At 36.0% G+C, this 63,993-nt stretch overlaps 2 protein-coding genes and 1 long non-coding RNA gene across 5 annotated transcripts; 2 read left to right on the forward strand and 1 right to left on the reverse strand.

Annotated features, from left to right (window-relative positions):
- Positions 1–3,160: 3,160 nt before the first annotated feature.
- LOC110782312 (uncharacterized) lies at positions 3,161–5,688 on the reverse strand. The gene is made up of 5 exons (XM_021986432.2): positions 5,414–5,688; positions 4,067–4,181; positions 3,861–3,950; positions 3,662–3,760; positions 3,161–3,549 (listed from the first exon to the last, which is right to left on the reverse strand). Exons 1-5 carry the CDS (start codon positions 5,479–5,481, stop codon positions 3,448–3,450), a joined length of 474 nt encoding a protein of 157 aa, XP_021842124.1. The 5' UTR covers positions 5,482–5,688; the 3' UTR covers positions 3,161–3,447.
- Positions 5,689–5,707: 19 nt separating this feature from the next.
- LOC130469226 (uncharacterized) lies at positions 5,708–7,061 on the forward strand. The gene is made up of 2 exons (XR_008929625.1): positions 5,708–6,627; positions 6,727–7,061. It is a non-coding gene; the product is annotated as an uncharacterized lncRNA (long non-coding RNA).
- A 24,224-nt stretch (positions 7,062–31,285) lies between these two features.
- Positions 31,286–60,742, forward strand: LOC110782313 (actin-related protein 9). Of its 3 annotated transcripts, none has more exons than XM_021986433.2 (20): positions 31,288–31,435; positions 31,511–31,583; positions 31,714–31,832; positions 31,922–31,981; positions 33,504–33,566; positions 36,006–36,108; positions 36,331–36,542; positions 47,227–47,347; positions 48,625–48,689; positions 49,716–49,805; positions 52,086–52,136; positions 52,236–52,367; positions 53,079–53,168; positions 54,248–54,318; positions 54,443–54,639; positions 54,748–54,791; positions 54,888–54,937; positions 55,723–55,768; positions 55,954–56,004; positions 60,167–60,742. In XM_021986433.2, the coding sequence occupies exons 1-20, from the start codon at positions 31,430–31,432 to the stop codon at positions 60,308–60,310; spliced, it is 1,788 nt and encodes a 595-aa protein (XP_021842125.1). In that variant the 5' UTR covers positions 31,288–31,429; the 3' UTR covers positions 60,311–60,742. The 3 variants fall into 3 exon arrangements, with proteins under 3 accessions (XP_056694147.1, XP_021842125.1, XP_056694146.1); XM_056838168.1 differs by having other exon boundaries at positions 31,384–31,432; XM_056838169.1 differs by lacking the exon at positions 55,954–56,004 and having other exon boundaries at positions 31,286–31,435.
- The last annotated feature ends 3,251 nt before the right edge of the window (positions 60,743–63,993 follow it).

Raw genomic sequence — 63,993 nt, forward strand, 5'->3', positions numbered from 1 at the left:
GGAAATAATGAAACTCATAGATATTGGCATTAATGAATACATTAGATTTGGCTGCAGAATCGACTAAATTTGGATTAAAAGTTGGCCCTGTTGGTCCTAAACTTCCTTTAATGAACTGTAGAAGGTAGTGGGCTGTAGTTCCCAAATTGAATATGAGGGTTAAGAGTTTAAGGATTACTGTCACCAGGTAGATTAAAGAGTTACCCTTTTTTCTAAGTTTTTGGTGAGGGATAAAGTACATTCATATATACACATGCACACCCTAGCAGGCACATTGCGCCAGACAACACAATGTTTGGAAAGTAGTCTCTAAATGTTAATTGGATGTTATATTCCTGACACTTCTTCTGGCTTTTCTTCAGAGGATCAGGAGTCCATCTCCATTTTGCTAACAAATCATGATCAAATGGAATGGTGGAGGTCTCTCTAGTAAAAGGGGAGCCTGAAATTGACACAAAGAAAGTTGAACCTGGAAGCAGCAAGCTCTCCGACTTGGATTCTGAAACAAGGTCCATTGCGGAGAAGACGATGGTAAGACCTGTCTTATACTTGCTTTCGATGCTTCTTAAGTTTATATTGGTGTCCGTAAAATCTAGGAGTTGAAGTGGTTCCTTGCATGTAATGTAAAGGATTTCATTCTACAACAGTATTGTTAGATGGCCTGGATAGTGATGAATTATGTTTCTGTGATGCAGTTTGATCAAAGGCAGAAACAAATGGGCTTGCCAACAAGTGATGACATGCATGGAGAATTTTATGTCCGAGGTAATCACTTCGCTTGCATGTGCTTATACTTCTACTTTTCTTTATTGTGATAAGTGATGGAATGTTCATACTTATTGACCCAATATTGCTGTGGTTTCTGACTATGTATCCAATTTAACTACATAAATCTATTCTGGTCAGGTGATTATAGAGTGCATGAATGGATATGAAATGAGGTTAAACTTGATTAAAAACAAATTCTTCCTCTTCAGGTGCCAGGTGCCAGAAGCTTCAGAGGCTTCCAACAGAAATTTGCCTGCTGCTGATATGGATCCAACCAATAATTTTGATGCAGTGGATTTTGCATCTGAAAACAAAGGAAGATCATTGCAAGCTGTTGTGGAGCATGTTCGTGATGGTAGCATAGTGCGAATCTACTTGCTCCCTGAATTTCAACATGTTCCTTTTTTGTGGCTTGAATCCAAGTACATAAGCTAGCAAACAAGTCTGATATTATTGGTTTGCCTGATAGAGGATACTTGTGCAAAACAAGTTGCAAGCATCTCAGTAAAAAAAGGAACGTTTTAGAAGCTTGTTTGCAATATGCAAATACGACTTTATCACGATATTTCTCATTTATTATCTTTGTTGCATTAACCAAAACATCATAATTGTTCGTCTTTTGCCGAGATTTTTACCATATCATTTTTTATACCTTGGGGGACCGTGTGCGCTAGCGCACGGTCCAACAACTAGTAATAGTAAAGACCGTTAGAATCGAAGGTTGTCTATCCTTGACATGTAGTAACTTTTGAAAATTACTTTTGTTTGGCTAATAAAAGTTTGCTTACCACATAGGTGTTTCATGGTGTTTCAGCAAATCCACATATTGGCGATCGGAAAAATTGGAGGATCCTCAAAAGATAAGTTTTCTATTAAATCCGCTTCACCTTTCCCTTACGTTTTCTTTTTTGGCAGCAATTGGAGAAGTCTTACTTGCATCAGAGATTCAGAGGCATTATCTTTTCATTATCTTTGCAAGTTTAAACGTGTCTTAGAAGTATTAAATCAAGATTAAATCCCCCTTTGTATATTCCATGAATTTGGTTATAATTGTAAATGAATTTACATGATATAATGAGGCTTAGATATCCATTTTGGCTCTATTTTTAGTAACTCCTATTATGTTTTTGGTTTTTGGTGTAATTTATGTTATGTTACCTTTTCTTTTTCAACATTTGACTAATACAATGTTGTTGATCAGTTGTGCTGCCAAAATCACACAATAATCTTCCGTATACCAGCATTTGAATCCTTGACCTATTGCATCTCATTTCTACTTTATATCTAGAGATTTTTTTTTTTGTTTAAGATAAGAGGGTACCCCTAAAGGAAATACCAAAGAAAATTTGGTAAGGAGTGTCAGGCACAAATTACTTACCATTTCTACTGATATTACCAATTTTGTTGGTCTTTTAAAAGAAACAAAAAATAAATATGAATATACTTTTGTGGCTCAGTGATGAATTTACATGATAAATTCAATTTCTACAAAAACAACAAAAATTCAATTTCTACAAAAACAACAAAAAATCATGCAGGTTTAAAACTAGTTATATTAAAACAGACACAAGAAATGACACATGTCACTTCCTAAGTTCCTGGTGCAAATTTTTCCCGCCAAAAACCCTTTTCCTAAAATAACATATCTATTTTATTTTATTTTATTTTATTTTCTCTACTTTTGTATAAAATGTTTATGTATGGGAAAAATATATAGGGTTATAGAATATATCAGTATTAGACGATTTTGGTAATATTTTAGTCATATTCGTATCAATAATAGAAATTATGTTTAATCGGCATTTTGGTTAAATTAACATATTAAGCATATCGAATATTTTGGTCAAATTATCATACTAAGTACATATAAAATACATTAAATGAATGCGTTCAAGATTTATTAATTACTCGTTAGCTTTAAGGGATAAATATTTTATAAAAGATGGTTAAATAATAGTTTTTGAATAACCGTACATACAAGGGACCTAATCAAGTTTTATATACAGAGTAATCCGTATTTATTACACAAATTAATAAAAATATAATACGTGTTTTAAAATATCAAAACGCGTTGGGTCACCCCCAAACCTGAAAGTTAGGGTCTTCAACAAACATTTGTAAACTCAAACCCGAAAATGACCGACCCAATTTAACCCAACCTGAAAGTAATTTTTTTTATAACCTGACCCAACCGACCCATTTGACAGGTCTAATTGTAGCCCACCATTCAAAGTTTGTAGCTTAAAAATAATACTCCCTAGGAATGACGTTAAAATACAAGGTATAACTGGAACAAATGCAAGCTGGCTCTCTAGAGGAAAAAAAATAAAGGAAAAACATCTGCTGCAGGTAGTGAGTGACTACAACCTTCAAGTTTGAAGGCAGAATAAAATGTGTCTAAATAACAACGTATCGTCATGCCAATATGAAATGTCCCTACAATATCTTTGCATAAATAGCAATTGAAGATTATCTCAAGTCTAAATTGACCCCAAAAAACAGGGAGAGACGAATAAAAATACTAGGATAAGTGCTAGGTTAAAATAAAGGGAAGCGAATGACAACTAGAGAAGGGAATGGATACAAAGCATACAAAAATTAAGTCCGAAAAGGGTAGTAGTATCTCATAATCATGTGCTTGTGTCTTTGTCCACTGTTAAATTAAACAGCCAACTCATCTTACATTGCTTTTGCCTTGGGGGCCTTCTTCTTTACTTGTCGTCTTGGCATAGAGTTCTTCATGCCAATGAAAAAAAGCAAAGCGCCAAACAATGCCAAATTCTGCACAGAGTAATAGCTTAAAGCAATGAGAAACACTGATTATCTTAATTCCTTGGTTGACAGAGCAAACTAATCTGATGCAAAACTATGTGCACATAATTTAATAGCCCACCTGGGTAAATTTGACAAAAAGTAACGCAAATTCCTTATGATCAGCATCATAGTTGTAGAAATCATAAGAGGTAGGAGTAGCAAGCACCTGGTGCAAAATCTGTATGTAGAAACAAGGGGGGGTGAGGAAATCTTAAACTATTACTACTGGGTCAGGGGATCGACCGCTCGGGACAGGGAACAAACTATTGTCTACTTACCAGAAGATAAGCTCCAAAAGAGCTTCCCAATATGAAAAGAAGACTCCCAAGTCCCTTCAAGGCTATTGAGGCAGCGATTAAATGTTGCATCTGTAAGAAAACAGAGAACAGCTCGACAATGGAGTATTTGAGTGAAACTTAGAGTGAAATTTATCAGAATGGAATGTGGTGATGGTGAAAATAATAGGGGAAGATGAATGGATCACCTCAACTGGAGGCAGTTTAAGCGCAGTGTATGATGCCACATGTTTTGATAAAGCATTGAACTTTGGACGCAAAGCCCTAGCAGCTGGCCCACCATCAACACCAAATTCATTGAACCTATATAAAGGAAACAAAATGGTAGCTTAAGCACCACCCTAGAAGATTGTTGTAATTTTGCAGAGAGAAAATTTTGAAAATCCAGCAAAGAGAACAGAGAAATTGGAGAAAACATAGTTTACATTGATTCAAGAAACGGTCAAATAAATTTTTTATTCCCAAGAAAATCATATTTCTAATCACACTACCAGATGCTCAGATAGTTACAAAATCGACAAAAACCATCACTGTCACCAAAAAAATTGTCTAGCACCTCCAATATAGATACTGGAGGTTTGCAATTATATCAGCACTTCATATAACTTATCCTTTCCCAGACCTTGTTCTCTAAAGCATGTAGCTCGAAAACAGGCAATATTCAGAGGAAAGAGCAAATCCCAGAAGCATATAACCAAGAATGCAGATAAGACTGCAACAGAAATGCAAAAGCATGAACTTCACATTTACTTAAAAATATTTTCCAAAACAAAAAAGCACACAATAAAAATGGAATATCAAAATTGAAATCAGAGTACCTTCGCAATAGAGTCTAAGGTACACTCCCACACATCATAAGTTAAAGCACAATTCTACACCAATTCACAATATCCTTATATAGTTATAGAGACAAGCACCAAGTCACAACACTCACAAGTAACCGTATAAAGACAAGTCTGCACCAAGTCACAGAGGATCCTCATAGAGTTATAGAGACATATATATATACACCAAGTCAATCTAAGTGAAGGGAGCATTAAATAAGGGAGATCTGATCTGAAGAGATCAAAGTTAGCAATAACATTGTTGGCCTACAGACATACAACATGCAAGAGAAGATAGGATTTTTTTTCAACCTGATCTGGATCTTTTCAATCAATCACATTATTCAATCATCTCCTCTAATCAAACCCAAACTACACTTAATAATAAAGATCAACTTTGACATAATCTTCTAAAATCTTTGTTTAAAGGTAAACCACTCTAGAATAAATTGGCAAGCCTGCTACATTGGCAAAATGGCAGTGAAGGTAAGCATCAAAATCAATTAACAACAAAACCCCCCAAAAAAAGATTAAAAGAAAAAGGAACTTTAAATCCCAACAAGATCTTTCCACTCAAAACCCTAGATTCAATAATTAGAACTACAATATACTCCGTAATAAATTCAGTCCAAATAAAAGCAATAAATGTTCCTAGAAAAAATCGAAATTAAGCAAGCAGATCTAAAAAAAATGGATAAAAAATAAACTCACTCTTGCCAAGCAGAGAGGATGAAGACGGAGACGAAGAGAACTCTTCCAGCAAACGACAAAAACGCCATTGATTGATTGATTTCTCTCTCTTCTTTCTCTATCTAAGGGCAGAGCTTTCTCTCTCCTCGATCTAGCCGTAAGACAGAAGACAGAGATTCAAGGGAGGAAGAGAGAGAGAAACGGAGAAATTGCCGCTAGTGATTTCAAACGCCTTTTATAAATGAGAAAATAAAATAAATCTTACTCCCTAGTAGGTAGGTGATATTTGCAGGGTTGAGAGAGTGAACAAAACGTGATTCAGTGTTTGAGATGTATTATGGGACCCATAGAGTGTTAACACGTCTGACGGGCCAATCAATTTGCTTTATTTAAATGTAGTTGGGTGATGTGGAGGCATATGTGAGCGAGTGACGTCTTTTCATGGTCTAGCGCGTGGCAACGGGTTTTGATATGGGGTTTTGGACCACTCCTTGTCTCATTAATGCTTTAGTAAATGCGTTATTCGACGTCTGTGTATGTCAAAATTGCTCGTATTTTTAACATAAAAATATAATCTTCTATCTATCTATCTATAACTATTACTAAAAGAAATACCGCTGACATCATCTTTTCCTCCAAACTATACACATGTCACTCTCTCCTCCAATATTTTCCCGCCCAAACTGCCTACATCCCTCACTTCTCTTTTGCGTCATTTCTATTCTTCGTTTACGCTTTCCAATATTTTTTTAAAATCACGCTGGCCAGTTACCAATTTATGGCTGTGACCATTGCTATTTCCTAGGATTTTTAGATCTACTGTTTCAATTTCCCTTGCTTTAAAAGTTTTTTATGGAAAAACCATGGAAGGAAACCGAGAAGTTACTGATTCAATTTACTCCAATACTTGTAATTTTTTTGCTCAAATTCTTATTAGTTTTTCCTGTTTCTCGAACAAATTGCTATGATTGATTATGTATTTTTGATTTTCGGGTAGCTTAAACTTCGGATTGTTGCAGCTCTTGAACAACTCCAATGACAGCTTTGGGTAATTAGAACTCCAAGTTTATTTCTCGAATGTGGGTAATCACGTTCTACCACTATGGGAACTGTACTATTTTGAATCTATTTGAATTCTGATTTATGTTTTATCAACTTTTTTTTCATTTGAAATCTTTTTTGTTTTTGAGAGTGAATTGGAGGATGGGATAAAAGTTCTTTCTATTTTGACATGGGTAAGTTTTTTAATTGGTAATCTTAAATTATAAGCAATTTTAATTTTAATTTTTGTAATATTCCTTCGATCTGAATTTTTTTGATTGAAAACATTGTAGGTGAAGATGAATAGCAGAAGATTCTGGCAAAGATATGAGGACGACGTTCTGAATAGGAATAACGACGAGGGCGGCTAAGTCGGCGGTAGCAAGGTGTGTCCATGTCGTCTGTAACGGTGTTTCCGGAATAAATTTGAGTTTTGATTGGATTTATCAATATACTCAGTAGTTTGCAGTAATTGGAGGAATTTTGATTGGATTTATCAATATAGTTTGAAGTGGGTTTGGACGGAATACATATTTAATATTTTGTTTTGAAGATGTATGAAACTTGAGATTATTATACACTTATGTCGTTCCATTTAATTATTTAATACATCTATGCTTAATGAAGATAGGCTGGAGTATTTGTTTTCTATACTTCTCCAGATTTATGGTTGTCGTCTTCTGATGTATGGAGATTTTCTTGACTTCCTTCTCTTGGGTAATTCTTCTATGTCTCATTTGTCTCCCCTCCATAATTTTAATTTGTTGGATTTCAGAGTCCTTTTATCTCCTTCAATGGTTTAAGTACCCCTTTTTGTTTGTAATTTTCCTATGGTAGTCAGATATTCTAGATTAGATCCTAACCACCATAAAATGCACTGGAGCTATATTCTACTCCCTTTGATATATTTGTTTACTCTTCTTTGGAGAATATTGGCCTATATGTATATCAAAATTTTGATCCCATTGTGTTTCCTATTTTTTCTAAGGTAAGCATTTGAAGAACATCATACTAATAGTCTGATGTCTACGGGTAAACAAGTTCTTGCTTAGTAATGAGAAGATTTTTGAGTACCCTACTATATTTATTGATACTTTGACGAATAACCTAACTTATTGTGTGGAGCAAAACTAGGGAAGGAATATGTTTTTATAGTGCTATTGGACATTTGGACATATGCACGGGGTTGAGGTCCTTATTCAATTCAAGTCCATAATTGTGAGATTTTATCAAAGCTGGGTTGATGTTTTAACTGGTAGTAAGTTTGGCTTCAAGTTGTATAAAATAGCAAATCTAATGGGATTGCCCCACTTTTGTAAATAATTGTAAAGTGTATTATGCATTGTCAATTTATTGCAATATAATTTTCTTCTTCATTTAAAGAATCGAATAGTTACGAATATCTTTAAAAACTTAAAAATCGTGCATTGCACGGGCACTAACCTAGTTTTATCTTATAAAAATGTTACCCCTCTATTTTTCACCTCTCTCCATCCCCTCCCCACTGATAGCCTTAACTTTTGGCGATAATAATTAAAGAAAATAATTTTTCAAATAAAACCAATAATTAAACAAAAAATAATACAACCGAAAATAAAATAATAATAATAATAATAATAATAATAATAATAATGGAAAAATTATAATGGAAAAATTAATTAATAATTGAACAAAATTAAATGAATTAATAGAAGAAGAAAAAATTCAAAATTGTTGCTCTGCTCTGTCCCGTGCATAGCTTGTGCGCAACTGCTCTGACTCCTTCGTCAACATTGTGCGCGACCTCGACAATTAAAAAAATCAAAAGGTTACCTCCCACGGCGACGCTAATGAAGGAGAAGGTGAAGCGATCGATGAAGGCCTCTTCGTTGGAGTCATTACCATTCTCGGCTCGTTCACAACTTCTCCGTGAGAAACCTTCCACGATGGTGCCATGTTATACCTTTGTTGTGGTCTACCACCTCCCTTCTTCCTCCTACTCATGCGCCTCGCGCCCTCTCCTTCCCCTCTTCTTCCTTCTCGCAACCCTCACTTCATCTTCGGTCGATTCCGACGAGATTGGTTTTATTTCTCGGTGGAAAATGTGTGGGTGATGGGAATGATTGGAGGGACGAAAATATAGAGGGTATGCGAGCAGTGGGGGGGGGGGTCGCGAAATAGAGTACACACATACTTTTACGTACAGGGTCCTACAAACAAAATATGATTTTCTATAAATATGGTTGATGTTCTATTCTACAAAATGTATATGTGTTGACTAGGTTCTCATGTTCTAAATTTAGAACATTGTTGAACAAATTTAGAACATCGTTGAATAAATTTAGAACATGGTTGAACAAATTTAGAACATGGTTGAATAAATTTAGAACATGCTTGAATAAATTTAGAACATGATTGAATAAATTTAGAACATGAGCTTGAAAATTGAGAACATGGTTGAATAATTTTAGAACATGGTTGAATAATTTTAGAACATGCTTGAATTAATTTAGACACGAGCTTGAAAATTTAGATCATGGTTGAATAAATTTAGAACATGGTTGAATAAATTTAGAACATGGTTGAACAAATTTAGAACATCGTTGAATAAATTTTGAACATGCTTGGATAAATTTAGAACACGATCTTGAAAATTTAGAAAATTTATATATGTATATGTGTTGACTTGTTCTAAATTTAGAACATCGTTGAATAAATTTAGAACATGGGTGAACAAATTTAGAACATTGTCGAATAAATTTAGAACATGCTTGTCTAAATTTAGAACATGGTTGAATAAATGGAGAACATGGTTGAATTAATTTAGAACATGGTTGAACAAATTTAGAACATGCTTGAATAATTTTAGAACATGGTTGAACAAATTTAGAACATTTTTAAATAATTTTAGAGCATGGTTAACAAAATTTAGAACATGCTTGAATAAATTTAGAACATTGAGAGTGTGAAAGTGTTCTTACCGTAAGAAGTGTTCTTACTATATATATAGGACCAGGTTCTGGTGAGAACCTCCCTTAAGATGAGAACCTTCCTTATAATGAGAACCTCTGATAGTTGTTGGATTAAAACAAAACGGACGGAAAGTAAACATAAGATCAAGAAAACTAAACACAATATCGACAAAAAGTAAACACAAGATCGGAAAAAGTAAACACAACATCGAGTAAAAGTAAACACAATATAATCAAAAGTAAACGCAACATCGACAGAAAGTAAACACGAGATCAAAAAAAGTAAACACAACATCGAGTAGAAGTAAACACAATATAATCAAAAGTAAAATATCGACATAAAGTAAACACAAGATCATAAAAAGTAATCACAAGATTAGAAAAAGTAAACACAACATCGGATAAAAGTAAACAAAAAATAATGAAAAGTAAACACAACATCGACAAAAAGTAAACACAACATCAGAAAAAGTAAACACAACATCAACAAACGAATAAGAACTAAAAACCCTAATTTCACTTGTTCGAAAATAAAAATTGAAAAGGGGATTACCTGGGCAACGGAAGAAACGAAAAACAAATCCCAAAATATGAATTTAGAAGAAGAAGATATGAGAAAGAAGGAGGAAGAGATTGAAAGAGAGAGAGAGTGAGAGAATTCGTAGGGGAGGAGGGAGGAAGAGAGAGAAAGAAATTCTGAAAATTGAGGGGTTGGGGGAGGTCATTCAACGCGGGTAAATTACCATTTTACCCTTACTAATTTTGAAATTTCGGGTAGATTTTCAGCCATTAGATTCAATTGATCCACGACTGAGATTAGTTCTCAGTTCTCATCTTAAGGGGTGGTTCTCACCAGATCCTGATTCATATATATATATATATATATATATATATATATATATATATATATATATATATGTAATCCCCCGTAATTTTATTATATTTTATTTATATATTTTAACGTATATTTAATATATTTAAATGTAAATACGAATTTTAGAAATGAATATGTAATTAAAATATAATTATTTTATTACATTTTGAATATTTTAATGATTTATGAAATCAAAATTTATTTTTGAATTTTACGTTAAAACGAATTCGGATTTTGAAATCACGTTCGATTGAAATTAGAAAACAATCCCAACCATTTTGGAATCAACAACCCAAATCCTACTTCTAACCCAATTGGATAAAGCCCAAACCAATAAAACCCAAAACAAATACTCCCTCCCTTTTTCCAAATCACGTGAAACCAAATAAAGAGAACTAAGCTTTTCACTATTCACGTAACGTGAACCCTCTAACACAAAATCTGCACTCCTCCCTTTGCTCAACCGTCAGCCAGCCGCCACACTGGACCACCGTCGTCGCCGCCGACCTCCTTCCTCCGTCGTCGGTACTCGTCGTCCTCTCCCTTCTCCTCTTTCGTTTTTTTTTTTTATTTAATTTGTTTTTATCTCCTCCTTAATGTTTGTTTTCTGTTTGCTCAACCAGACACCTCCGCCCACCTTCGTTCGCATCACCATCCCGCGCCGCGCCACCACCTGCGCGTCACCCATCGAAGCTGCCTCCGGCCAGCATTCTTCTTGCTTCCCCTCTTCTTTGCTTTCTTCTTTCGCACGCTAAACCACCAGTCGCGCCACCACCGTCGGCTGTAACCGCTACTCGTGCCGCCCAGCCCGCGACCACCTTTCCTGCCGCCGTGCTTGCCTGCCGGCAGCCTTGCTTCGTCCCTCTTTTTGGTTAATTCTCGAACCCTAAACTAAATTATGTGCTAATTATGTTTTATTAATTATGTTCCAATTATGTTTTACTAATTTAATTCATGTTTCTTGATTTAATTATGGTTTTATTATTAAGTTATGAATTTCAAATTATATACTTGGCATAATTAATAATTTAATTTTCAGATTTATATAATTGAATTAAAATAAGAGTTTTAAGTATTAAAACATGAATTTTTAAGGTTTTAATAGTTTTGAAATTATGGTAGGATGATTATAAATTATTAAAGCTATTTTTTTTTATGATTTCAAACATGTTATTTGTGTTTTGGAATAGTTTGAAATGAGTTTGTATTGCTGAAAATTTAAGTATGACGATTGCGAAGAGTTTTCAGCGAATTTCAAACATTGATTCAATAATTATGATGCTAGGAAATCAAATATTCACGTTTTAATGTTGGGGAAGGTTCTAAGTATGTTTAGGATGTATTTAGAATGCTTTATTATGGTTGCGAATGATTAGAAATTGACTGGGAATATTTGTTGGTTGTTTTAGGCGGATAATTTTCTTTAGGCGACTTTTGAAAGTGTTTAAGTGGCCTATCAGTTTGTTTACACAAGGTACGTACATACCTGTGTGCTTCGAATGTGTGTTATCTGTTGAAACCAAGTTGAAATTTGTTGATGGACTTGGTTATGTTGGAATTTCATGTTTAATATTGTTGGATGGACATGTTGAACATATATATTTCACTATGAGAATTATAACATGTTCGTAGACGATTGATGCAAACATGTTTGATTGGGAACACTAGATTATTTTATATATATATTGACTCAGATCGATTGATCGTTGTTCCCTTTTAGCTTTTCACTACTTTATGAGGGCCGTGGACCTTGTTTAGTAAGTTGAAACCTTATACCCATATAGAGGGGTTGATCAGTATTAAAGGAAAGGTTGGATTTAATTGGAATGAGTCTTGTTCGATGCCTTTGTGAGCACTTACTTAATTCCAAGATAAAAACAGTTGTAAATAAACGTGAGTTGTATGCCTTATGTGATTGTTGAGTCATAACAGGGTGTCAATTTGTAAATCATGTAAAGTGAAACTGAGTAGCAATAGCTTTAGACTGTGCACGTCTAAAGTGACGGACAAACAGGAGTTGGGGTTCATGGTGGTAGCCCATGGCCTTTCATTCGGACCGGATTGATCACCGCGTCCTATTTTTAGTCAAACGTTCCTCGATATCGCAGGTCACTGAGGTTACGGAGTCGCGCCCGTACCTCGTCTTCCTTAGTGAAGACTTCTAGCTAGAAAACTCGGTCCATTGCCATTTTAAATTAAATAATATTATTGTTATAAAGGTCTAGTCCAGTCAAGTATAGCTTTCAAGTCAGTATGTTTTGGTTTTCCTTGCTTATGTTTTATTTAGTATCATGTTAGGATTGTTCGGTTAATAGAATCATGTTAGGATTATCATTTATTTAGTATGTAGTACTCAGCTTTGCTGATTACGTGCTTTTGCTTGTGCATGTTGATCATGGCTATGCCTTATTGATCCTGTGATGACCCAATCTTTGGTGAGCAGTCTCTAAGGATCAATAACTATTGTCCATCTGCAGGTTTGAAGATGTTGCATCATTGGGATCGGGAAGGAATAGAGAGCTTGTATTTAGTTTTGATTTGCTAAGTTGACTTGGGTTTGTTTAATTGGACTTTAAACTTGTTAGTTGATCTTATTTTTGTTGATTGGTTTTTGGATTAACTATGTAATCGATTATTTATAAACCTAAAGTTATTTATTATGTTTTCCGCTGCAAAATTCTGAATAAGCCGTTACGTTTTCACACGGGCGATAATGCCTTGATAATCCTCTACGTTTTACATAAAAAGGTTATTTTAGAAAAGAGAGAATTGTCGGGGTGTTACAATATATATATATATATATATATATATATATATATATATATATATATATATATATATATATATATATATATATATATATATATATATATATATATATAAAGGCTCCCGTAAGAACAGTTCTTACGGTGAGAACACTTCCTTACCGTAAGAACACTTTCTGATAATGGCAATTTCGTAATTATTATTAACAAATACCCCCCATTTTTTTTTCACGCCATTTCTTTCATTTTCAGAGTCTCTTTCTCTCTCTTCTATTCCTCCCTCTCTCTCTATCTCCAATTCTCTCTCCGGTCGTAGCCACCACCAACGCTCGGCGGTCGCCGGTCACTTCTCACCGGTCGCTGCTCGCGGTTGTGATTCCTTCGCAGAAATCCAGCGACGCCGCGAACACCTTGCTCCTCCAATTCATCAATCGATTGAGTCTCAAATCTCAATCGCAAATTCTGGTGGCCGCGAACAAGAACACGTGATTGCTGGTGGCTGCTCGCTTCTCGCCGCCGTGGCTGCTCGCTTCTCGCCGCCGCCTCTGCTCGCAGCCATTCAATCCCAGCCGCTGCTCGGTTAATTTAATTGCTAGTGTTCTAAATCGATTTCAATCGATTATAAAATCAAATCGATCGGCAGTTCGGTAAGATTTTTCGAAATCGAAATTGATTTCAATCGATTTCTCAATTCGGAAATGAAAATCGATTTCTCAATTCAAAAATTAAATCAAATCAATTTTTGTGGCGGCGAATCAGATCTCTTTGAGCGTATATCAAGATTTACATCTTTGAGCATATATCAAGATTAATATCTCGTTTTATTCTGAATTTGCTTCAAAGTTGCAGCTATTTTGAGTGAATTTTGGAAAATCTCGGTTGTGTATTAAATTGAAGAGACGATAGAAATTGCTGAATTTTGTAGATCGTCATGGTTTTGCTGTATATTCGAATTCTAATTTAAAGATTTACTTCTAATTTCTCATGCCATATAGAGTAACTCGCTCAAATTCCAAAATCAAGTCGAAAATAAAGTTAAAACATATTTGAATAAATTTAGAACACTGTTGGATGAAATTAGAACATGCTTGAATAAATTTTGAATACGGTTGAATAAAGTTAGTAAATACTCGAATAAATTTAGAACATATTTGAATAAAGTTAGATTATGTTTGAATAAAGTTAGAACATGTTTAAATAAAAGTTTGAATATGCTTGAATAAATTTAGAACACTGTTGAATAAGTTTTGAACATGCTTTAATAAATTTATAACATGCTTGAACAAAGTTAGAACATGCTTAAATAAATTTTGAAACACGGTTGAATAAAGTTAGAACATGCTGAAAGCTTGAATAAATTTAGAACATGCTTGAATAAATTTAGAACATGTTTGAATGGATTTAGAACATGCTTGAATAAATTTAGAACATGTTTAATAATTTTAGAACATGCTTGAATTAATTTAGAACATGTTTAATAATTTTAGAACATGCTTGAATTAATTTAGAACATGAGCTTGAAATTTTAGAACATGTATATATGTATATGGGTTGACTAGGTTCTCATGTTCTAAATTTATAACATGCTTAAATAAATTTAGAACATACTTGAATAAATTTAGAACATGGTTGAACAAATTTAGAACATCGTTGAATAAATTAGAACATGGTTGAACAAATTTAGAACATCGATGAATAAATTTAGAACATGCTTGAATAAATTTAGAACATGCTTGAATAAATTTAGAACATGAGTTTGAAATTTTGGAACATGATTGAATAGTTTTAGAACGTGCTTTAATTAATTTAGAACATGAGCTTAAAAATTTAGAACATGATTGGATAAAATTATAACATGCTTGAACAAAAATAAAAAATGGTTGAATAAATTTAGAACATGGTTGAATAAATTTAGAACATGAGCTTGAAAATTTAGAACATAGTTGAATAAATTTAGAACATGGTTGAACAAATTTAGAACATGGTTAAACAAATTTAGAACATGGTTGAACAAATTTAGAACATGGTTGTACAAATTTAGAACATGGTTGAACAAATTTATTACATGGTTGAACAAATTTAGAACATCTCTAGTATAAAAGTGTTCTTACCGTATGAAGTGTTCTTACCTAAGGAGGTGTTCTTACCGGATCCCTCCCCTATATATATATATATATATATATATATATATATATATATATATATATATATATAGGACCAGGTTCTGGTGAGAACCTCCCTTAAGATGAGAATCTCCTTATAATGAGAACCTTTGTGAACCGTTAGATTTAGGTGAAACGAGCGGTTGAGATCCTATCTCGTAAATTAAATGCGCGGTTCTTTTTCAATCTCCTGACTGACCAAGCTGTGACATTTTCTCTCTCTACAACCCTCATTCCACTCACTCACGTTCGTTTCTCTCTCCTCACACAAATTCAAATGCAATCGTCTCTCTCCTCAACTGATTTGCTTGAAATTACAATTCAAAAACCGCCCATTATATCTTAATTTCACGAAGGTCCAAAGATTTTGAGATACTTTTACTTCATTATTTCGATTTTGTTCCATTTATAATGTCGAATTTGCTCGATTTTTTGCGATTTTTGCTCAAAGTTCTCTGATTTTGGCTCGAATTTATGCGATTTTCGCTCGAACTTCTGCAGATTTTGCTAGAGTTTCTGCAAATTACACTACATCATTTTAATCCTAATGTTTTGAAGAATTTGCAGCTTGAACTTTCTGGTGTCGGAGCTTTGATGTTTCCTGCGACTGAAATACTGAGGTTATTTCTCTCACATCCCTTTGTTTCAGAACTTTTCAGGTTTTGTTCTTAATTTTTTGTGTAATTTTTTGTTGTGAAAATTTTCTGTGTAAATTTTCTGTGTTTATTTTTTTCTGTTTATTTATTTTAACAGGAAAAATGATAAAAATCCACAACAAGGTAATGTAACCTAATTTTTGTTTACTTTTGAAGATATTAAGTTTACCTTTGAAATAATGCTTTGTTTACTTTTGAAAACTGAGATGATCTAATTTTTAGGGTACATTATTTTTGTTTTTAGACCTTAATTGATGATTTTGCTGAGAATAATTGATCCAAAATTTTAGGTTTTCTATGTTAAGCCCTGGATAGTTGGTTGGATTTGGTGAGCTCTTCACATTAATGTTACATGTTTTTAGTGTGCCGGGTTCAGATTAATGTAGGTGGATTATCAGTAGAGTTTCTGCATACATGATAAATCCATGACTAGAGGTTTCACTGTCTCTTTTTGTTTTTTGTGCCTAGTAATATCATCAAAAACTCTTGGATACGATTGAATGAAGCATACATTTATTTATGTGGCTCTTTTAATTGGTTTACATTTACTTTTCTTAGTTATTTATCTACTTTTAAATTAGTTCCATTTACTTTTAAAACTGAAAAAAGTAAATAGAAATGATATCCAAAGTAAACAAAATATGACTCTGGACCATGCTAACATAATACTTAAAAGAACTCAAGAGTTTTTAAGTTGCATACTTAAGATTTTCCAACTTGACAGCACCTATTAAATACAGTAGCACCAATACAGTAGTTCTGTTTCTCTAGACTTATCAGTAAACTAGTTTTGCGAGACCGTGTTACTTGTTACTGGTTAGTTCAGTTGTTCTTAGGAGCCCAAATGCAATTGCCGCCTTTCACTATGTAATCTAATATTGTTGGCTGTGCTGGAGAGGCACTTTCTGGGTTCTAAACTTGCAGTCCGTCTTAGTGTGTTGCGTTTGGGTTGTTGTTGTTATTGGTTGTTATTCAGTTAAGGGTTGATATATTATAGATTTGAAGTAAATGAAAATTGTAAAAAAGTAAACTGAATATCTACTCTCTTTAAAAGAAAACTAAACCGGTAATTATTTCGTGATTTCAGTTAACGATATAGGTAAATTTCCAGATTTTTAATTTCTGTAATTTTTGTCTTTGAGCTTTACATATTGCTTGAATACAATGTATGTTTCACATACGATTATCTGATTGAATATATGATCGGTTTTGAGCTTGATAGAAGTGAATCAGTTAGCTACATTACATGTGTTAACGTAAACAAATTTTTTGCAAAAGTAAACTAAATCTCGCGAAAAGTAAACTAAATCTCTAGATTTTTAGGCCTTTTACTAGTGGTTTCTCTGTACACTTTTTTTGTTGAAGTTGTATTATTTGTATCTACAGTTTCTAACATTAGAAGATTCTTACAAGATTCTAACGATACTAGGCCTTATCAAATTTTATTTTAAAAAGTAAATTACTTAGCCTGAAAAGTAAATAACTAATTTGTAAAAGTAGATTAACTAAACTAGCCTAAAAGTAAATATTCTAAAGGATATAAGAGTCTGTAAATATTCAAAAAGTAAATATTCTAGCTGATTTATTTGGTATATCGTTACTACAATCATGTTATGGGGTCATAAAAGGGCATTTTGGTGGGAGGAATATAGGTGTGGCTGTCATCAACCTTGTTGGTGTTAAATCGAGTTCAGCAGGCGTTGAAACAAGTTTGGCAGTTGTTGCAGTGAGTTTGACAAGAGTTGAAGCAAGTTTTGCAAGTGTCTCGTGAATTTTGACTAAGCTAATGGAAGATTCATTTAACTCAAAAGTAAAGCAAAAACTGAAAAAAAGTAAATATAAATGATCTAAAAGTAAACTTTTGTTGTTTGTTTAATTCTTTTTGATATTTTTTTGTATAAATTTTTTTTGTGAAATTTTTCGATGTAATTTTTTATGTGTTTGATTTTTCCTGTTTATTTATTTAATCTCTCTTAAAGTAAACTACATTAGTACATCTCCAGGTGATAAAGCCTGCACTTTAGGCTTGGATGTTTGTTGAAGCTTGATGTTTATTGTTATTTTTGTTAGCTTGAATCTGGTTTATTATAATGCTAGATGTTGAACCAGTTCGGTGTGGTCTGGTCTGAGCGTTTAGGTAGTCAGTTGTTCATGGCTGTTTTTTTGAGCCTGCAGTCAGTCATTTTGGATGACTCGTTGAGGTTGCTGGTGATTTGCATGTTTGCAGTTGGCCCTGCTTCTTCTGTTGGTTGTTGTTTTGGTTTTAGTATGGTAGTTAGCGATTAAAAAAATAAGGGTAAAGTATTATTTTCACTTATTTTAGAAGTAGATCAAAACTTTGTAAAAGTAAATTAATTAGGTTCAAAAGTAAATTCATTCATGAAGCTTGATATGAACTCGTCGAGCCTTTGCCATAAATATGAATGTTATCTCTGAGCTTAATTAAGATGGTGTTTGACCCAATCAGACCAAACAGATAAAGTAACTAAATTGTGCAAAAGTAAACTAAATCTCTCTAAATGTTAACTAAATCTCTCTAAAAGTAAACTAAATAATGATGGAACTTTGATTGTAATATTTTTTAAAAAAAATATATAAACTCGAAACCTATTAACTCAAATGGGAGAGCAATGTGCCATTGCACATGGATGTAGGTTCAATTCCTACATAGGTTGGCGATTTACATGCATAAAAAAACTCGAAATTAGATAATAAAATCAAAAGTAAATTGAAAAACTTATTAGTAAATAAGAAAATTTTGGTGTTTAAGGCTAGGCCATTAGACTTTGTTGGAATAATACTTGTGAAAAAGTAAACTAAATCTCTCTAAAAGTTAATGAAATCTCTATAAGAGTAAACTCATTAGAGAATAGAAAATGAAAGATAATTGATTACTCCATGATTTATTAGCAAGTGTGTCGCTCGAAGTGAAACAATTAAAAAGGAATGACAGATAGTAGGGTGGTTTAGGTAATACAAATTAATCATATGTACAGTTAAAACTCAAATGTAAATAATATTAACTCATAAGTAAATTAAAAAATCTCAAAATTAAATAAAAAAAGTTTTAAAAGTATTTACCAACAGTGTCCCAAGAAGATTTGAAAAACTTACTGGAATAGCCATCAGGCCCAGGCAGGCAGGCACCTTTGGAAACCTCAACGTTAGAAACTGCCTTCTTTACATCCTCACAACAAAATATCTTGCATAAAGACGGTTGTTGATCCAGGTTTAAACTATTCCCAGCAGCAACCACCTCCACCTTCACTCTTGATCTAGAACCATCTCAACACCAAGCAGCCTAGTATAGTGGTTCAAACATGAAGCAACCACCTCATCAGGTTTATTGAGCGGTTAAGCCGAACCCCTAAAACATTCTGAGTTTTGTATACCTTGTTTTGCATCCTCCTATTTTTCAAACTGCATTTTACTTTAGTTTTCAGGCATAGAAAATTATGCCTGGCAGATGAATAGTTCTGACTTTCCTGATGTACACATTATGCTCTTAGTAGCCTTCGCTATCTCCTTGCGATAGACTCGATGATAAACTTAGCAACAAGGTTCTTTATATCACGAGAGCTAGCCATGACCTCACGTACCTTGCAGCCGTTCTGCAAAGAAGAATGCATAATACATAATACAATATTTAATTCTCCAGAAAAATAAGTGTATGTACAAAGGGATGCCAATCAGAGTGATAGACAAACCTGGAGGATCTGACTAGCTAAACTAAGCATAGCTAGTCCCCTTGACTTGGTTGGGACGTCTCTAGTGAATGCTCTACGTACAGAACATACGCAGGGAAGAATCGTCACTGGTCTAGTGGTCTTGACATCAATACGAGCCTAAATGAAAGTCTGACACTTGCAACCCAGGGACCTCAAGGTCAAAGTAAAGGTTTTCACTCTAAAGGTAAAGGCGAACCTACGTGGGATTCGAACCCACATCTTTTGTGCATTTGCATAATGCTCTACCAATTGAGCTAGTAGGCTAGTTAAATAAACGTAAAGTAAAAACTAAATAAAGTAAATCAAAATAATTCAAAAGTAAAGGCTTCGATTACTTTTTTTTTTGCTTTTGTTTAGTTTGATATAGAGTAGAAGCATAGAGCCATAGTGGCTATTCACGAGCAACAAGAAGTTGCTTCAAATTAGTACAATTCAAATTCAGCAGAAGCTACTGCTAGCACCCACCCAAGTAACGGGACCTTCACAAAATCCAACACAATAAGCTATTGGGTTATGCTAGACTGTGGAGATTAGAGACAAAACCATTTTAAGTTTGATTTTGTGGTACTAGAAGACCAAGAAAAAGCACCCAGAAAACCAAACACACACACAAACTACAAAGCTACCATCACAAAATAACATGGAACACAAACAACAAGTCAACTCTGGTAAAGTTGACCAGAATTAACAAAGAAAAAACAGCAGGCAGCCTAAAAACAACAGCACCAAACAACATCCTGTCTTACTGGAATCTTATAAAATGTTAACACCATCAACACATGCCTCTCAACAATAGAATCTATAACAAACAAATTGCACTCGAGTTAGAGACCTTACCCGAACTATACTGCAGACAGACTAGGTACAAGACCCAAACCCCAAACCCCAAAAATGATTCATTACTACATCTTGACTAAAATAGAATATTCAAGGCATGAAAAATAAATAAAAAGGAGTATTATTTTAAGGGCTTATTACTGAAGGAGAACTGCAGGACCAACCCTTCCATCTACTCGTAGCCGCAGAACAACAACTAGCCTCGCACCATCAATCACCATTCCTCCCGCTGCCAACTATCACTAAACACCCAAGCACCAACATGACTACACTAAACACATTCACCTACACAACCACAATGCTACAACTACAACGTTACTACTAAGTAGGAGATAAGCCGATAATGCAATAGTAAGAATATGTTATACCTGAAAAGAATACGGGAAAGCCAACTAGTTAGGGAGTCCCTCTGAAATATTACAAGGAGTTACCCATTCATCTAGAAAAGAGTACAAATATCTTCATGTCAATATACATCCCAACTAATCACACTCTTCTAATCTTCAACATTTGGAATTCTTTAGTAAAATTGAAAATAATATGTTGAGACCAAATTGAAACCCTAAAAAGCTAAAATTCAAAGAACATCATAGAATCAGCAAAATAACGAACAGATAATCAAAAATAGACTAACTGGAAGAAAAATTATGCAAGCAAACGAAAATAATCAAAAACACCTCAGTTGTAAACCTCAATCAACAAAATCGATAAAAAAAATCAGGAAAAACGAATCAAATAACAAAAAGATCAATCGATAACCAAAAGAAATGTAAATCTAATACATGGACATCTTATTCGAAGAACAACGACGAAGGTGAAATCGAAGAAGATGCGAGGATTTGCAGGAGGATGAGAATCGGCGAAGTCGAAGAAAGGGAAATCTGAAAGTAAGAGGATTTTGGAGGAGGAGAGAGAAAGTTGAAGGAAGAGAGAGAAAATAATATGAGAATTGTAATTGAGGGAAGGATGTCATTCGGCGTGTGAAACTTACGAAAATACCCTTAATGTCTATATATATATATATATATATATATATATATATATATATATAGGAAGGCTCATGTGAGAACACAATCTTACGTGAGAATAAATCTTGGCCTTTGGATCTTTTCTAATCTAACAGCTCAAAATCAAGGGACTAGTAATGGCATTTTTGTAAATTCGTTGAAAGATAACCCAACCATCTCCTTCTCTTTTTACGCATAATTCTTTTTATCTCTGGCCTTTGTTTTCTCTCTCTTCACTTTGCTTCCATTAGAGACCTCAATCAAGGTCGATTTTCGCTTCCATTTCAGTTTAATTCGCTGCGAATTCAACCAAATTCTCGAATATATTCATCAAATTTCCAGATTTTGATTGTTTAAAGGTACGATACCAATTTTTATTGTCATGATTATGTGATTATTCTTGTGATTTTTGGACAAATTTTGTTGAATTGAATTTCATTTTAGAGCGATTATTTGTATTATGATTCAATTTCGTTCTTAATTTGTGTTTATATTCAGATTCCATCATGTTTTGTGAAAGTCTATTGTTTGAAATTCATATTTGTGCGAATTCAATTGTCCGACGACGATCGATCATGTTGTTCTTTGATAGATTCAATTGTCCGATGACGACCGATCATGTTGTTATTTGTGCGAATTCAATTGGACCAAGAACTAATTTGAATTTGGATCGATTCGACTCCATATGTTTAACATTGTTGTGTTTTTCTTGTTTTTTGATTTCAGATTGATCATTATTCTATCTGTTTGAGTAATGTAATTTGAAGTTCATCATACTCCGGTATCATCATTCATCGAATCCGATCAGTTTTGTTATTAATACGTCTGATGTTTAATGTTCTGAATAATTGGTCATTGTGTTCCGAATAATTATTTTAAATGTGCTGAATAATTGTTCTTTTTGTTCTGAATAGTTGCTTTTGTTGTTCTGAATAATAGTTTCCGATGTTCTGAATAATTGATTTTCATGTTCTGGACTTGTATTCATATGTTCTATATGTTAGTATTATATATGCTCTGAACTTTTTTCCATTCTTTTGTAGATTCTGTTGCAAAATAATGAACAACTTACAAGTTGTTCTAATTCAAATGTGTCTAGTTTTTAAGTCCGGTTACCATGATCCGAAATTTACCGAACAAAAGTGAAGTGAATTTTTAAGTTATAACTTTTTATAACGTTATTTGAATGTTTAGATTTCTGTTTTATTTCTTTCATGTTCAAAATAAATTTTCACCGTGTTCTAAAGAATACACAACATGTTCTAAGAAACTCTATATTGTGTTCTATACAATATAATACATAATGTTCTAAACAATATGCATCATGTTCTAAAAAATGTACAGGATGTTCTAATGTGTATTTACTTTTATTATTTGTGTTTAGTTGTCTTGAAACTAAATATCTTTTGTTATTTTCAGGACTTTGTCACCGAATCCGTTTCCTCAGACAATACTCGATTTCAGTGTCGTGCAACAAGAGTTGTTGATTTATTTGTTACATTTTTTTTGTTTTGAAGAATTATGTAACGTTGCACTCTTTGTTACATCATTTTTTTTATGTCTTGTCTTTAGTGTTACATTTTAGTTATCATTCTGGATGGACAATGTTACGATTCGAATTTTTATATAAATGTTATATGTTTTGTTCTAATCGTATGTTGGTTTTGTTGACCATGTTCTAAAATTAGACACATTTTTTCTACATATTGTTGATCATGTTCTAAATTTTTACATATTTTGTTCTACATAGAAAAATAGAATATTTTTCTTTGCCAATCATTTGAACAAGGTTTAGCTAGTAGAATTGTGAAGTATTTGACTTTTTTGTAATAGATTCATTAGCATATCACATCACAAATATTCGTCAAATTAAACTTTAAACAAGGATAAAACTTTAAGAAAATGAATCTATTACAATTTGATCAAAACCAACCAATATCGAAATTGTCGGTTTACTAATTGTACGAAATCAACCTAAAGTATTTACAAGAAATTCAACATTGATGTTACAAAGGCATTATGATCTCGTTAAATTTGATTCTTTGTTGCCCATTTCCTTGACTTTGAAATCATAACATGAAGTTCATTATTTTCCTTGTGCGCCAATATCTTGCCACAATATCTCTTCATTTGCCCAAACTGCAATGAATTAAATTTTGAATATTAGAAACAATAAAATAGCATATGTTCTGAATATACAAAGTATATGTTATGAATTCACAATGTAGATGTCATGAATTCACAAAGTAGATGTTCTGAATTCCCAAACTAAATTATCTGAATTCTTAAACTAGATGTTCTGAGTTCCCAAACTAAATGTTCTGCATTCTTAAGCTAAATGTTTTGAATTCTCCAACTTAATGTTCTGAATTGACACATGTACACATGAAAGACCGCACAGACACATGCAAGTAACAGGCGCAATACTCAAGAGTCTAGCTTTCTCCACCGGTCTTGATTCTTTATACACTTCTACATAGTCTTGTGGCCCTGAACGCATCTCAACTACAAACTTGTACGTGCTTCTTGACATCTCTACCAATATTTTTTGTCCTCTCTTTCCTCTTTGCAACATGTTTCTGATTTCCGATGTTTCTGGTTCACCTCCTCAATATCATGCTCAACAATTGGTTCCACATTATGTTGCACATCAGCAGGCCATGTCCCTACTTTACTCGGACCAGTTTCTTCATCGGGGTGAGCTTCGGTTTCCTTGCAACATATGAAACAAATTGAGTTATGTTTTAAATATACATATATTATATTAAAAACAACATATGTTATATGTTCTAACCAATGTACTATATGTTCTAACTAGTGAAGCAACATGTTCTAACAAGAGAAGCTATATGTTCTAACAATTGAATTTATATGTTATAACAAGTGAATCTATATGTTCTTTACATTATTCCTATATATTCTAATCAGTTAAGCTACATGTTCTAATTAGTCTAGATAATGTTATAATCAGTTAAGATACATGTTCTAATTAGAAGGAGACATATCAATCAATAGAGAAGGATTCAAAGCAAGAAAGAAAGTCACTCCTGTAATTGTCTATAAATTATGGAAGGGCATACCACTGGTTGATTTGGTATTCTAAGACCAACAGAAATGCTTCCAAGAACCAGCACAAATATGTTTGCATATGTGCTCATATTATTAATTTCCTAGAACCATTTCAAGATATTCAGGGAAAACTCCTGTTCTTGAGACAAATTATATATTTCAAAGGAATTTCATTCCAAATTTGTCTCTATTTTCATCGAGGAACACTCTTGTGTTTCCGCCCACTTCATATGACCTAAAGAATGTTAATCACTTTTCCATAAAGACAACATTTACCAATTGAAATTCAATAGTGTTAAGCACATGCTTCCTGAATAAATTATAATGTTTTCATTATAAACTCCTGTTCTTGAGACAAATTATATCTTTCAAAGGAATTTCATTCCAAATTTGTCTCTATTTTCATCGAGGAACACTCTTGTGTTTCCGCCCACTTCATATGACCTAAAGAATGTTAATCACTTTCCCATAAAGACAACATTTACCAATTGAAATTCAATAGTATTAAGCACATGCTTCCTGAATAAATTACAATGTTTTCATTATAAATACATACATACACCAAGACGATGAAAATTCAACTTGCATAAAAGCGCAAACATCAAATAACCAAATTCAAATTCAAGCCAACATATATTGGTAGATTTGATGTTATATAGTCACACATAAGGTTCAAATATGTTAATTGAGTCAAATAAGATCTAATGTCTTCCAATATCTTCCATAAAACTATAAGATCTAATGTCTTATAGTTTTAAGATCTAATGTCAAATAAGATCTAATGTCTTCCAATATCTTCCATAAAACTATAAGATCTAATGTCTTATAGTTTTAAGATCTAATGTCAAATAAGATCTAATGTCTTCCAATATCTTCCATACTTGAACCATCACTATCCCTAAATTCTGGTGTTCTAATAAGTAACCTTCCATGTTCCAAACATTAAAGAATTTTGTTCTAAACAACAAACCTTCATGTTCTAAATGTTGAACCTTCATGTTCTAAAGAATTGAGATTATAAAATATTACTCAACATTTACAAGGACGCCTTTCAAAAGTGCTTGTTCGACAATAGGACGACTACCTGTGCTTTGTGACTCTGATGTTGGCATGTTAATTCTCATTTCCAAAATTTTAATTTTCTCTGTTTAAACATTCAGAACATAAAACTATAAGTTTTAGAACATCATTATAACATCATGAATGAATTCATACAATCAGTAAATTATAAAATAAAGAAAATTTTCATAAATTAAGTCAAAAAATCAGAAATTAATTATTAACCTAATAATTCAGAAATTTAAGAACTAATCACAAAAATTCAGAACAAACTAATTCTAGATTCAGAAAATAAGCACAAAATTTTTAGAAAAAACAAATCATAATACAGAACATTCAATCAATTGATTACTTAAATTAAGGTCTAAAAACAAGAAAAATGGTGCGAAATTTGTGTATTGTTGTTTACCTTCTTTGTTCGTAGGTTTTTCGGCTTAATTTTCGGAATTTTCTACTTCCTTCATCTTCAATCTTATAGGAATTCAAAAAATTAGGTCAAAATTGACGAAAAATGTAGAAGAAAAAAAAGAAATATAGAAGAATTTGACAAGAAACTACCTGAAATCAGCTAATAATCGAGTGAATTGAAGCTTCATCGACGTTTTTTAAGCTTTAATGGCAGTTTTTTGAGGAGAGAGAAAATGGTGAGAGAGAGAGGAAGAAGGTTGAATTAGAGAGCGTGTGAACAACTAATATTATCTTTAGAGAGAGAAACGTATCTTTTTATTATTTGGTAGGTGGGAGGTTATTTACAATATTGCCATTAATTTCTTTTAATCCTTTCCCATGAAATTCATCTAATCCTACGGATTAGATTCATTCTCATATATACTAGTATACTCACATAGGGACCTATTTTCACCGGATCCCTCCCCTATATATATATATATATATATATATATATATATATATATATATATATATATATATATATATATATATATTAGGCTCACGTGAGAAACTGAAGTTTCGTGAGAAGCAATCTGCATCGTCAGATTAAATCCGATGGATATAAATCAATGCCCCTCATTAAGAGTCCACGGTAAATAAAACAATTGAAAGAATACGTGCCTCAGTGCGGTTATTAAAATTGTCCAGAAAGGATAGACAGCTCTACCCGACCACTTTCTATCTCCAACTCTCCCCTCTAAAATCAGACAATATAATTAACCCAAACCACCATTGTTGTGCTGGGTTATTCTCGTATACTAACTATTACTAACTAATGTATCTTCAGTACATTGGCGATGTATCTGTAGTATATTGGTGATGTACTTCTAGTGTATGACTGATATGCATGTTTTATATAATATTCTACCCCCGTCCCTTAGTACTTTTTATGTGTTAAATGAGCTCTTAGGAGCCATTTTTAGTACTAATCTGTGTATTTGAGTGTGCCTTGAGTTTCAGGACTACTTAGTGAGAAATTGGTCTTTTTAGACCCGTTTCAAGATGATTTAGGCCACTACATGATCCCGAGGGGATTCGGGACGATTACTGTCGACTTACGGGAGCCTTAGATGTTCATGATTGAGCCCCGGAAGTTAGACTCGGTGTTGCGGACACATTTAGCCTTCCGCCCGGATGATCTCCCATCGCCCACCGGGCGAGCAAGCCAAAGGAACGAGCAGTCGCCCGGCGCCCGACGGGCGGACTTCTGCCCGGTGCCCACCGGGCGCCTAGCAGAGCAGCAGCAGCGAGCAATCTCCAACCGCCCGACGGGCGAGTGGCGCCCGACCGGGCGCGTGACGATGTTTTCCAAAGTTTCTCCCTCCGCCCGCCGGGCGGTTTTCGAGCTTCCCGCCCGTCGGGCGGAAGGCCGCCCGACCGGGCGACGACAACCCAGGAGCGTTTTAGCGCGCGGTTTACTTTAATATTTCCGGTTATTGTTGGGCTTTTTGGGAAAAACTATAAATATAGCCCTTAGTTAATTTAGTGGGGGATCTTATTATCTCACATTCTAGTATTAAACACTTAGTTTTATTTCCCTAAGCTTAGTTTTTTCTCTCTAATTTGTTCCAAACACTTAGTTTATTTTCAATCCAAAATTCAAGCTTTCCTTTGCCCTTGTTCTTCAATTAGGTATTGTTCTTTATTTCAATCCTTTGTTTTGCTTTAATTATGTTTTCAATCATGCTAATTTCTTTGTTTATTGTTAATATGCTTGAGTAGTCTAATTTCTAGGGTTTGGGGATCCATGATTAATATGAAGGGATATTGAATAATTGTGATTGTTGGCATTGTAATTAATTCCTATTGATTGGTTTATTTCACTATACAATTAGATTTGCGCAGGTTTAATTGTGGTAGTTATGCAATATCAAATTAAGATTCGAGAGATGCAATTTGATGTTTAGGCTTGTGTCAATAGGTGGAATTAGGATTAACACGTAGCGAGAGCCCGTTAATTCTAAGTCTATGATTAGTATCGATTCGAGAGAGCATGCTAGTCTAATTAATTACCTTGTTGATTATCGTGATTGCTCGTTGTCCTGGATTGTTAATTGTTGGTGAACCTATGCCCTAGACTCCTTAATATATTGATTCATATTCATTTAATTTTCGTTCGTAGTCTTAGTATACAAATCACCAACCAACTCTTGTTCCCAATAGTCTAGTTTAATTAATTGATAGTAGAAAGAACGCCTGTTTTCCTGTGGATTCGATCCTGACTTCCCTTGCTACCTAGCTAGTGGAATTAGGTTATTTTTTATTAGGTGATACGACTTTAGCCTGTCAATGACCGATATATATCAAGTTTTGTTGATTCATTTGTTAGTAAAAACAACTCTACTCAGTACCCAGATGAATTATGCATAAATTTGTCTCTCTCCTCTAAATGAATCTCGAACAGCGTGCACTAAGAGCTTGAAATGATCGGCGTCGTGGTAAGGTTGTCAGAGTCGACATACTCTATATCGGGAGAAATGGCAGCAAGCTAGTGTTAAAGAAAGATGATGTATCTCCATTAATTTTTTGATGTATCTCCACTTTAATTTAGATGTATTTGTATGGTATTTTATGTGTATTATCGTTTTTCATAATCAGAGGAATGAAAATGAGATCATGTAGATGGAGGAGAGAGAGAAATAGCCAAATAGGGGGTTGGTTGGTGTTTGGCACGCCTGGGAAGATGGAGAAATAATAAGGTTGGAGTAAAGTGGTTTTTGGCCAGCTGAAAGCCTTTACGAAGTCCGACAGTATACAAGTTTTATTAAGTCACGTAGTGTGAGCCGTACGATCCATGTAATCCAATGGTTGATATGACTTCTCACGTTTCTCACGTAAATTGTGCTTCTCACCGGATCCCTCCCCTATATATTTATATAGGTTCACGTGAGAAGTACAAGTTAGGTGAGAAGCGTGAGAAGCGTTGTCAACCGTTGGATTTATTTAATCTGATGGCTTAGATTACGCGCGTGACACTAATATGGTAAACATGTGGAAGTGCGAAGTATAAAGCAAAAGGAACCCGGTTGTTGATCACGTGTTGTATGCGTCATTTTCTTTCTTCCCTCCTTTTGTTTCCTCCATTTATGTAACTCCTAGGTAAATATGTTCTACATCTACAATCTAATTTTTTTTTCCTGTAAACCCAAATCACCAGCTACACCATAAAACCCAATCACCTATTGTTCTAGTTTTGGTTTTCTTAATGTATTTGTAGTATCATTCTGATGTATCTGCAATGCCAATTTAATGTATTTGTAGTATCATTTTGATGTATTTGCAAATCTGCAATGTCAGTTTGATGTATTTATGATGGTTATTGTTTGTTGTATCTCCAATTAAAAATCAAAGTACTTACCATTGGTGATTGAATCGATTTCGTTCATGCAAATTTCCAGGCGAAATGTTTAAATCTACAACCCACTTTCTCATTACGACCGATGTATCTTCAATACATTCTTGATGTATCCCTGTTGTACTTTCAATGTATCTACATCTTGTATCTTGTATTTTTGATAAAGAGGATGAAGATGGAGGAGAGAGAAAGAAGGGTTAGGTTCTTGCTTGTTTTTTTGCCTATGAAAAAATAAGTCTGAATTCGGAAGATTTAATCTATAATTTTGAAAGGGGATACAATTAAGAAGAAATATACCTCAAAAACATTAAATTTAGGGGGGAACCGTACCTGAAGAAGAGGAATGGAGGAGTATGAACAAAGGCGTAGTGAGGAGGAAGAAGATAAAGAAATTTAATGGGGTAATTAAGATCAAATAGGTAAGAAAAATAATAAATTAGTGAAACCTTATTGCTGGCCTTGCTGGAGTCACGTGGCAGCTCAACAAAGTTATTATTTTACTTTTTGGGCATATATTAATGAAACACGGGTTAGCTTACAGCCGTGGGATCTTTGATCTAACGGTTAAGATCACTTCTCACCTTTCTCACCTAAGATCACTTCTCACTTAAGAATCCCTTATTTTCATTTCCCTTGCATTCTTTACTAAAGTTGTACCAAACAGATCTTAAATAAAACGGATTTTTCATGAAATACCCCTGAATTTTTGCAAAATTCACCAAATGCCCCTCGAATTTCAGAAATTCACCAAATGCCCTCCACTTTTTAACAAATACACTATATACTCTTATTTATAAACTTAATACACAAGATGCCCTTAATGACGATTTTCCGTTAGCTCCGTTAACTTTTCCGTTAACTTTTTCCTTAACTAAACTAATTAACTCCTAATTAATCTAATTAACTACCCTAAAAAATATTTAACTGCCAACCCACAACTAACCTTCCTCCTAACTCACCCCTTTTATCTTCCCTCTCTCCTTCTTCCATGGATGCCCAATACTGATCTGCTACTTCCCTTTCTCCTTCTTCAATGGACTCCCAATCCCGATCTGCTACTAACCTTTCTCCTCTCTCCCTTTCAAATTTGAAAATAAAAATCAAAATAATGCCTCACAAATTCAGTGGCTATAGCATTAGCAGAAGCACACAATCATACTCCTCACAAATTGACGCACCAATCATACCTCTTTTCAACACCATTAACCACCACCCTTCCTACTAAACCACCTCCTCTTGCTCCGGCCGCATCTCCATTTTCTCTCACCTCCTAAACAACCCCAAATGAGGCACATGGGCTTTCATCTCCCACGACCCGGTGGACCCAAATTCGATCCTCAACCTCATCTTCCCACCCACCACCACAATCGTCGCCGGCGAGTCAGCTAACTCGCCCGAATCGACCAACTCAGACTCGTCCGGGTGAGTGTTCTGATTCGAGCCCCTTGTCGTCGTCGTTGAGTGAAAGGACGTGGGTGCGGCTCAGTTCTTGGTGACATTGGCTATATCTCGTGGGTTCAGGGATTCTGGGATTACTAGTGTGACTGGTAAAAGGGTGATTGTTGCAATTTTTGTGTTAATTAGCTTTTTGTTTTGGTTTTGAAGCAAATTTAAGGGGGAGGAGAGATATTGGGCGGATTTCAATGGTGAGGAGAAGAGGAAGAACCGAAGAATGAAGGTGGGGGAGAGAGATTGGGCATAAGATGGAAGATGGTGAGGGAAATAAGTAAAGGAAAATAAAGTTTTTTATTTTAAAATTTAGTTAGGGTAATTAAGATAAGTATGGATTAATAGAGTTAATTAGGTTAAAGTTGACGGAAATCTAACGGAATTTACAAAAAATGCTCACTAAGGGTATATAGTGTATTTGTTAAAAAGTGGAGGGTATTTGGTGAATTTCTGAAAGTCGAGGGGCATTTGGTGAATTTTGCAAAAACTCGGGGTATTTCGTGAAAAGTCCGTAAATAAAAATCACCATTAGGCATCCTGTACGTGACATGCCCTTGATCAGTTTTATTGCGGAAAACTTGAGCAGGGACGGGAACTGCCGCCGCTGCCTGCTATCTATCTATCAATAATCAATATGGTGGTTGGTTTGATACTCTACTCTTTCTCTCTTCCAACAATTCAAAAATTTGAAGATAGTTCAAATTTCGTTTTGCAGGATTCCTTAAAAACGGGTGTTCCTTCTCAATTCGCTGTTGACCGGGGAGCCACTGTAGTCGTCATCAACCCAGGTTCTTTCTTTTACAAAACCCTAATTTCTCCACGACTTTATCTCTTTTTATTTGTTTTCAGTTATAGTTTTTTTTTGGGTTTTGCTCTTAGGGATTGCTAAAATTAGGAATTCCATTGTCTTGTTATTAGGTTCTGCCAACATAAAAATAGGCCTCGGTAATCAGGATACTCCTCTAATCGTTCCTCATTGCATTGCTCGTCGAACCACCGGAGTTAATGTACCTCCTAGAAAAAATGTCCTAGATCAGGTATCTTGCATCGACAATATTTTACTTTATAATTATTTTTTAAGAACTTTGAGGTGTATTTGTGAATTTGTTACTGTATTGGTTTTCAGGTGCTAAACTCTCAGGTAACTACAGCACAGCATGTGGAGCGTGAGAGAGCTTATGACACTGTGAGTGAATTGCTTTTTTTTTTTTTACGGAGTACTAAACAATTCATTTTAGGTTGCTTTTGGAAACGAGTAATTCATTTCAAATAACTGAATTCAAATTCTGGAATTGAAATGTTGGAAATCAAATCTAATTCTTTGTTTGGTAAACATGATAATTTCAAATCTAGAATTTCAAATTCTAGTATGATGTTTGGTAATTATTGGAATTTCAAACCCCGAATTTCAGTTCTTGCTGCTCTTTCTATTGCAATTTGCAATTCAGGGAAGCAAGTACGATAACAATCTGAGGTACAAACGAAAGCTAGGTCCCGCCACCACAAACATCGTCGTCGTCGTTAACAAGTAAGCGGCGGCCAGCACCACCACCATCATCATCAACACCAACGGCGGCCACCACCACCACCATCATCATAGTCGGCGTTTTCGCTCAAATTATGTACCAAAATTTGCTACTCTCATACATAAATTAAATATTGAAGAAATCAAGGGAAAGAATCAATATTCTAGTACACAACACAATTAACAAATAAAACAATTGTATTAGTACCTCTAAACAAGAATCTGAAAACACAAATTATTTCAGAAATGTATAAAACCCCAAATTTGCGAAATTCCGCACAAATTAAACCCTAAAAAGAAAAAAAAAAATTTCAAATTTCTGATCTGTTAATCAACCAAAAATCAAATAGGTTAACTCATGGAATCATTTTATTAATCAACAATTGACTGAAAACCCTAAAAAAATCAAATTGGGAAATCAAAACCCTAAATCTTCGTATCTCCTTTCTTTGTCGTCATCTCGCCAAGGTGCCCCGTGAATCGTCTTGAGGTGGACAGAAATTTCGAAACGCATATCTAAACATTCGTTGTCGGCGGCGGCGGGGCAGCAACAAAGTGGCTACAAGGTGGCGAAGAGGCTGCGAGGGAAGGGGATCGACAACGTGGTTAGCAATGGAAGTGAGGAGAGAGGAAGGAGGAGTGAAGAAGATGAACCAGAATTTCAAATGACGAGGTTTTAGGTTGCATTTCAAATTTTTGACCTTAGGTCTATTTTTTGGAAGACTTGGAATTGGGGCCAAATGCAAATCCAAATTCTTGAATTAGCCAAGTAAGTCATTTGGCCCAATTCCAGAATTTCAAATGAAATGCAAGAATCCAAACAGGCCACTAGGGACTTTTTAAACAATTCATTTTAGGGACTTTTTGCACTATTAGGATGATGGAAAAAAATGGAATAGACTTAGTTGTTAAACATATGGCTTAGAGTTCAAAACATGTGATGACAATCTTGACAATCTTAATTAAGCATGAATAACTTGGTTGTATATTTGATGATGATGATATTTTGATAAAATTTTCCTACTCTCGCTTGTGCCTTTTGGGTTGTGATCCCCTCTCTCGCGGAAAAGGACTATATAATTTAAGAAGGGATGTGTGAGCATAAGATAAGGGGGGGGGGGGGGTGTCCATACTGTTGTGTTTTACTTGTTTTTATTAAACGCTTTTGGTCTATTCATTACAGATTGCGTCCTTTCTGAAGATCCCTTCACTAAATGAAGAAATTTCCAATTCATATTCAAGGAAGGTGTGTTGTTGCTAACTCCTTTATAACTCATGTGTATTTGAACCCAGTTTCATATTTTCCGTTTGGAGTACTTATTTATTTATTATTTTTTGTACTTTGTTTCCTTGTTGTCAACGAGGCACATGCGATGTAAACTATGAAAAATTTCTAACTTCCCAACCTGTTGTAGAATCTTCTGTTATTTCACACTCCAGTTGGTTTTTAGGACTTTTCTAAGTTTCTTGTAATGTGATTTTGAGAATTTTCAAGTTTGAGACACTTGGTGCTTGTTTCAAAACTGAATTTCAGACTAAAATCAAACAATCAACACCAGAAATGAATCCTTCATCATTGAACTTTTTTCAACTCGGGAGCTAAAAGACTAGAACTATTGCATTGCCAAAGTTGATGAAACCTTGTTTCTTACAATCTGAATAAATGAGTCAGAAACTAATCTAATCTAGGCTATATATACTGCAACCTTATTACATCACAGTGCGCCGGCACAGCCAATAGGAAGCAGACACAAACTAACATACCAAATTACCAATAGACAATTAATAGAGATATCTTATCATCGAATAACAGATTGTTACCACTTCTTTCGAATGTGGCAACTTCAGGCCCTCAGGGCCGTCCTAAGCATTTTTGGAGCTATGTGCTAATATAAATTTGTGGCCTTCAAAATCGATAATATATGCAAAATACACTTCAGTGTGAGTGACAGGTTCACCAATTCAAATGTCTCATAGATAAGAGCTTTGTGACTTGTGAGCATCACACAATGCTAAAAGGCGGACAAAGTTGCACCAATAAGTAGTCACTGACTCACTGGATCTAGGTGGGATTGTCTAAGGGTTGCACAGAGAAAATTTTTGAAGTGCCTTGGTGGTTTATGTTATCTGCCAGAGGTTCTTGGAGCAGGTTAAATGAAAAAAAGTGGTAAAAATTCGTAAAATCAACCACCTAAGAGAGTACATAAAAGTCTGATGTTTCTTCTAGTCTTCTAGAGAGGATGGATGGGGTAGATGGTTGATGTATTTGTTGAGAAACGTCTATCAGGGAAATCAACATCAATGAATGGTTTGGGAGGTGTACTGGTAGAAACACAGGTGTAGGAGATGAATGAGGTGGTTGCAAGTGGTAAGGAAAATGTACTTTATGGAAGACAACATCCCTGGAAATGTGCATTTTGTGAGTTACTAAGCTAAAAAGTTTTTATCCTTTTTGGCTATGAGGATAGCCAATAAAAAATCTGTTCAACTCCAGCTTCAAATATGGTCCTATGTTGCTTAGGAGTAGACATTTCACATGAGAAACCAAACACTCTTAAATGATCCAGGCCAGGCTTATCGCTTATGTCAAAGAGTTTTACATATGGAGTAATAGAATTCAACATGCTCAGAGGCATTCTATTTATCAATTAACCCTTGGTAGTTTGGAAGATTCCCTAACCTAAGATGCCAAAGCTTGACTATATCCATGGTACTAGAAGTAAAAGTAAAGTCACGTTTTCTCATTACATGAAGTATTAGCTAAGTGTTGTTGGTTCCAACTGACTTGTCTCAACAAACTTTCTTTAGTGGGATAAATTCCATATCCAAACTACCAAGGGTTTGTTGTGTAGTCGGTTAAGAGCCCCTAGATCATGCAAGAGTCAATTATACCACATACTTCAAGTCTTTGGATAGTTAGAAATCAAATTGATATGAAATTCTGGCACATGAGCACAACAGTCAAGCTAATGTGATCATTTAACTTAACAGTCCTTATCAATTGAAGAACAATAGCTCAACTAAATTTTGCTGGAATCAACTCTTCCACGGTTCCACCTATGGCACCATGTTAAAAAACTGAACTTCAGCTTAAAATCAAACAATCTAACACCAGAGATTTATCCTGTATCATTTAACTTTTGTCAACTCAGGAGCTAGAACTAATGCATTGTTAAAGAGGTTGAAACAGTATTTCTTACAATCTGAATGTCTGAATGAGAAATCAATATAATGTAAGCAATACTATAACCTTATTACATCACTGTGCTTTGGCACATCCACAAGTAAAAAGAGACAAACTAACTAACTAATAGATAAACAGTAAAAGTATCTAATCCTTAACTAACAGATTATTACATATCCTTGCGGATGTGGCAGCTCTGTAACAACCTTCCAGCATTCTGTTATGGTTGCTGCAATCGTGTGTATACTACTGCAGGCTTGTTTATATGCACCTCAACTTGTGATCTTGTTGACCCACTATTCTCATTTCTCAATTAGTGATCAAGTGTACAAATGTTGTCGAGGAATTCTTTTGCGAAGTGATTTAGAAATTGGAGGAGACGTTGGCTTTTGACTAATTAATGATAGGATCCCCATGCTCCACATAATAACAATAGTTCCAGAGCCTGTAGACTCTATTTAATGTTTTCCAATCCCATTGTTGCACATGTTTTCTTTGCAGATGGCTCGATTTGATGGATCTAACCTCCCAACTAGCAAAAAGGACCCAGCATTCACTTGGACTGATGTTTTTGAGAAGAAACCTGATTTTTTTTCTACATTGGGTAACTTTGTTATTCTTCTCATTTGTCTCTATTTCTCTTTTGTTGTTGTGCTTCTGTACGTCTGTGTTTTCTTGGAGTTGGTCATATATGACTTTGATACTTCTGATTATGCACAACTTTGCTTATGCAAATGTTTTCTTCAAGCATGGATAGCGATAAAACTTTAGTGGATATCTTGGCTAACTACTTTTCTTTCGGCATACACTTGAGTGGTGCATGCAGAAACTTCAACAAACAATGACGTCATTCAACAGTTGTCTGATCTCAACAAAGATACCAAACTTAAGGAGAGTGCTACTGTGAGTGAAAGTAAATACAGAGAGTTCATTTGCGGTGAAGAAGCACTAAGAATTTCACCATGTGAGCCGTATTGCTTGAGGAGGCCTATTCGCAGGGGTCATTTTAATGTTTCTCCATATTATCCTGCTCAACAGGTATGTTCTCCTTCTAAGCATTATCAAATAATGAAAAGATCTCTGCATGCCTAAGCCGTATGTGTGTATATATGTGTGTGTACATATATATAATACACACACACACACATATATGGTTTGGCAAACAATAGGTTCTTGTAAATCTTTGGTAAGTAAGGTCTATTTTAAAACATCTATGTGCCGCTTATGTTGCTCCCTACAAAATTTGCCTAGTTGAGCAATCATCTTTATCTTTATTTTTTGTAGTTGTGGAGGAATTAAAGTACCTTATATAATGTATTTACGTACTTTATTGTGTGTTGTGTGTGTGGAAAGGGGGGGAGGGGTGGTCTGTCTCATTGCTTAAAGTGTGGTTCTTTATTCTTACAGAAAACTAGCTTTGCCAGCATAATATTGACCATCTCTTGCATAACAAGTAAAAAAAGTTTTTGCATAAAAAAGAAAAATGGTATACTTATTTATTGGCTTTCTATTTCCAAGTTGGTGTGCTTTCAAAATTTATCATCTATCTATAACTATAACTAAAGTGAAAATCGCTGAAATCATCTTTGTACACATGTCATTTTCTCATGAAAAAAGTTCCTTCCAGAACTTCTTATGACATAATTTTTTCCCCCCTCCTACTTTTGTCCTTCCAAATTCCAAGTTTGGGAGAATATTTCTTTTAAAAAGTGAATTTGAACTACCTGTTTCCCCAAAAACAAAGTAATGACTATCGTTTTCCCACAACTTTTTTCATGTGAGTTATGTAATTCGTTGCAAAATCTATAAGTTCATAGTGTTTTATTGAAATAAAGTTTTGATTATTTCTTGTGTTAAAAATCGTGCATTGCACGAGTAGTAACCTAGTTTCATCAATGACAAGGTTGTCGCGTGCCTATCAAAAATAACCTAACTAGACCTCCTAACTATGTAGTCGGGTAAGTAAGGGTCGAATCCCAAGAGACTAATGTATTAAAAACTAGCTAAACTGACTTGAATTAATACTAAGCAAGTAACCAATCAACGATTTAGAATGGATAATTAAACTAATTCTAGCTAGTGCGGATAAGAATGTAGGAATAAATTCAGGAATAACAAACATCTAGGTTTAGGTATTCTCACTAACACAGATTAATGCACTGAAACAACCCTTTTCCCTTAACTAAGGTAATAAATAATTCATAGAACAGATGCTCCCTAATAAATACCAAGGATTTCTTTCGATCAATCAATGGCTTCTCTAACAATGCAATTATACCTACTTTCGTGGAGTCATGCAGTTTAAAGACCTTAAGAACAACATCCTAACGTTCTAGCAAATTCAACCAACTACTCTCGTGATGACATCCTTTACCTTAAATTAGGGTTCTAAGATCAATCAAGAACCAAATTTCGTTGCGAACCTGATTACATTCATTAATCACTATTTCTAGTCGAAGAACGATAATAAAAACCAACCCTGGAGTAAATGTAATCATAAATTAATCTAGATTAGGGATAGGGAAAATTCTTGTGCATCAATCCATGTTAGGGTTCAACCTAACCCTAGAATAAAGAACTACTCACACATGGTAATTGAATAAACAAAATAGATTATAAAAAGACACATGAACAATTAAAGAGATTAAGGGAAGAAAATAATACTTGAATTTAATTATTGAAAGGAATGAAAGCTTGAATTAATCTCCAAAAGCCAAGAACATGTATTGTCCCTCAACTCACGTAGAAAACTGAAAATAAAGTCTGCCAAAAAGGAGAAAAGAAGAAGTTCTAAACCCTACCAAATTGGTATTTCACAATTAGGAAAAATCTAGACATCTACTGCTTCTAAAACATCTCAAAAAGCTGGAAACGGAGTTTGCCACAGTCTACCCGTGGCGCAGGTACTTCGGCCACAGCCTACCCGTGGAGGGGACTGATCAGGCTAATCAATAGCTTCGAAATAGGTTTCGCCACAACCAACCCATGGCTGAAAGGCAAGCGCCACAACCAGGTTGTGGAGGAGACTGATCTTGTTAAAGAATAGGATCACTACCAAGTCGTGAAGCCGAGTCTTGACACTAATCCTTGAATTGAGAATGACAAAGATCAACTCCATGAATCTTCGTTCCGCACATGATCAATGCAACATCGAATCGTCAAAATGTTCACAAGTGTCCAATTGCTCCTAAAATTGATCAAAAACAACAAAACAACCCGTGAAGCATCATTGGAACTCAACTACATCAAAACCATGCAAAATTACATCTAAATGCTGTAATTCTAATGAAAAATGATTCTAAAAGTTCACTTAAAGTATATACAATTTACGACGTATCAAATTCCCCCAAGCTAGACATTTGCTTGTCCTCGAGCAATCCATTATGGAGTCACAAGGAGAAGTACGATAATTCCCCCTCAGGAAATACACATGCCATGAATTTAAGAAAACCTTTCAACTTTTCAAGTATATTTTCAAAGATAATAAGAATCTCTTAGATAAAATTTTGTAAAATACCATAACCTCAAGCACTTGGAACTAGCAAACATCTTACCACACATCTCCCCCAAACTAACTCAGTCGTATGCAAGTAACTTCTCACTTTAGTTGTGCAATAGAAATAAATTGTGTCTCTCATGTGTTTAAAAGGTAGTAGCATCATCACTCAACCTATTCATTGTTCACGCACTTCGACTCTACGTAGTATTCCTCTTTAGACTTGCCTCTCGTCTTTCTCCACTTATTTGGGGTGATACGTACACGGGGATCATGAGTTCCTTGGAAAAGGGTAGGCTTGGTTAAAATAGGGTGAGACGACGTCATTTGGGAATGTGGTGCTCATTTCCTAACAAAGAAAATAAAATATACTCCAATCAACACTACAAATTCCAAATTTTTTGTTCAATCTCTTCCCTTCTTCCTTCTAAACAACCAAAATAACCCTTTATTTATTCATGACATTTTTTTTTTTTGCTTTTTTTTTTTTTTGAAGAAAATAGAACTTTATTCGAGCAACAGATTATACGACCTTTTTCTTCTATCACATTCCTATATCGACATGTAAGTCATACATTGTAGTAGCATTAACCCGCAAAATCCAAACAAAACCTACAAAAAGGCTCTAAGGCGTGTAATGTAGGGCGTCAAAAGTGGGATCAAGGCTCAACATGGTTCATCCTAAAGGAGAATGTAAAATAAAAAGAAATTAAATGAATAAACCTAGTCCTAAAATTATGAAGCTCTAACTAACTAAAGGAATCTTCAGTCATCCCCCCGCACATGTATCACAAAGTCTCGAATAGTACCAAGGCAATTCCTAGAATCGTACCGCAAAAGAGGAAAATATCTAATCACACATGAAAAAGATGGAGACTGATTCGAATGTGTCAGTCTATATGGCTCAAAAATTCTCACAAGTTACTCAAGGTACATGCATCAGTCGAGTCGAGGAGACCATTCTGGCCACAAACCAATCCAATTCCAAGTCAATTAGTATTATGGGTTTTCGAAAACAATTTTTTTTTTTTCAAAATGCATTTTTTTTTAAAAAGCACATGTGTATCTAGTAATCATCATCGGGGGTACAGTCCTAAATGTAACCTAAATGCATGCATGAATGTAGCTAAATACTATAAAAGGTAAATCGCAATATGCATCCTAAAATGATACTATATGTAGAAATGAAAATGATTATTTTTTTTTGACTAAAAGAATAAAGAGTAAATTCTAATACGTACATCATAGTGAAACCCTCCCCCAAGCTTGTAAGTTGCAATGTCCACAGTGCAAACAGAAATCATGCACACAATAAATAACCAACGGGAAAAGTTACTCACAAGACTTCACTGTGTAGTGAAGCAAGGAGGGGATCCTCCTGATTGAAGAATCCAAGTGCTCGGGCTACCAAGGAAGGTAGACATGGATTCCAGTTGTTCCTTAATCTCCTTTTGTTCGTCCTTCATTCCATCAATCGAGGTTTGAATATTAGCAAGCGCTCTCTCTATCGGCGTAGAGCGTGAACTGGCACCATCAACAGTACTCGGTGAGATCAATGGCTCGGGTAGAATCGGTGTGAGAGCTCTTGGTCGAGTAAGATTGAAAGACCAATTCTCCTTGACACGCAAAGACATATCTTGGGGAGGGGGTAGCTCATCTTCATTGTCTTTGATACACCAAAGAGTGGTGCCATCTTTCTTTGTGACCCAATTCATAGAGGAGCAAGCATAGATATCTAAAGAGTCAGTTCCCTCAGCAGATTCTTCCGTCTTAAGACGCTCCTTGTGACCCAAGTAAAGAGCAATGGGAGTTATGAGACCTCCAAGCACAATTGCCCCCCCCCACCAATTTTCTTATTTGCCAGGTCTTTCATTTGCGTGATAAGGAATGCACCAGTGTCAATGGGTTGAGCGTGAAGCATTTGATGTATCATGAACAACTCATCCTTTCGAGCTTTACCTCCTTCTTGACGACCAAATACAGTATTCGCCAATAATCTTTGGATGTACCAAGTGCTGGATGGTGAATTTGATTCCATGTGCTTCTCTTCGAATCATATGCACTATCACCGGTTAAGAGGTGCCATATGTGGCCTGCATCCCATGTTGTAGAGGTTAATCTCGGGCCACCAGGGGTTAATCCAAGAACCTCATTAAGCTTGTTCAAAGTCCAGTTATGCTTTTCATTGAACAATTGAAAGCTAAGGAGTCCATTACAACCAGATCCTACATTCGCCTCCAAACTACTCAAAAACTCCAATGTAGCTCTCTTGTACGTTGGGTACTTTCTGGTCAGAAAATCACCCCATCCAACATTAGAAAAGAGCCAACGAACATCATCCTCGATATGTAAAGCTTTTAATGCATCTAAGTCACAATAGCGAGTTGCAGTCACTCCTCGTACAAACAATTTTTCATACCTCGACTTGTGTGTATCACTTTGAAACTCAATATCATAGTAGTCAATGACTACTTTTTCTTTTCCCTTTGGAAGATGATATTTTGTTATTAGCACTAAAAGACTTACTCTTGGATGTAGAACTTTTACTCTTGAGAACAGGCTTAGTCTTAGAAATACTTGCAGGAACTTTTTGCTTGATAGGTGCCATTAATGTAATAGTTACCCACAAATTCACAATAACCCAAATTCAAAATAACCCAGAATCAAAATACCCCCTTTTGACTATTCCTCACACACCTACAAATATAAATGTATACTCACAAAGCCACAATTAACATATACTAACATATACTCCAGCGATAATATAGCTCAGTATTGGAAACCCCAATCGCCAAAATCGAGTCTCAACTCTACTCCTTCGAATATACTTCCTCAAAATATCTCAAAATTGTGAAGGAAATCACAACCAATAAGTCATACGCATCTCATAATCAAAAACCCATACAAATTCAATCTACACTTTCCAATTAGTCTTCTGGGTATCTTGAAATTGCTTACCAAACTCCCATTAAACAATTATGAGCAGCCCAACAACTATAATCCAATCAATGGGCATGAAATTCCAGCAATTTGTCGTCAAATAATATGGTGTTCGAAGCCGGTTCAATTGTTTTTTTTTTGTATGCTTGAAAGATGGGACGTTCGCCACAAAGAAGAGGGAGAGCATAAGAGACTAGAGGCGGCGAGATAAAGAGTAATCGCTGTAGTTATAGGGCTCAATTTCATCATATAATCGGTGATTGATTGTGGGCCGCGATTAAGCTGCGGCGTTCGTATCTAGACCGCGACCGACCTGGGATCTATTATGATCTTTCTTTATTTGTTCTCCTTATTTTTTTCATCAGATACAAGGCCACAACCTGGCCGTGACTGAAGGTACCGAACCGCGGTCTGGCTGTGGGCTGGACTGCTCAATCTCATTGCTTCGTCGTTGCTCTTTTTTCTTGCCCACGGCATACCTGTGGCTGGCAGCCGCTACCCGCAAGTTAGTTGCGGGGTAAACTGTGGATGCTCCTCTTCTTTTCGATGTTCTGGTATAGTAGTAGTACTATCTGTAGGCTTGAAACATAAGAAATAAAAGCATATAAAACAAAAGGAAAATGGTAAAAAAAAGGACTTAAATAAAGAAATAGATAAATAAATAAATAGATAAAAGAAAGTTATCATTAATTACTAAGCATGAACTAGTACTACCAATGTAAACATTTAAGTCTTGTACTACTACCTACGATAACAGTTATGAATTTTTCGTACTTTTGTGTTATATATAATTTTTTTTTTTGAAAAATTAAGTTAATGTAAAAGATAAATAAATTAAGAAATTAAAAGAAAAGGGTCGTCCCAGAAATGTCTTCTCACCTCCTTAAAGAATTTTTTCTTTTGCTGTGATGAATAACCGTGAGGAATAGTACCATGGGATCTCTGTAGTAGCTATAACTTTCAACCTTAAAGAGTTTCTCGTCAGGAAATGAATCATCAATCGGGAGATCCTCGTCACTTTCAACCTCAAGGACAAGTCGGGAGAGATGATCAGCCACAACATTTTCGGCTCCCTTCTTGTCCCTAATTTCCAAGTCAAACTCCAACGAATCAAACGAGGCTTAGCATCTTTCTTGCTCATCAAATACTTCAATGCTGCGTGATCCGTGTGAACTATCACCTTCGATCCAACCAGATAGGACCGAAATTTCTCCATAGCATACACCACTGCAAATAATTCTTCTCAATTGTGGCATAGTTCATCTGCACCGGAGCAAGAGTCTTGCTCGTGTAATAGATTGCATGTAGCTTGCCATCCTTCCTTTGGCCCAACACTACCCCCACTGCATAGTCACTGGCGTCACACATGATCTCAAAAGGAAGATTCCAATCAGGTGACTGAATGATAGGGGCAGATATGAGAGCTTGCTTTAACCTGTCAAAAGCCTCAGTGCAAGCATCAGTAAAAACAAAAGGGACATCTCTACATAAGAGTTCAGTTAGAGGCCGAGCAATTTTTGAAAAGTCCTTGATAAAACGACGATAAAAGCCCGCATGACCAAGGAAGCTCCTTAGTCCTTTTACAGAGTTGGGAGGTGGTAAGCGCTCAATGACCTCTATCTTTGCTCTATCAACTTCGATGCCCCTATGAGAAACAACATGACCCAAGACGACTCCCTGTTGTACCATGAAATGGCACTTTTCCCATTTGAGAACTAGATTGACTTCTTGACATCTATGGAGCACCTTTTCCAAATTATCAAGACAAACATCAAAAGATGTTCCATAGACAGAGAAGTCATCCATAAATACTTCCATAGAGTTCTCAATAAGGCTTGAGAAAATTGCCATCATGCATCTTTGAAAGGTGGCAGGAGCATTACATAATCCAAATGGCATCCTACGATAAGCGTAAGTACCATAAGGGCATGTGAAAGTAGTCTTTTCCTGATCGTCAGGATGGATAGGAATTTGGAAAGGAATTTGGAAAAAACCTGAATATCCATCTAACCAACAGAAAAAGGAATGCTTTGCCAACCTCTCTAACATCTGATCAATAAATGGGAGGGGGAAATGGTCTTTTCGGGTGGCTTTATTCAATCTCCTATAATCAATGCACATGCGCCACCCTGTCACAGTTCTAGTGGGAATTTGCTCACCTTTATCATTTTTGACAACGGTCATACCTCCCTTTTTTGAAACTACTTGCACCGGGCTAACCCACTTACTATCTGAGATAGAGCAGATTATACCTGCATCAAGCAATTTAACAACTTCTTTCCTGACTACATCTCTCATGTTAGGATTAAGTCTCCTTTGAGGTTCAATAGAAGAAGCATGATCGTCCTCAAGAATGATTTTATGCATGCAGAATGAAGGGTTAATTCCCTTAATATCATCAATGGTATACCCAATGACATTCTTATATTTTCTCAAAACAACAAGCAATTTCTCAATCTGAATGTCATCAAGTTTAGCATTAACAATAACAGGGTATGTATCATTAGGACCCAAGAAAACATACATCAAATTAGAGGGAAGGGGTTTTAACTCTACCACAGGACGCGTAGAACTCTCCTTATATTCTCTCCTTATATCAGTGGCCAAAAAGGGTCTCCCAAGTATGATCGGAACCTGTGCATCTTCCTCCATTTCCATCACAACAAAATCACATGGAATGAAGAATTTTCCTACTCGTAGTGGAACATCTTCAAGGATACCAAGGGGAAACTTGACTGTTCTGTCCGCCAGTTGTAGGGAGATGCGTGTGGGTTTCGGTTCACCCATATTAAGCTTCTTGCAGATGGACAAGGGAATAAGACTAAGACTGACACTTGCCCCAAGATCACATAATGCTTTCTTAATCTCAATATCGCCAAGCTTGACAGGAATAGAATAATTGCCTGGATCTCCTAGCTTCTTTGGAAGCTTGTTCTGCAAAATGGCACTACACTCAGCTGTCAATGAAACGGTTGCATTCTCTTCGATCTTCCTCTTATTCGAGAGCATGTCCTTCAAGAACTTAGCATAAGAAGGCATCTCTGAGATAGCATCCAAGAAAGGGATGTTGATGTGCAGCTTTTCCAGGACCTCAAGGAACTTCCCATATTTCTTCTCTAGCTTAGCCTGTGCTAGTCTCTGTGGAAAAACAGGTGGCTTGTATGGCTCAATGGGAGAAACAACTAGTTCCTTTTTTTCTTTTTCAACCACTTTTTCAGATTCAGCTTCCTCTTCTTCTACCAGAATCACTTTCTTTTGAGGTACCTTTGGTGGAAGTTCTTCTAGCTCTTTACCACTCCTCAAAGTCACAACATTCATCTGACCCTTAGGTAGTATTTCCAGGAAATTGGCCAGGAGTCTTCGAGGATTGACCCACTTGATGAGCAAGTTGGCTTATCTGACTCTCCATGAGCTTGTTTTGAGCTTGAATTTGCTGAAGTGAGGTAGTGAAGAACTCGTTTTGCTTCATCTGCCCTTCCCAATACTTGTCTTGCTTAAGTTGTGAGGCGGCAAGGGACTCAACCATAGCTTCCAAGTTGGACTTTGGTTGTGGAGGGGCTTGTTGATTGAAAGATTGTTGGTTGAAAGGTGGTCTTGCTTGAAAACTTGGAGGTTGATTGAAGTTGTTGCGCGGTGGTGGTGGATTAAGTTGATTTTGAGTGTTCTTGTATGAGAATGCAGGATTGTGCTTCCACCCCTCGTATGTATTGGAATAAGGATCAAATGGCCGTCTTTGGTTATTGTTGCTGTAAAGAGCATTGGCTTGTTCAATTGTCAACCCAACATTATTGATTTGACAATCATTAGCAATATGTCCTTGTATTCCACATACTTCACATGAAGCTACCGCAGATGACCCAGTTTGAAATTGATCAAACTTTTGAGATAGTGCCTGCACAGTACTGGTCAACATGGTTAAAGCATCAACATCATATTTACCTCCCTTTTTAGCACTGTTCCGACCACCTGGGTGATAGTTGTCATTAGCTGCCATTTTCTCAATTAATGCTTTAGCTTCGGATAGAACCTTTGCAGTGATAGAGCCACCTGATGCAGCATCAATGTAGATTCGATACTCATGCGTCAACCCATTATAGAAGCCTGGATCAAGAGCCACTCTGGAATCCCGTGATGAGGACATTGCCTTTGCAAACGTTTAAATCTTCTCCATGACTCATACAATGACTCATCTTCAGCTTGACGAAAGGTGGTTAACTCATTTCTCATTCTAGAATTCTTCTCTTGGTCCAGAAATTTCACCAAGAATGCCTTGACCAATTTATCCCATGCAAGCGAACTTTCTTCATGTCATTTTTAACTTCCTCCATCCATTTCATCTGTTGGCCTCCGTCTACTTGTTTTAAAATCTCTATTATTCCAACCTTCCCGCCCTCTAACTGGTGCATCCTCATTCAACATCTTCTCATGCCCAAACCAATGTAGTTATTCTCTGTTATCTTATCCTCGATATCCGCAACTCTAACTTTGCTCCAAATATCTACATATCTAATTCTATCCTCAAGGTGTTCCCACACATCCATCTCAGCCCAACATTCTGACCCATATGATAATGCCGGTCTATTATGAACCATTGTAAATTTTTTTATTCTTAGGTTCTACTATTTACTTTTAATTGATCCTTGATCTTTGCAAGGACATCTCCTATTGTCAAGACAATTCATCTCATATTAATGCTCAAAAGCGAGAGAAGATGTTTCCTTTTTTGTTTGATCGTGGAAGTAGAGTATGATCTTGTTGTCACTGTATTTATGTCATGACCATTATTTTTCACTAGAACATCTTGCCCTCTATTACTAACTCTTTTTTGTTTCTTGTCTGATTGAACGACTCTAAAGAACTGATTAGCCAAGCTGAAGAGTTTATGAACTCTTTATTGGCCAGAATTTGCTGCATAGGTTAGGAATGAGTATTTACTGTAAATTGTCAACACATACATGATTCTCCCTCTGACCCTTTTTGTTTGCTCCATTTGCCGTTTTAGGCCGTCCCTAAAAGATTTCCCCATTACCATAAAAGTTCATGGGACCACAATTTTATCCTCACATAAAATACAAATTGGCCCACACAACCAATTCTTAGTAAAGCATTATTGATGCACGGAGCAAACAATTAGGGACGGAGGGAGTACACATTAAGTATAACATCCACAATCACCCATATTTTTTCGCTCGGGCAATTTTTGAACAAGTACATGTAATTTTCCGTTTTCCCTTCAGCAGTGTCTTCTCTCACTTATTTTCTTCTCTCATTGTCTGCACCCTGCAGGTACTTGAAGACCTGCGTGCTATTTGGGAGTGGATCTTGACTGAGAAACTGCATATTCCTTTAAGTCAAAGAAGCTCGTATTCTGCTGTTCTAGTTGTGCCCGAAACTTTTGACAATCGTGGTACAAGCTATATCGTATTTTTTTGTTCTTCTTTCATGGGTTAATGATCTTTTCAGGAGAGTTAATATGTCATCCCTCCCTATCTGTATTCGTATCTGCAGTTTGGCCTTCCTGTTATTTTGCATACTTGTACATGGGAAGCTTGCCCTTTTAGTTTTAAACAATGAGCCCCCCCCCCCCCCCCCCAATCATATTTTCATTATTTGCTTTCTACGCTAGAAATTTTGTGGTTCTCACTGTTGTATAGTGATTGAAATCAGGACTTAATAAGGCTTCTCTGTTGAAGCTCCATGACCCCTCTCTTCTCTTTTAGGAGTGATGTGTTAGAAACGATCATCATTATGATTATGCTTTCTCGTGGCTTTGGCTTATATTACATATTAACAAATATATATCTTCTTTGAAACTTCTTTTTCTGTTAGTGCTACCTAATTCCTTTCCTAATCAGCAAACATAACGCGAAGCAGCAAACTGCAAACCCTACCCAGTCTCATACTAGTGAGTAGCGAATTAGGTAACTATTACTTGACCTTGCTTGAGTAGTTACATTTCAAGAAGATACTGAAAAAAAAGAAGCCCAAGGAAACTTCTTATTCTTCTGTTGACATTGTTAGCCTGAGGAAATTAGGAAGCTGATGTCCCTGGATTTTAGGATATCACATTTGTATGGGAGGGAAACTTTTTGTTTTGTAATTGGAATGATAAACACGGTCGGGTAGACTGCATCCATTTTTGATGCATTTAAACAGTATCTTCACTGCTTGATTTCTATTTTTGTGTTCCTGGCTATTTATGAGTCCATGTCAGTAGGTTCTTGACTAAATTGCTTATATGAAGACATTAGATAAAATGGCTCAAAAATGTGAATGAGATACACGGCCTTAATTAGGCTTTACCTTTTGAGTAATAGGTTGACGAAATACTGTGCATGGTCTTTCTGATTTATTGACCAAATTGTCTTGCCGGAAGCTAGATACGTTGACGGCGCCAAGTAAACTTATTATGCCTAACACCAATTTGCACATATCCTGCTTTTTGACCACAGTGACCATTTTATAATGTTTATTACTCTGATAGTCAATTACTTGTAACAAACATTTATAATGCTAATCTCTGATTGAAGATATCTAGGCCCTCATTTTCATCTCCTCTTTATCCTGAAGTTTTGAAGCTATGTTATCCATGCTGTTTGTTTCAATCTAAACGCTATTGGTGATCTTTAGAGAATCTTGGTCACTGTGATGATTCTTTCCATTGTTTTTGTTTGCTATGAGCAGAAATTAAAGAGTTGCTGTCCATAATATTGGGAGATCTGCACTTTAACATAGCGGTAATTCACCAGGTAAGCCGATGCACCAGCTCCGGTCTTTCCTTTTTATGGGATTGCAATACATGATCATTAATTTTTTGCTTTGCTAGTTATTGGCTGAGTTTATAAATACATTTTTGAGGAGTACACATGTATTTTAAACAACGTCAAGGGCTGTCTGAAGAAAGTTGGCATTTTAATTGTATATTCCTTAAGCTCACATGCTATTGTTTATGTACAGTACTAGGGCTATTTTTCGATTTTTGTAGTGTTCCAATGAGGATACTTTTGTCTTGCACTCTTTTATCTTTTGTAAGCTAATCTAGTGTTCTAGGAACTTCATGTATGTAAGGATAAAGGCCTTGCTGCTGTTTGCCTGTTTGGTATCAGAAAAATAAACACTTCTATTGACTGAAATTACAATCAGTGAAGTCAAAACAATGAGATTAAAACTAAATCTTGAACTGTTCATTTCTGCACTTTCAGTAGAAACAGAAGAAAACAATCACCTCGAAGTCAATTACCTTCTGAAATAATCTCACATCTTGAATATTGTGGTAATTTGTGAAGTGTTTTTCTTATACACTGGTATTGTTCTCAGTTTTTACCTCGAAGAGATAGTTGACTGTTAAACTAAACAACTGAATCGAGGTAAAATTATCTCGTCTGCTGTCCAGAAATTTACCAACATTTACTCTCTAACCATCTTCCTTTACCTTTCTTTTTTCTGATAGTATACCTATTTACCTAGTGTAATTATCTTTGTGGTACTGCTGTTCTTTGGAAGGATTTTCCACTGCTTGTCTGCGGTCATGCATGGTCCTTTTTATTTAAATGTTTGACATGCTGCTTTTCTTGTGATAATGAATTATATGCTTATTTCTAGTATTATATCAATTCATGAAACAACTCTTTTAGCATTATTCCTCCTGTGTTTTAACACATGTACTTGTGGCCTTTTGCTTCAGTGTGGAAGTATATCATGGGACACATTACTTTATCCTTTACCGGATGTCATAATTTTCGCAAATAATAAGCATCTTAACTGATTGTCTCTAGGAAGCTCTTGCTACTGTTTTTGGCAATGGGTTATCAACAGCGTGTGTTGTGAATATTGGTGCACAGGTCACATCAGTCATATGTGTTGAGGTATGTCTCTTGTATGACTTTTTTCTTGGAAAAATTGATTCTAATAATCCAACCCTTTGGACGGTATACTAAAAATAATCCTACATATCAGTTTTACTAATAATCCAACCTTTTGGGCTACCTTCCTATCTTGGTCCCTTATGACCGTTAATCTGAATATCAGGTAACGTTTTTTATTTTTCCATGTTATTACTCTTTCAAAGGCTCCAACCACCAGACACCCTCATCTTCATCTCCAACCACCATCAACACCCTCACGGCTCACCCCATTCACGCCCTAACTCCAACTCCAAGAAATCTCCAATTGAAACGGACGAAGAACCATTGTCCCTTCCTCCGCAACAACAATCAGGAGAAGGCAGGAAAGCACCGGTCTTGGGAGGTTAAGCTGCGGTGGCTGAAGATTGTCGTAGTGGATCCTCCATGTGCCAACAGTGTGGGTCTGGTTACAATATTATGTTCCAGAATGTGTAACTGCATTACTTGCTATATAGCTGGTAGTTGATGCTTCTAGGCCAGTGAGGGAAGTAGGATGTTAGTCAGGGTGCATAAATTACCACCTCAGAAAGGATGATGAAAGGTTCAAGAATTGTTGGCTTTCGCCGAGTAATTACATACTTATGATACAGGATGGAGTTAGTCACTTTGCAGGATGACTGGGATCCCAAGGCCCTCACAGAGCTCATAACGGGAATCATAAAACTTAGAGATCCTTGGACAACTATCTCAAAATGGTTATCATAAAACTTAGAGATCCTTTACGTAACTATTTGTACTAAGCATCATATAACTATTTATACTAAGCAAGATGATGTTATGAAAGTCATAGTAAACCCTATAATCACCTCGAAGGCTTGAAATGATGCTATGAAAATCATAGTAAACCTTATAAGCAAGATGATGCTATGAAAGTCATAAAATCTGACTACAGGCCACGTATTTTTTTAATTTTTTTAAAGTCTTAGAGTGGGTACCATTGTGTGCAACTCAAAGTTTTCTAAATGAGTGTGGACACCTACTTCCAACCAGAATAGGTATTTGGATTTGCTACAACATGGAAGATTAATTTCTCGTTCATATGACCACACCATCTCATTTTCTCGTTCTTATTTATTAGAACGACAAAGAGAAAAAATTTACCGCTCTCTATCAGTACTCAGTAGTCAATAAAGCCATATAGAATGTTATAGAATGTTAATCGAGCTCGATCACTGTATGTAGAGATGGCCAACGTGGCGGGTTTGGTGGGTCGGGGGTCGGGGATGATTGACACACGACCCGCCTCAGTTAAACTAGGGTGGGTCGAGTCGTGGGCTGTGTCGGAAAAAATGGACACAGTACATGATGGGTCGTGGGTTACGTGGGTCATGGGGTCGAGGTGTGTTGTGTGGGTCGGGTGGGTCTGATGGGTTTCGTGGGTTACGACAGATGTGATTCCGATGGGTTAGACGGTCTTACATAAGTTTTAGGAACTGATTTGGGTCAGGTGGGTTTGGACGATTAATAAAGCGTTAAAATCTTACAAATTTTGTATGAACTTAAATTAATTAAATGTTATGTTATTCACTTACATAAATGTGTTGTATATTTACACAATAAAATTAGAATTTATTAGCATTTTAAACAATTTAAAATTGTTTAAATCAGGATGAGTTTCGTTGGTTGGGTTCGTGTGCTGTGTGGCTTGGGTTCGTGTGTTGGGTTGGGTGGGTTGGGTGTGCCGTGTCGGGTTGTGTCGTGTCCGATGGGGTGGGTGGAAGTGGGCTGTGTTGAAAAAAATCTACCCACAACACATAAAAAAATATCCGGGTTGGGCGGGTTGTGCCATGGGTCATAAGTGTGTCCGACCCACGTGACCCACTATGGGCCGTGTCAGGGTGGGCTGAGTCAAACCCGACATTGGCCATCTCTAACTGTATGAGTGAAGGTTCAGTTGTGGAAAATGTGAGTGAAGATTGAGTTAAAATTAATCTTGGGGTGAATCTTTTCTGAATCATGCTGCATCACTTTCTCCAATTGAAGCTCGTCAAGGCCTCGAGATTTATCATGTGGATGTATTTATTGGAGCATTGAAGGCTATTAAAATGGATTAATTCAAGATGGATTAATTCTGATAATCTTTCTCATTGTATTGTAAGTAGAGATGTACTTCGAAATTTGCTTTTATCTTATTGCTATCCAAATCAACTGCTTTTTGACAAACTAGTACATCAAATTAGTTATCTGGAGTACAGCATTTGGCACTTGATTATAATTGATTTAAATGACATTACTCACCAGGATGGAGTTGCACTACCCGCGACAGGAATTACGTTGTCTTTTGGTGGCGAGGTGCACTGTAGTTTCCTGATAGAATTGTTTTGTTGATTTAAGCAGCTAAGGATTTTGTTTTTTTGACTTTCAGCTGCTTTTTAAATTATTCCCGTCCAGGATGTATCAAGATGCCTACTCTGGACCCAACGACATCACCAAACCTGGCCACCAATTCGAACTGATGCAGTGGCGAAACCTATAGATCTGTTGATGCTTAATCGACTAAAGGAGACCTACTGTCAGATTAAGGTGATTTCTTGAATACCTAAGCTAGTGAGAATTTTCTTGCCTGCCAGGTCAAAGAAATCCTAGGAATTGTGTCGTTCGAAAATGGAGAGATTGTTCTGGGAAGAGCCAGAGCATGTTGAGTAGTGATATTGATAATTTCCCTTTCTCTACTTTGGTTTTAGTTTCCTTAAGGTGCATAAGAAGAGAAGAAATTACATCAAAGTGCTTAATATTTCCCGTGGTGCTTTTTGTCTATAGTCTAGTTGCTTTGGATAATCAAAATGTTACATTCTCAGTGTTTCAATTGAAGGTGGGTCAGGTAGTGTGGATGAATCATTAGCCTTTATTGGATGATGTTGTTCATGATGATGCAGCTAATGACCCTATAGCTGTGTTTATACTCATGAATTCTATACTGCAGCAGTTGATTGGTATATAAGGGGTAGCCCCTTCTTTATGCACTGATATTCTGCATTCCTCAGTGTCTCTGTTAGTCTGCCCTTTCTTGTCTTAGTAAGAGCGGGTTTTCTCTGAGAAGATGATGGGCCCATAGGCTATAAAATGAAGAGAACTGTATGTGAATGTGACTGCAGTACAACTGTTATGTCCTATAAATTATGCAGAAGCTAGCTTCTAAAGAGTTCTTCTGGACCTAGAGAGTTCACAAGGAAAACAAAGCTTTAGATTTGCATTCACGTGAAGATAATTCATATAATCAATTTACCTATACAGGAAGGCGAGACTGATGCTATTGTGGTAGTTCACTCATATGAGGATGGCATGTCAGCTGGAGCTCATAAGACAAGGTTAACAGCTCTTAATGTAAGTTTTTCTAAAGATAGTTATATTCTTGCCTAATTGGAAAGTATTGATTATTGATAATCTGGTGTTTCAAACATCCATCCCTTAAAATTTGGTATCCTTTATTAAAAGTACTGTGGGGAACCTATTTACCACAATAATTAATGTACAATTTTAATTCCCATAATAGAATACTTCCTCCGTTCTGTATTAATTGCTACATTTCCTAAATTTCGAAATTTAACATAAATTGCTACATATTTATTTTTGGTAATGTGTTCTTTCTTTCTCTCTGCTCATCACACAAGTCTCTCTCTCTCCCTCTCCCTCTCTATTTATTTTAGGGTATGACTATGGCCCATCATCTTATCTAGTGAGGGCTGACTATATGAATTTCCCATTAGGTTTGTGTGTGTGTTGGGGGGGGGGGGGGGGGGGGGGGGAGGTATTCTGAAAAACAAGGACACCTACCCTACAGTCTTGGGTCAGGAAGGTTATTTCAATGAGTTCAACTCAAATCACCATCCACCGGGGGGGGGGGGTATTCTGAAAAACAAGGACACCCACCCTAGCTCAAATCATCATCCACAGAAGGGGAGTGTTGATATCTGCTTTTTTCAGATTTTATTGAACTAGGTTTCATCCTAACACTGTTGCTCTTTCATTACACTTGATTTCTGGAGCATTTGTATTTTTCTCGTTGGCTAATTCATTTAATCATCTTAGAAAAACTTCAACATGACCGTCTGATTGTTTTAATCTAGTGTTGCTCCTGTGAGAGTTAGTTTTGACCTTAACATTATTGCTTTCAGCAGACTTCTTTGGTTAGCATCTAGTCATCTTTGGTTGTTTGTTGTTACAAAGAGAGTTAGTTTTGACCTTAACATTATTGCTTTCAGCTGACTTCTTTGGTTAGCATCTAGTCACCTTCGATTGTTATTGTTCATGTTATCATCTTTACAACTTCTACCAAAATTGATTTGATTCTCCCTCCTTGTTATTTTACTGTCTTTTTTTATTGAACTTGTGGAATTATCATATGCTCCCCCCCAAAAGCCCCTCATCATTTTAATAAGACAAGGTGTGCTTTCTTGAATTAGGTTCCTTCTATGGGCTTGTTCTATCCCAAGCTTTTGGTCCCAGAAGTATATCCACCACCGCCCCGCACATGGTGAGAGCATCTCCCGTGAGCATTATGTATGGAGTTTGTTAGTCTGTACTTTGTTCATCTGTTTATTGAAATTCTTTCCTCATATATACCCCTCACCGTGACATGTATTTTTCTACTTTACCAGGTTTCATGATTATGAGGATATGTTAGAAGATACTTTGAATGTAGAGTACCCTAGGAGACCTGATGGGTCAGACTTGTATTCTGGCTTCAATGCAGGATCTTCTATGTGGGAAAGCTATCCAGTCTTTACTAATAAGCATAAGAAGGAAGAAAAGCTTGGCCTCGCTGAAGCTATCACAAAAAGCATACTCTCAACTGGTAAAGTTAAAAGAGTCCATGAGTTAATGCTCATGCTTTTCTCACTTAATGCTACTTAAGCATTAAATGACGTATGTTTAATACAAGGTTTTGATTGTCTTTGGGCAGGGCGTATAGACCTTCAGAGAAAATTGTTCTGTAGCATACAACTGGTGAGTTCCCGTGCAATGACTGATAACTGTGATAGTGTGATACCTTGTTAAGTACAATTCGATGTTTGGTAGAGCTAAAGTGCCTGTTTCTTTTAGGGCGGTGGTGCATCTATAACCAATGGTCTTGTTGCTGCAGTGGAAGATAGGTAAATTTTCCTTTATGGATTGATCAGTCTGATGTTTCTCACCAGCAAAAAGGCTTGAAAGAGCTGGCTTGGCTAACATGATACAAAAAACAAATTACTTTGGTAGTAGATGTAATAGCTCATGAACCAATCCCCCTCCGTGTTATTCTTGCCCTGTTGTGTAACCTAACTGTCAGCTGTTAGAATTTTGCAAACTTTATTCTAATGGCGCATCTTTATTAAATGGCAAAGCTCTCTTCATTATTTCTACTAAAAGCTGAAGTTAGACTGGAAAATCATGTGGGTATCATGTGTTCTAATTTGGCATTTTGTCTAAAATATGGTGTGAATTTTACATGTTTAAGACAAGCAGTTATTTAGGGCTCCCTGGCTACCTCACGATTCAGATCTGCCTCAATTTCTACAATACAATGGTAAAAAGATGGAAGCTAATTAGTGAACACTTGGCAGTTAGGAAATGAGGAACCTTTGCTGTCCTCTTTAAGCCTAATATCGTCTTATTTCCCATCGGTGATAGTTTTCTCTTTTATTTTAACTGTTTTGGACCCCTGATTTTTTTTTTTTTTTCTGGAGATGGTGAGGAAGACCCTGTTTTAGGTTTCCGTAAGGAATTCAAAAAAAATAAAGGTGAAGTAAATAAATTGCGACTTCTTTCTGAAGTGTAAGTATATGTTGCTGTGTAGAGGAGCCGAAATGTAAAATATTTAATCTCTTAATGATGATTATAGAAGGGGAAAAAAAGAAGCCATTTAGTGTTTTGACACATTTCAGTTGTTTATCTGCAGGGTCTTGCATGCAATCCCTCCAAATGAAGCGATTGACACAGTTGAGGTTAGTGCCTATCTTCATATCCCCTTTGTTCATGGTTAATCTGTCCGGATTTCCTAGGCTCTTTGATGGGATGGAGTAGGGGTTTCGTGAATTTTGTTTTTTGCGTATATATATTCCTGAGTAATAATGAATTCCCTTGCCAAAGACAAATAATATAATGATCTGAACATATTATTCATTTGTAGGTTCTGCAATCAAGAAATAATCCAACTTATGTTTCGTGGAAAGGTGGTGTGGTAAGTAGGACTTGTACAATTTCTTGACCCTCATTTGCATTCAGTTATGATATTAGCAATGCCTTGTAGAGTTGTAGAGTTGTAGTTGTAAGCCATTAGACAATTCACAATATTAGTTGTTCCGGGGTTGAAACGATGGAAGAAGCGTCCTTGATGTCTTGAGTTCCGATCACGTACGGTGCCTGCAAGATGAACTCCGGGCCAAGGGGGGGTCCCCGAGGCGGAGCCTCCGACGCTCAAGTCAGTACAATTGATGTATAAAATGAGGTGTTTAGGGGAGAGAGAGTAGGGTGGCTTCTCTAGGGTTAGAGAATGGCCCCTTTACCTTGCCCTTTGAGGGGTATATATAGTGCCTTTGTTGGGCCTTTGAGGCCTTGTAAGGGATATTGGGCTTGAGTGGATTTTATTGGCTTTTAGGTTAAAATGGTGGGCCCATTTTAACACCCCAACAAATGCCCCCCAGACCCAATTCTATTTGAAAAATGGGTTGGGTTTTGATTTTGATCACTTCCAAGTGAAAGTCGATTTCAGCTCAGAATTTTAACCTCGGCTCGGATTGTAACATCGGTTCGAGTTGTAATCTCGGCTCGGGTTTTACCTTCGGATTTTTGTCCTTCGGATTTTTACCTTCGGCTCGGTTTTGTCCTTCGGATTTTTACCTTCGGCTCGGTTTTGTCCTTCGGATTTTTACCTTCGGCTCGGTTTTGTCCTTCTGATTTTTACCTTCGGCTCGGTTTTATCCTTCGGATTTTTACCTTCGGCTCGGTTTTATCCTTCGGATTTTTACCTTCGGCTCGGTTTTATCCTTCGGATTTTTACCTTCGGCTCGGTTTGGATTTTTACCTTCGGCTCGGTTTTATCCTTCGGATTTTTACCTTCGGCTCGGTTTGGATTTTTACCTTCGGCTCGGTTTTATCCTTCGGATTTTTACCTTCGGATTTTACCTTCAGCTCGGACTGTAACATCGATTCGAGTTGTAATCTCGGAGCGATTTTTCACCTCGCTCTTCAAATCCGGAGATCTGTTTAAGAACGTGCTTCTAAAATCGGCTCGGATTGTAACATCAGTTCGAGTTGTAATCTCGGAGCGGTTTTTTTTACCTTCGGCTCGGATTGTAACATCGATTCGAGTTGTAATCTTTGAGCGATTTTTAACCTCGTTCTTCAAATCCGGAGATCAGTTTAAGAACGTGCTTCTAAAATCGGCTCGGATTGTAACATCGGTTCGAGTTGTAATCTCGGAGCGGTTTTTTTACCTCGGCTCGGATTGTAACGTCGATTCGAGTTGTAATCTCGGAGCGATTTTTAACCTCGTTCTTCAAATCCGGAGATCTGTTCAAAAACGTGCTTCTAAAATCGGCTCGGATTGTAACATCGGTTCGAGTTGTAATCTCGGAGCGGTTTTTTTTACCTTCGGCTCGGATTGTAACATCGATTCGAGTTGTAATCTTTGAGCGATTTTTAACCTCGTTCTTCAAATCCGGAGATCTGTTTAAGAACGTGTTTCTAAAATCGGCTCGGATTGTAACATCGGTTCGAGTTGTAATCTCGGAGCGGCTTTTTTCCTTCGGCTCGGATTGTAACATCGATTCGAGTTGTAATCTTTGAGCGATTTTTAACCTCGTTCTTCAAATCCGGAGATCTGTTTAAGAACGTGCTTCTAAAATCGGCTCGGATTGTAACATCTGTTCGAGTTGTAATCTCGGAGCGGTTTTTTTACTTCGGCTCGGATTGTATGTAACGTCGATTCGAGTTGTAATCTCGGAGCGATTTTTAACCTCGCTCTTCAAATCCGAAGATCTATTTAAGAACGTGCTTCTAAAATCGGCTCGGATTGTAACATCGGTTCGAGTTGTAATCTCGGAGCGGTTTCTTTACCTCGGCTCGGATTGTAACGTCGATTCGAGTTGTAATCTCGGAGCGATTTTTAACCTCGTTCTTCAAATCCGGAGATCTGTTCAAGAACGTGCTTCTAAAATCGGCTCGGATTGTAACATCGGTTCGAGTTGTAATCTCGGAGCGATTTCTTTACTTCGGCTCGGATTGTAACGTCGATTCGAGTTGTGATCTCGGAGCGATTTCTTTACTTCGGCTCGGATTGTAACGTCGATTCGAGTTGTAATCTCGGAGCGATTTTTAACCTCGCTCTTCAAATCCGAAGATCTGTTCAAGAACGTGCTTCTAAAATCGGCTCGGATTTATCCTTCGGATTTTTACCTTCGGCTCGGTTTTATCCTTCGGATTTTTACCTTCGGATCGGTTTTGTCCTTCGGATTTTTACCTTCGGCTCGGTTTTATCCTTCGGATTTTTACCTTCGGCTCGGTTTTATCCTTCGGATTTTTACCTTCGGCTCGGTTTTGTCCTTCGGATTTTTACCTTCGGCTCGGTTTTGTCCTTCGGATTTTTACCTTCGGCTCGGTTTTGTCCTTCGGATTTTTACCTTCGGCTCGGTTTTGTCCTTCGGATTTTTACCTTCGGCTCGGTTTTGTCCTTCGGATTTTTACCTTCGGCTCGGTTTTGTCCTTCGGATTTTTACCTTCGGCTCGGTTTTATCCTTCGGATTTTTACCTTCGGATCGGATTGTAACATCGATTCGAGTTGTAATCTTTGAGCGATTTTTAACCTCGTTCTTCAAATCCGGAGATCTGTTTAAGAACGTGCTTCTAAAATCGGCTCGGATTGTAACATCGGTTCGGTTTTGTCCTTCGGATTTTTACCTTCGGCTCGGTTTTATCCTTCGGTTTTTTACCTTCGGCTCGGTTTTATCCTTCGGATTTTTACCTTCGGCTCGGTTTTATCCTTCGGATTTTTACCTTCGGCTCGGTTTTATCCTTCGGATTTTTACCTTCGGCTCGGTTTTATCCTTCGGATTTTTACCTTCGGAAGTGATGTAGTGCCATCATGCCAATGTATGCTGTTGTTACCAATCGTGCAAGGTGATTGTGGGCTCAGTTGAGTCTGAGTTGTGGAAACTTGCTTTATTTCCAAATTCATAACTTTCACGCGTGAGCTGTTACTGGCTCCAAAAATCTGTACTCAAGCAAAATGAATCCTCTTTATTCTGAAAATGAGTTTGCAGATCTGGGAGAGTGGGAAAGCATCTTTACTTGGCCTTGAGGCTACTGGGCCACCAAAATGTAGTAACGATCTGTAGCAACAATTTGTAGCAACATTATTTGTCACCACACTACCCATTATAACGTAATTTGTTGACAAACAGTAATTTTTGGTCGGCTATTTCAGATTTCCGGCCATTTTTGCGGTTGAACATAATAGTATGAAAATGTGGATTTTCATGGGTTATTGCTCTCGATCCCCACAGACGGCGCCAAATTGTTCCGGGGTTGAAACGATGGAAGGAGCGTCCTTGATGTCTTGAGTTCCGATCACGTACGGTGCCTGCAAGATGAACTCCGGGCCAAGGGGGGTCCCCGAGGCGGAGCCTCCGACGCTCAAGTCAGTACAATTGATGTATAAAATGAGGTGTTTAGGGGAGAGAGAGTAGGGTGGCTTCTCTAGGGTTAGAGAATGGCCCCTTTACCTTGCCCTTTGAGGGGTATATATAGTGTCTTTGTTGGGCCTTTGAGGCCTTGTAAGGGATATTGGGCTTGAGTGGATTTTATTGGCTTTTAGGTTAAAATGGTGGGCCCATTTTAACACCCCAACATTAGTAAACTCTAGAACTTACTATACCTTGGCTTTGCTGCAAAGTGCAAAGTGCAAACTGACAAATATCCCATGTTTAGAAATTAGAACCTGTTTGCTAGGGTGCTGCACCACTGAGGCTGAGTTAAACAGTTAAAGCCAGAATAAAATATAGAAAAAGTGATTTGTTCCAAGTGCGTGACATGTATCCCAATCTGATATATTTAATATACCATGAGATGTTTCACTTTGTGGCATTTTGTAGATTTTGGTATTAGATAGCAAGAGGAGGAACTATTATTTTTGTTCAATTCATTTGGTTCATTACAGGATACGGCAATGAATTTTCCAAGGCAAAAGTAAATTTAGTAAATAGGACAATATTGTCTCAACTAATATTAACTTGGGTGCAATGGATATTGTGATTTAGGTAGGATAATCATTACGCTAGAGGAATACAGGGTACTAGTTTATGTAGTTTAAACTAATATACGTGACAACATTTTCTACATGACAGATTCTCGCCATAATTGATTTTAGTCATGAAGCATGGATATACCGTGAAGATTGGATCCGTGGGGGCTTGTACATTGGGAGTAACCGAAAGTACAGAGATTCTTACTATATACAAGCTCAGCCTATGTGCTATATGAGTTCCTGAGTAGTCCGTAATTGTACACTATTTATTTATTATCCGTAATGCTTTAGCCCGGTGTTAGTTTACTGATGAATGAGTCCAAAAAGGATTAGTACCATTCCCTGATTCATGTAAATTTAACCAGTGTAAAGTTATTCATGTCATCTCAACTTGATTATCCGGATAGAGAGAGTATCCTGTGTTTGTTTTTGTAATTTCTTCTCTAAATTCATAAAAATGAAACATGCGAAAAAGGAGAAGATGTAAGGTAGTGTGGTTTAGTTAATGTTGTGGTTAGATAGATGATGGAGTAGTACTCCGTATAATATACTCCACTTATATACGTAGTCAAAAGTGCAACCTTTGACGACCTTTCTTTTTGTAATTATTCTTGTGGGAATATTAATTTTATTTATTTCAATTAATTATATTGGATTAGTGGATTGCTTTGCTGGAGTTGTTGGATTTTAATTAATTCCTTTTTCTCTTTGGTCTTTTGTAAAACTTATGGTATTCAATATGACTGACAATCTCTTTGTAAAAGAGAGAGAAATTAGTGTTGGCAGCTTGAAACGTGTAGACCACATGCTTGCTTTCTCCACTTTTCCCTCACGTCTATATATATATATATATATATATATATATAATCTCACTCTCTCACCTCAATCCTTCATCCTCTTGTTGTACTCCATTGTAATTTGTAAATAAACAAACAAACAAAACGGCCAAATCAAATCAAATCAAATCAATTCAATTCAAATCAAATCAATTATCTCTATCTTCCTCGATCCTCCTCTTATGGCTGACTCATCATCCAACCGGCGACGTCAATCGAGCCGGCTGCAACGCCGTGCTCCAGCTTCCATACAAGTAAACCGGTCGACTGAATGGAACGTTGCAATTCCCCTATTGTCCCCGCTGGCATCATCTCCACCGGCGACTCAGATTGATTCGGGAAGCCAAACGATATCATCGTCTAAATCGTCTGAGCAAAGTAAACCGGTGGTTTTCAAGAAGTGGCAGCACCCTGCGGCACCCTTTTGCTATGACTCCGCTCCTTGTACTGCTCCTTTTAATTCTTATTATCAATTTTAGAAATTTATACTCCATGTTAGTCGTGTATAGATTTGAGTTTTGACTTTTGACTTTTGAGATTTGAGATTTGGAATTAGAAATAAAGATAGGTGATCACTGATCAGTATTACAGTTTGGTGTTAATTTTTAGAGTGATAATCCAACGATTTTCGACGATATTAGATTCGACCGACTAACACTATGTTTATAACTCGGATCTTCAACAATAGCCTCACATTTTATCTATATCAATTTATTTTAGTACTCCGTATCCTTATCCGTATTAGATTGAGTAGACATGTGACTATTTGACTAATGTGAGTTTGTGATTACTAATTTACTATGCATGTGAATATGTGATATAAATATTGGAATAATTTGATGATTGAGTTGGTCATTTGGATACTATTCCAGACTCTCCGCTCGGTGGAGAATAGAAATGGTATACTAACGATAAAATAAGAATTTTAGGTGGTATACTTAGGATTAAATGGTAACTTCAGTTAATAAATTGAGTCTGACTCATCAAAAATAACATTTATTTTTGACTTGTGAGTTCTAAATTATGTTGTTTGTTACCAAATACAAATAACCAACCTATATTGTTTGGTATCACATGAGAAAATGTTAATACTCTTCTTCTACCAAACTATTTTGTTTGGTACTAAAATTAAAATGCAAACTATTACTATATTGTGACTATAACATTATTACTATATTGTGACTATAACATTTTAAATCTCTACCGATTATAGAACAAAACCTCCTCCTCTCCGCTCCTTGTTGAGGTTTAGTCTAACTAATTAATGGAAATGTATTTATCAATACGAAAATGATAAAGGTCGCAACATGCGACCTTTAAGCCGTGTCACAATGATGACATGACATGCTTATTGTCATGATTTAAATTGGAAACTAAAATATTTAACTTATATAATCTATTATATACCTTTCAAAAAAAGGTAGAAAAATCTTAATATTCTAATTTGTTTCTTTCTTTACATAGAAATTTATATATTTTTATAGTAAAAAGATTGAATTGATAGTAAAAATATTCTGATGACGCATAGCCTACGTGGCGCCTATATGTACCAATTAAACTGCGACACGTAAGATTGCGACAACTAAATGTTGTCGCAACTTGCGACCTTTATCATAACTCAAATAAATGTGGTTTGAATAACATGACATTTCCGTTATTTAATCAAAAGCTCCATCAGCAATTTGGCTCAAATTTACCAAAAAATTCAAAATAGATATTTACTCGATCATCCTGAATACGTATTTGGGTGATCTCAATTTCAAATCACATTTAAATTAAACTAGCATGTGCCCGTGCTATTGCACGGGGACCAATACAAAGTATAATAGTTTTCTTAAAAGACGGTGTTATCTACAATGTTTATTGCGTAGCAATACCAAAATGTTTCTAAATATTGTATGTGTCTAACAAAAGATAAAACTCGAAGTAAGAAGCTAAAAAGATATCCAAAGTTAAGTTCTAGATCCATGATAGTCTAAAAAATTGAAACTGCAAAATTGACTTTTTGGGTACTTTAATTTTGTCCATGTCCTGTTGTAAAATAATGAAATTCTTCTTACCATTTCACTTGAAATATTGCAGCGGTCTTTATTTCTTTATGTTCTGTTTGCTAAGCATGGAGATAAAAATGAATGAATTCATAAGACGTTCACTAAATGTTGTCTCCGGCTTTTTTTATTATAAATAAAATTAGATATCATGGTTAAATGTGTCCCAAATCTTTTTTTTTTTGGTGTGAATGAGCCACAAGGGCGGGGGATGAGAATCGATTATAGGATCACCTGGAACCGAGATGGAAGCTTTAACCAACTGAGCTATCCTTCACTCTCAAATCTATACTTACATGGAACAATTTATATTAGTTTGCTAAACAAAATATAATTTATACTGAGCTGTCACAAATCTATATTAGTTTGCTAAACAAAATGTATACTTACATGGAACAATTTTCCTAGAAATTGTTAAAACTAAAACTAATTCTCCATTTCCATTAAATTGAAAACTATTTCCTGTAGTTGTAGATCCACGTAGGGTCGGATATGATTTTTTTAAAAAAAATTAATTCAACATAAAACTGGATGGGGAAGCGACATTTCAAACACTTATCAACTCTTGCAAAGTGTCGTGCACAATTGCGTACCAAAGTGGCATACTTGTATCAATACTTAATTCACTGTATCACGAACTCGAAAATATTTCACCTAAGACAAAAGGCACCAGTGCCATTTTACAAAACAACATTAAAAAAAATTATTGATATAAATACATACTTTATGTTAATGCATGGGATAACATATACATACTTTTCTAGTAATTGCATTCTCATTTATATACACGGTGTATTTAGATGACTAAAATTAGATAAGTATGAGTGGGTTTCTTCAAGATAGTGAGCTTCTTTATACATTGTCAGGGTCATTTAACAAAAAAATCTATATTATCCACCACTATGCGGTATACATTGAATAGTGAATACACATTCCAAAGGACATCTAACTCAATTACTCTGTATTAAGGATAATCTTCATTCTCTCTCCTCTTTCTAAGATTCCTAATCAATTATCTCTCCTCTTTCAATATTCACAATCTA

Source organism: Spinacia oleracea, chromosome 3, assembly GCF_020520425.1.
Source record: "Spinacia oleracea cultivar Varoflay chromosome 3, BTI_SOV_V1, whole genome shotgun sequence".
Taxonomy (NCBI): domain Eukaryota; kingdom Viridiplantae; phylum Streptophyta; class Magnoliopsida; order Caryophyllales; family Amaranthaceae; genus Spinacia; species Spinacia oleracea.

Excerpts from the sequence above, each read along its gene's own strand:
- LOC110782312 (XM_021986432.2), bottom strand. The coding sequence starts at position 5,481 with ATGGCGTTTTTGTCGTTTGCTGGAAGAGTTCTCTTCGTCTCCGTCTTC. Across the intron at positions 4,182-5,413 it reads ATCCTCTCTGCTTGGCAAGA|GTTCAATGAATTTGGTGTTG; the intron begins GTGAGTTTATTT and ends TCCTTTATATAG. Across the intron at positions 3,550-3,661 it reads TTTTTGTCAAATTTACCCAG|AATTTGGCATTGTTTGGCGC; the intron begins GTGGGCTATTAA and ends TACTCTGTGCAG.
- LOC110782313 (XM_021986433.2), top strand. Across the intron at positions 52,368-53,078 it reads AGACCTACTGTCAGATTAAG|GAAGGCGAGACTGATGCTAT; the intron begins GTGATTTCTTGA and ends TTACCTATACAG. Across the intron at positions 53,169-54,247 it reads CAAGGTTAACAGCTCTTAAT|GTTCCTTCTATGGGCTTGTT; the intron begins GTAAGTTTTTCT and ends TTCTTGAATTAG.